Source organism: Melanotaenia boesemani, chromosome 9, assembly GCF_017639745.1.
Source record: "Melanotaenia boesemani isolate fMelBoe1 chromosome 9, fMelBoe1.pri, whole genome shotgun sequence".
NCBI lineage: Eukaryota > Metazoa > Chordata > Actinopteri > Atheriniformes > Melanotaeniidae > Melanotaenia > Melanotaenia boesemani.
Window position 1 is genome coordinate 7,973,400 of NC_055690.1, and position 66,126 is coordinate 8,039,525.

The window sequence follows — 66,126 nt, forward strand, 5'->3', positions numbered from 1 at the left end:
AGAAAAACATTGTTGAAGGCCATACACTAAGCCCTGCTCAGCAGTGGATTCCAGTGCCTTAAGGCATTGAAATCTTAGCTGGATCTCATGCTGCATTTTTAGGGGAAGAGAAGAAGCAGATGATACTGGCACAGAGAAAAAAAAATCTGGTATTACAACATTCACCTGAACTGATAAAATTATTAAATCTTTCCTCATAATGTGTGCAGTTATAATTCAGGTCTCTGGAGCTGAAAGCAACATGGACTTGAGGTTCTTACACACTGAGAAAGGTACTGATCAACTCTTCTTAACAAGTTCAGTTACAGGAACAAAGGTATGAAGAGAAGTGTGTGTGTGTGTGTGTGTGTGTGTGTGTGTGTGTGTGTGTGTGTGTGTGTGTGTGTGTGTGTGCTGTTAGGTGGGTGGTTGTTTGGTGGAGGGGGTGACAGCTCCTCAGTCAGCTCAGGATATTTGACCAACGTTTGCACCCGTCCACCACCCCACCTCCCTTCTCCAAGTCTCTCCTCAGATTGATTAAATTGGATCAAGATGACACCAATAATTGGCTCAAGCTGGGACCAGTGTGCAGACCCAACGATCCATATCTAACTCCTTTTGTTGCGATGGTGTCCCTTTTCCTGCGCTGTGCTCCATTTGGAACGGTTTACCTTGGCTCCGCCACAAGCACTTTAGCCCAATCCCCCGCTGAACACAACAGCTCGCTGACATCATGAGAGACAGAAAGGTTACATTTTTCACAGCTGTCTGGGAAATTATTAACGCACAGTCTTTAAATGGTCAGTCAATTCATCCCTTTTGCTCAGTATCCCCAGGGAAGACGCACAGAGAGAGCGGATGAGGTGTTTTGGTGTGAAATGTTACCGTTTGATATCGCAAGCCTTGACCTCAAGGGAAAGAATGAGATTAAGAGCTCCGGAAGATGATTTATTATGAATATTAGGAAACAGTGATAAGAATTTATGCTTTATCAAGGCATTAAAAAGCAGGCCTTTTTTTGGCAAAAGCAATAAGTCACACATTCATTATTTTGCAGTGAATTTGCATGTCTTTGTGCAGTGAATAGAAATACTGCAGATACAGTAGATGAGCGGCGTACTGCTGATCAGCTTCATTTCATCCACAAGGCTGATTTATTTTTCAAGGCTATGGCAAAGCAAAATGTTTGAAGCCCTTATGATGTAAAGTAAATTGTTAGAAAGTGCAGCAACATGAGCGTAGAAAAGCTTAATCAGAAACAATATACACCTCGCAGCGCTGGCTTGTGACCTGCCGTTGCCTTCTAAAAAGGTCTGACATGTTTGTTATGCTTTGAAATTCCTTACTACTGGAATCTACCTTCACCCTTCACGTTACTGATTTTTCTGGCCACTGTATTGCCTTGGCCCAACTCCCTCTAAACCCCTTAAAAGACACACAAACATCTCAAACCTGTGTGAAACTGTCTGATACTCAGAGCCCCAGATTTCTAATAATCCAGTTTGCTTTATAAAATTAGGTAATACATGACATTTAGGGCACAGGGAACAGTTAAATCAAGTAAGTGGTGCAGGTTATCGGTGCACAATCAGATGCCTGTTTTTCACTTTCGGCCGATGCATTCAATTACGCTCTCCAGCACTTTATCTAATGTTGTAACACAGCCCTATAGGCTGGGTTGATCCTGCTGTGCTGGAGCCGTGGACAAAAACTTACCCTGTCACATCTGATTGAAGCAAAGCCTTGTGAATCCCATCGCTTTGTCACCAAGGTTACTAATCAGATTTCCATCCAGTTCAGCCACATGCAGGATTTCCCGATCAAACGCTGCAACTTGGCCCCACTGGCCGGCCCAGGCCCATTATCTAAGATGTTTTCTATGTAGCGGGGTCAATCACAGTGTAACGCTCAATGAGTAATACTATACCTGTCTTTTGGAGCAGGCTGGAGGTAGAGCCACCATCAGGTTAAAAAGGAAAGGATTTAATATCAGCAGGGTCAAAGTCAGGACTCTGCTCACACCGGGGGACAAAACCAAATAACACTAGAAAATTAAAGAAAGAAAGTTTTTACACTTGTAGGATTAATTTCATTATCCTTACTGTGTTCATGAATGCTTTGTAGACAACATCTGCATGGAGGAAAATTAAAATGAATTGCAATTTTATTTCTGTAAAAGTAAAAAAAAAAAGGTTTCAGACTGACTTTACACCAATCAAAGGCAACAGTGAAACTTTGAGTCATCATAGAGCCAATCATATGCTCCCTTGTTTATTGACACAGAGCTGACCTTTGAACTCAGTCTGTGGCTGCAAGGAGGTTTGTTATTAGTCACGGTAACTCTGTTTGTGTGAGAGAAAGTGAATAGAAACTACATTTGAGATTGTGTGCATGCATTTGTGTGTGTGTGGGAGTGTGTGGGTGTAAAGGTGTGAGGGAGACAAGTGACTGCTTACTATAAGTCTTCTTTAAATGCAGCCAAAGCTTCTACCTGTCAGATTATCCAAATGAGAGGAACTGATAGAGATGTAGATACTTATGTAAAAAACAAACAAAGACTGAAGCTCAGGGAGAGATTTTACAGGGTTGGACAGTTATTGTAAAATGGATCTCCAGACACTAACACATTATGTCTGTAAAAAAAAAAAAGCTGTTTCTTCCTGTTTCCAGCTTTTTGCAATGCAAGACTTAAAATTTGCTGATTTTAAGTCTTGGATTGCAAAAAACTGGAAACAGGAAGAAACAGCTGGATCTGTCAACGAAATGAGTCCAGAGAATTGTGGAGTTACAGTACGTCAACAGCAAGCTGTGTTGACTTTGGATTTATTTTAAAATACATCTCCGACACGCTGTTCATGATTGTAACCAACATAGTAAAGACTTCAGAGAAAGGTTCACGTCTACATTACTTATAAAGAAAATTATGCTATTGATATTTTCTTAAATAGGAATTTTCCAGTTTCTCCAGTGATGTTGCTGCTTGCTCCGTACAAGTCCACTCCTCACATCAAGCAAACTTTCAGTTATAAAGTAGTAACACATCTGCCTCCTGAAACCTGGTATTTTACTGGATAATTAAAGGTTTTTTACCGTGTCAACTAAAGCATTTTATGTTGCTGAGTGAGCTTCTGTCAACATAGCAAAGTGGCTTTCTGTTGTTGTTGGCATCATGTCAGATGTGAATAGAAAGGTGATAACACATCCTGGGAATCCAAACTGATGTCAAACTCCCAGTAGGCAAGTTTGCCTGTATTTTAGCAAATATCTGCTCACTTTTTTTTAGTACTTCAAAAATGTATTTGACATGAAAGATGTTTTTGGTCTGATTTATTACACTTGACCTTTGATGATGGATTCTCACAGAGAAAAGAAGGTGGTTAATTGTTATGGAGATGTGAGTTGCCATCTGACAATTTAAGACGGATGTTGCCAATCATGTCGTGCTATAGCTTCACGCTCACTCTAGAAAATCTACTCGGTTTAGACCAATAAAAGCACTTTAAACGAGAAAGAAATAAACCCAGATATTTTTATATACAGTGTATGATTTTATCTAATCAAGCCAGCACATCCTGGAGCGAAAGCTACTAATTAATAAGACAGATGAAACCAAAGCAGAAATATTTAAAATACTAAATATGGCGGTGTCAATCACAGACAGAGAAAATGAAACATCGTATGTGATGTACAAAACTGTTTGAGAAGACATTGCATGTCAATTATGGTAAACACTGTTTGGCACAACAGTAACAAATCAAAATTCCAGCCAATACTCTAGTTGCCTCACTTCCCACACTGTAAAAAGAGGATAGTTAAACCAACTTAGATGTTTCACTTGATAACAGGTGATTGAATTAATTTATGCAAGTTCTATTATTGAAGACACACCACAGAACTTTGATTTTTCTGTGACGCACCACTAATCAGTGGCTTATTCAGCATTCATCTTGCATCCTACCTGTACTGTGAGCTCTCCAGCCAGTAAAAGACAGCCTAATCTTGACTTTTATTTTATCTCTTGCTCTGTCCCTTTCTTTCCGTCTTATCCTGTGTTCATCCAACAATGTCATCTTGTGATTCTTTGGTGATTCAGCCATATTGTGTGTTCAAAAGGGCTAGTTTCTTTATAGCTGTTTGCTAATGTGTTGGATACAGCAAAATTCAGCTGCAACATCCAAAAAAGTTGTGAAGTGTGGTTTTTCAGGCTCCAGAAATATCCATAATAAATTTCACTGTGACATCAAATTAGTTGGGAATGCTGAATTTTAAGGTCAGAAAGTTATGCAGTGTGTATTTAAGATTGTACAACTTAACAGTTTTAAGTCAGTCTTCATAATTTTATTCTTTCAAAAAAGAATCTGAATTCCTCTGACTCGATTTCATAGAAGTCCAACTTAAAGATACACCTTGTTCTAAATGCAGTATTTGATTTATACAAAAGTAACTCAATATTCACATTATACTTTATATTATAGCATGTAAATGAACTATTTCAATTAAATACTTTCACGTGGTATTTTAGGTTTCAAAATAAGATTGTATTACTGCAACAAGAAGTCCTGAGAGCTAACAACAATAGATGCCAGTCATTAGCTTTGACCAGGGGTAGCCAACGTTGGTCCTCGAGGGCACCAATCTGGCAGGTTTTCCAGATTTCCGTGCCCCAACACACCTGACTTAAACTAATGAGTCATTGTGAAGATCCTTATAGGCTGTTGGATCCATTTAATTTGAGTCAGGTGTGCTGGAGCAGGGAAATCAGGAAAACCTGCCGGATTGGTGCCCTCGAGGACCAACGTTGGCTACCCCTGGCTTTGACTCTACTGGAATAACAGAACCACCAGCACTCCCTCCCTGTAGCCTCCGCCTCTTTCAAACAGAACAGAATAGTTCAACAACCTTATCTACATGTAAACAAAACACAAGCAATAAAGCACAAGCCTCAAATTTATAGGGTAGCAATCACAAAAGGTAAAATTCCTGCTAAATATGGATCCATGAGTCTTTGTGGTCTTGCACAACTGGTTCTGAATATTAAGGTTAACAAACTTACTAAATAAATTCAGATAAACTCCATTCAGCTGTTTCTAAAATTTGTTTGCTTTCAAGTTGATTGCATCAACAAAAGTAAGATTTTAACACCATCCAAAATAATTAAGTAGGATTCAGATTATAAAAATGCTTTAGATCAGCTATAGCCTAAATACTGTAACACCCACATCAGGCTCCGTCATGGACAGCCCCACTCAGGCCATGCACATCAGCAATCACTCCCTGGATTGCTGATTGCCCACACCTGCGAATTCTAGAGTCCTTATATACTCCAGCGTCATCCTCAGTCCTGGTCAGACCTTGTTTGCACATACTTGGACTTGTCCTCTTTCCCATCCCGGCTTTGTAGCTCCAGGAGGAACTGTCTACTTATCCGTGTCTGCCTATAGTAAGGCAATTCCTCCTGATATTCTTTGTGAAATAAAGGTTGTTAATGCTTTTCCTGTCTCCAAAAGGGCCATGCGTAACAAATACCCTTTCAGAGTGCAGATGTGTACAGGCATTTGTTTAAAGGTCCAATAGTATGCAAAACTCAATTTCTAAAGGTTTTCTAACAGTCATATAGCCTCATAGCCTGTATATGAGGCCCCAAAACAAGAAAATTCTGTCTCTCCTCTCAATAGCTTGCGCCAATTTTTAGCAAATATGTGCTCAAACAGGTGAGTCTGAGATCTTTCCCTTTGTGACCTCACGAAGGGAAATAACCACTCCCCGCGGTACTGGATACTTCTATTGACCTGCACCCTGGCTAGCTGAGCCTGTAACCTAAAATCACCAATGGATGCCAGCAAAAGCCAGATCCTCTCCCAGAGAGGGGCATGGACAGACAGGTTCAGACACAAAAACAGCCCGTTCTCAGTAGACCTCACTAAAGCTACTTTTGTAATGGCTGAAATAAAGGACCAAGGCTGAATTTGGGGTAACAGACTTTGAAATCAATGTTATTGGACCTCTGACACCCATATGGAATTGTTGAAAAAAAAAATGTATAATATGGGACCTTTTAAAGGGGAAGGTATGCTTCATCCTATTCCAATTTTTATGAGATGGAGTTAAAAATTCTGTCTGTTCTGTCTGAACATCTGATATGTTATTTATGTTCTATCGAGAATAAAATATGGATTCAGAAGATGGGACAGTATAACTGTTAATGTCTGAAAAATCAACTGTACATAAATAGCGCTTTTGTAGTTATTTAGCCCACTTTTGACACTGCAAGTCACATTCACCCACTGACACACACACACACACACACACTTCCCAGGAGTTATCTATGAAGTGTTTCATCATCACACACATTCACACTGATGAGCACATCACAGGCAATTTGGTGTTCAGTGTCTTGCCCAAGGATACTTCAACATGTGGTCTGGGGAAGCTGGAATGAAACCCCCAACCTTCCAAATGATAGATGACCCCTCTTCTCCTGAGCCACAGCCGATTAATAACTGTAAACATTTGATAGAAGCCGATTCAAAATTCTTCATACATTTTGTTGATGCATTAGAGTATTAAAAGTAAAAAAAAATAATTAAAATATTTTATGACAGCAATAAGAGAAAAGAAAAATGCATTCACCATAAAAGACACCTTAATAAATAAATCTGGAAATTTTGGTGTGAGTAAGTGAGCAGCAGTGATTTCTAGGTCACATTCTGAAGGAATAATTAAAAAACAGCATATCTATTGTAAAATTCTGCTCATTGGTTTTTAAAATATGAAGTACTGTTTAAAGTACTAATTTTCAACTCCTAAATCATGTACATTTTATTTATTATTTATTCACTCCTTCAAACTTGGTGATGATTGACAGAAACGTGGCAGCCAATTTGCAATAACAGGATTTCCGACCACCACCAAATGTTCATCCACATTCATACACAAGTGATGCTGACACTGGAGGCAGGGAGGGTGAAGTGTCTTGCCCAAGGTCATAATGACAATATGACTGGGGGAGCGGGATTTGAACCGACCCATTCTAGCACCTGAGTGCTGTTCCCTAAAACTAAACTAACTTAAGTAAACTGATTTGTATCAGCAGTTGGACATGTTTGCATATGTATGTGAGGAAATCATGTTAAAATATACCTGGCAAGGTCTAAACTCAGAGCCTGTGGAATTTTACATGTGACAGATGTGTGGTTGCCTGTTCTGATGTTAAAACAATTCAGTTGTTTTAAAACCTGGCACCTCATGAACTTAATAAGTTTTACTAAAGGTGGGTGTGGACGCTGCTGGCTGCCTCGGTGTTGAAGGTGGAAACATTACTAGCATTGGAAAAAGAAAGGAAAAAAGAAAAAAAAGGGAACAGTGCCAAATTGACCAAGTTACTTCAGAAATCTTGCAGTGCATGATGAAGATTGTCTCTGGAAATAGTGGAAAAATACAGACAGAGTGTTGGGACAGAGACAGAGTGGTGAGGGTTAGGCTGATTCTATTTCACTTAATGTAACCATGGAGGGCTGGGAGCCCCATTGCTGCCCGCTTTGGGCTCTTTAATATAAATAGCTGTTACTGCCTCAAACTCAGGAACATGTGAACGCGCCATAGCCGTGTTATATGACCTGTCTAACCAAACAGCACTGACAGACACAGAAATTCCTGCTTCAACTCTTTTCCCATCACTGGTGTGAGACAGAGGCTGGGGGTTGAGAGGAGACGGACAAGGAGACAGAATGAGAGAGAAGAAATCAGAGGCAGTGAGAGAGGAAACATTTCTTTGGCATGAGGCAAAATACAATTACCAGAGAGACATACTTGTCTAAGACAGAATTTATGCTAAGAGAGAAGGAAGCAGAGATCTCCTGGAGTGAAAAGTTCATGATCTCTTTAGAAATGTCCTCTGCATGGAGTTCAGTGGTCTCTCGGGAAGCTGAAGTGCCATGACCTGATTGGCTGTCAGCCCGATAGAGAGGCGCCTGATTGGCTGTGACACATTCCACATTCTAACCCACTCTAACTTACATTCCCATTGATGTCGCCCTATCAAATTATGCATGGCTGTTTGAGAAAGTTAAAATCTGCTAAAATGGTCTGAGGATCACGTTTAGGAGAAACCAATAGATTTTAGCTAAAGGCAATGGCTGTTTTGCTACAAAATTAACACAAAAACTGTTTAAACTGATCAATATCAGTATTGTTTTCTTATCCTTTTCCACTTCCAATCCTGACCTAATTGTGACACTGTTAACATGTCATTATATGGACTTTATTTTCACATTTTGGGACTATTTCCACGTGCACCAGTGCATCAGTCATCAGCCTTGTCACATGTGTCAAACCATGACTTTCACACCCTGGCAGCCTTTGCCCCATTGCCCCATAGACTAAAACAATACACCACATCCTTCTATTGTGCCCAGTGTGCCCGCCTCAGCAACCATCAAGCCTGCATTGTACCATCTGAGCCCTGGCAATGGCGGCACATGTGTGGGTGCCCATCCTGTCCCCAAGGCATGGTGCCTGTGCATGTTCACGCGTGTCTGGTCCGCCAAGCCGGCAATGAAGGGAAGCGGACACTCACACATGCATGCATAAGCGGGAATCCATTAAGCTGCATGTAAAACAAACTCAACATGTGCTGTTTCCTTTTCCTATAACGGAGAGCTTTTATCCAAGCTGACCTAGAGGCTAGCAGCTCCAGGGCCCATGCCTGTGCTCAGAGTTGAAAGACAAGGCCAGACCCTGAGGTTACTTCATGTAGATCAGAGGTCAAAGACGATGCCAATACAAATTATAGCTGCTTCAGATAGTATGCTGTTGCACACATGAGTTCTGTGGTATTAGCTATTGTATTGGACTGTTTATAAGCACATTTTGTTTTGGGGGGGGGGAAGAGACACATATATATATTTGTTTCTTTCTATACATATACATATACATACACACACACACACACACACACACATATATATATGTATGTATAAAGAAAGAAACAAATGAAAATCCAATCATACAGTTTTTTTTTTTTTTTTTTTTTTTTTACCATAAAAGGAATCTTACAGATGTGCTAGATAGCTCTGTACCACATTGCCCATGTTTAATTTCCCACAACAATCAAATAAAACTATAAATTTTGAGCAGGCTTTTTTCTTGTGTGTTTTTTTTTTTTTTTTTACTGGTCACCATTACATTGTCCTGATTTTACACTGCTGATACAGCTGCCCGGTCTCACAGAGAAATGGGAAGTAGTCAGAAGGCAGAATTTTATTAAACACACAAACTTTTCCTCATGGTACTGTCCGTGTTGAAGGATGTCGGTGGGGGGTTTACACACATTTTGTGTACAGCTGAGAGAACTGGGCTTGGCAGCAAGTAATCCAGGAAAAGGATATTTAACCTTAATATTAAAGAACGCTGTTTAAATGTAAGTTTTACCACAGGCCACAATGTTTTCCTAGCTTCAGCCATTTTTATTTTTTAAAACCTAACCTCAGCCATGTAGTTATAAATGTGTAAACTAGGCTGAAAGTGCAAGATAAAACAAAGTTTTTAAGTGCCCGCTCTACTGTTTGGTAGAAAATATTTTTCAGACAATGAATATTTACTATGAATATTTGTATAAAATAATCTATTTGAGCAATATCTACCACATGGTTTGGGTATGTGATGAAAAAGGTAAGTGTTATCCTATTACTATTTTAGGTTTTGACCTTTTCACTGTTGTTATTACTTTATTAATTGTCATCTCATTTATTTGATTAAAAACATTTATTCACATTTTATTGTCCAAAGGAAAAGAACAAAAAAATACAAGGAAGCATTTTTCTTTTGTTTCTTAGTGTGAGGACTTAAAACATTAAAGTTATGATCTGTCTCTGTCAGTCAGCTTGTTAGCTAGTCCCAATCTTCGAATTCAGTATTTTTCATATCTTAAATGCAGTGCGACAGATGTTTTATTCATTTTTTAAATTGTACAGACACTGTGTTCCTCTGAGGAGTTATCTTTTTCTGTTCAGTTGCACAAACGAAAAAATAAATAAATAAATAAATCTCTGGACACAATGGATAAATTTTCCTGACTTTTTCACATTTCGGCGTGTGACTCTGTGGAATGTTATAACGTGCCATTAGTTCAAACTGGGAACCTTGTTACAGTGCCAACCAACCTAAGTCACACAGTACAAGTTAATTATTTCTCACATAATTTTTTTTTGGTATGAGTTTCTCATTGTGAGAAATTATACTGTACTCAGTATAATTTATGAGTACAGTATTATTATAGGTTTTACTGATGTGGCAGCAATCACATTAAAATCTATTTTAGAAGATGTAATAATTCTCACTGCATAGTGCAAATGGACAGAAAGATGTCACATGTTACTTATATCTGCACAAACAAGTTTTAAGTAGTAGCTGTTTAGTTTGTTTAGTCACATGATAAACTATATATTAAAATGCTTTATAAATAAATTCACTTCACTTCCCTGTCAAAAGTTAAGCTTCTATGTGCGTAGCTTTCATTCTCTTCTAGAAAATCACCTCAAATAATTCTAATAACAAAGAGAGTAAAAACATTTATTCTTGCTGCCTCCAGAAATAACTTCCAAAACTGTTCTTTTGAATATCAATGCTGCACATTTTAAGATTTATCTTGGCATTGTTCCATAATATAACCCGAACAAAAGACATGTCCTTTTCAGTCTTTATTAGCTTTGTCCCATCATTGTCACAGCAACTCAGGGTGAAACAAGACTGCTCCGGGCTGTTCTACCTGTCCTGCTCCCTGTATATTTGCAGCCATGTGAGGCGCCGTGAATCCTGTCCTCTCTTGTTTATCAAGCTCCATCATCAGTAGTCGTGGACTGTATGTAAAACTCCAACTGAAAGCCAAGAACCAAAGCATGAGACCTCTGCTTGAGAGCTGGCAGAGCACCAACAGGAACTGCTGGGATGATGAGGATGGATAGAGGCCAACCCGAAAGGTAAACGAACAAATAAGCTTGTGTGGCAAGGAAAATAATAAGAATGAAAGAGGCAACACGCGGAAGGAAAAGAGTACGAAGTAAGGAAGCAATGTCTTCCATGAGTCAGGGGTAATGTCAGGGCTAGAGCATGCTCTAACGCCTTTCTCTGACTGCTGAACACTGGATATCAGGCCTGTCATAACGTTACCTTAACAATGGGGCATGTGAGACTCAGGTTGCAGCCAGAGAAAACAAAGCCCCTTCATATTACATCATGACAAGAGGATGAAGAGGTTTAATGAAATGCCTTCCTTCAGGTTACAAAGCACAGAAACAAATTAAACACAGCAGACACAAGATGAACTCCACCACCTACTTCCACCAGCATGATTCAGAACATTGGGAAAACACAGTTTCATTCCACCCAGTTGTGCACTAACATCCACATCACAACAAAGACGCCATGCACAAAGCTGCATATTATTTAAAACAGCCCTTAACTGGAAACTGTGCCTCACTAACCAAGCATAAATTCCCAAAACAGATATGGATCTTATCTATTCCACATTTTAAAAACTCCAAAATTGTTATCAGTTATGTTATTTCGGTTTAAACGAACACTTTAAAAAATGTCAAATGATTTAAGTTGAATTGAATTAACAAGGCATCTAAAGCATTTTTTCCCCTTCTACAACTGACACACAGTGTGGTATTGGGCTGTCTCCCTGGTAATACGAGAGGGGGTGGTGGGGGACTTTTCAGAGAAAAGTGGCTCAAAGCTAAGTGAGAGCAGCTGATGTTGCATCATACTTCAAACATTCTTCAAATTAACAATATGTCAAAGGCTATGGACTGCTCTCTAACACACACTCACACATATACACACAGCTCTGGTTTAAAGATAAGGTTAAAAACCAGGCACCTCTGCAGTGAAGTGGCAGGTTGATGTGATGATGAAGCTCTAAAAATGAAATGCTCCTTCACAATGTTTTAGAAATGCATAATAACACACAAGAGAAATGGATTCCATAGTAAGAAGTGTTCCTTAAAAATTCCTCATCCACTAGCTCTTTTATCATAAGGTTATGTTCTGAAGCGGCAGGGGGGAGATTCTCACCACTGGCGGACGTTGCAGATGTTTCTGAGCTGTCTGAGACCAGCTGTTGGAATGTTTTCCCACCGCATGAAGAGGCAAGGGCAGCAGCACCATTGGCTGCCCCCACTGGGTCACATGACCCAGGTCATGTGACTGAAGAAAACCTGAGCTGTTAGTTTGGCAGTTGAACGTTGTCGCTATGGTCATCTCAACCGAGCAGACCCACGCAGGCTTTGGCCACTGATCTGAAGCCAGAGGGAAAGAGGAGGCGACTGTCAGCCACATCAAACGCCTGGAGCCTCCCACTCACAGGGGGATACTCAAGTCTGCAAGGCCGGAGATACAGTATGGACAGACTGAGATCACTCACACAGATGGACACACACACACACACACACACACACACACACTGACGAACATGCTTCAATCCATGGATACTGAGCACCATTGAATGAGTTCCATGAGTAGTGCAAACTGTAATTCTGTAGCTTTGCAACATCTTCTCTATGCTTCTATCAGTTTCTGTCTAATGTAGTCTTAACAGCAGCTTACCTGCTGCACATCAAACTAGCGTTAACGGGTAATCATCTAACGGAACAAGGTCAACTGCAAGTAAGTGATTGGTGCTGACAGACCTGTCCAAACATTTCTAAAGTTGGCTGCTAATTAAGATTAAACCTTTCTATGCAACACTGACAAGCAATACAATATACGGGTGTAGGGTATCTGACTGTATGTGTATGCATTGGTGACAATGATGCAATATATGTTACACTAGGTATAAGTGAAAGGGTGTGAAACATCCTGTGACATTACATTTAAACATTGAAGTTCAGCTGTGGTAATCTCAAACAATTATTCAGCATGAATACTCGGTCAAAACTTTTCCTTGTGACTGTTATTCCCAAATATTCCCTTGGTTTAAAGACTTGACAGTAACCATGTGCACCCCATCATTTATTTAGTTTGATTCAAGTTTAAGATGTTTTTTGTGTGGTTTTATATATATATATATAAAATTTAACCCAAAAGACAGTTAAAGAAGAGGGAAAAGCCATGAAGAAAGAGGTAAAAATGGGTTTTTATCCCACTTATTCTAACTCATTCATTACAGCTTTAGCTTCTTTGATATGCTGAAGATTTTTTAACATTCTACCCAAACTTGTTGCATCCAGTGGGACATAGAATTAGAAAGAGGTAAAAGTCTGATTCACAACAACTGTATCATATTTTACACTTAAAGCACATAACATGGAAGAGAAAACTAAAATTTTCAAAGGAATTTTGAATAATTGTAGAAAATCATATGTGGATAGTTCTTACCTGACGCCCTCTAGTGGTTTACATTTCAAAGCATAGTTACTCTACAGTCAAGATTTGCTAGAAGATAAACACATAACACAAATGTAGAGGATGTGGTTTTATAACTTTTATAAGCATATAAAGTGACAGACAGTGATAATGTATCACATATTCACAGATTTATACAGAATACATGCATACAATTGTGCTGAAGGAAATCTAATTATATTCTTTATCTGAAATAATTCTGAATTTTACCCATCTCATTTCTCATTTCTCTCTTCCCATTTAAATCCCAATTTTTATTCGAGCACCCTAATGTAAAAAAAAAAAAGTATATTTCTTATGCATGGAGCAGAAAGTTCTTGAGTCCATTGTCGGTGCATTGTTGTAACAAATGCAATGACGTGCACACCCTCCAGCCATTCTCCTCCCTGAACAACAACAACAACAACAGTTCGCGTGTAGCTCCATTTCCCCCCGAGCATCAGGCCCGCCCCTCTCGTGCGCAACTCTGTCGTGACAGACATGACAGTTATTAATCACCTCCACTTCCGCCTGTTCCCAACTGGACCCGGACAAGCATAAAGGCTGCTGGTTGGGAGCTGGGGGTCTCTGGCTAAAATTAGCGCCCGGCTCAATCAACAGGTTGATTTAATGGTAACAAGTGTGTGTGTGTGTGTGTGTGTGTGTGTGTTAGTCTGTCTGAGTGCAGGGGCAGATCAGAAGCCTGATCCCTCTGGATTTCCTGTTCCTAAGGGACACCGATTCTGCTGGCTTTCTGTGACGAGAAGATTAGCATTTTCCTTCTGCAGTGTTTTGTTTTTTATCATTTTCTTGTAAATAAATAATATAAATAACAGCCCTCTGCAACTACCAACACCAACTTTCCATTTTCAAGTCTCTCTTTTCACTTCCACTCACTCCAACACACCAACTACCAGCAGTCAAGCAGAATTGACTTTTGACCTTTTAGAAAGCTGGGTATTAGCTACCTTATCAGTGCCACGCTCCCCCTGTCACCTCATCTCCTACCTACCCCGATCTTGAATTTAAAAAATAACAAAGTGAGAGTGAAAGAGGAGGTGCAGAAGTGTGTGCTTCGTCTCGCGTTGCATTTAACCTGGATGGCTTTGGGTTTAGTTGAAAATAAATGCAGTGGGGGTGGGTTTTTGCCTGGAGAGAATGGTGAGGCTAAAGTCAGGTTAACTTGCATCTGAATGCATTATTTGCAAAATTGCTTGGAAAAATATAAGCAAGACAGCTGGTAAATGCTAAGTGTAAAAAACACTTAGCACACAAATTAAGGGAATTTGTGTATGATAATTTCTCCACTTTTTAATACTAACTGGTGTTGTATTTTAAAACACTGGAAAGCCTGAGTAGTCACCTTTACGATGAGGTATAACATGTAAGAAATCGTGCTTCTGTCGAATGAAGAACACAGCAAAACGTGTAGGTAGTGTATTGTGCGAAATCCCCAGCAATATTCTCTTGCTACTTGTGTTTTGAGTTGCTTGGTGGATTGGATGATTACACTCTCCCACAGTAACCAGAAAACAAACAAACAAACTAAAAAAAAAAACGTAACAAAACAAATCAACACATACCAGCTATTCTTATAATTCAGTTTAGTTTAGTTTTATTTGTATAGTGGCACTTTACAATAATGTCATCTCAGGGTCCTTTACATACAATCAATCTGAGCCAATTCATGCTAAGTTAAGGAAAACCAACAGAGTGCATCAAATCTTGACTCCAAGTCAATCCCACATCCTGAGCTGCACGGGGCGGCAGGTGACAGCGGAAAGATAAAACTCCCTTTTAACCGGAAGGGAAAAACCTCCGGCAGAACCCGGCTCAAGGATGGCTGCCATCTGCCTCCACTGGTTGGGGTGGAGAGGACAGGAATGAAAAACCCACAGATGCTGCACCTTTTAGCCAGAAAAACCTGCTGGGAGAGGAGAGATACATTAATGATGCCATTTACTTTACTCATTTTAGCAGCAGGTCATTCTGTCCTCTCCACTTCCAGATTGTGGAGGTACGCTGTGATGATCCTGGCTCTGTGGGATCATTGCCATCATGGAAGATGGAAATAGGTTCCAGATTTTAGAAATATAAGATCACCACTGGCTCCACAATCTCATTATGTCAGTCTATCAATTAGGTGCCAGGCATACATCTGTGACTGACACACACTTGGTTGCATTTGAAGCTCAAATCAAGAATAAATGCCAACAGGAACATATTGAAGGGGATTTTGGCACATTTTCTGAAGAGCACTACCCACATGTTTAGCTGTGTTGCTCATTCCACAGAACAATGATTATAACAAGTTATGCCGGGCTGTAAAGGTGACTAATCAGGCCTTCCAGTGATGTATAACACAACACTATTTGGTATTATTAAAGTGGAGAAATAATCAACCAAACACAAATTTTCTTACTTTTTTGGTAAAGCTATTTTCTTACAGTTCTAGTTTATTTTTTCTAAAGCTAGTTATCTTCAGAGCTATGGCTATCATCTGTCAGTTGTGATACATATGTCAAAATTGGGAAAGCTGGCAGATAGAAACACTTCATCCGGATGGAAAAAGAAGCAAACCTAATATTTTGAATTAATCTGTCATAAACAGTTTATCTCCATCTTTCAACACTGGAAACCACCCTTTACTAATGTTTTGACTCTTTGATCTTGTGTATACTTTTGAACTGCCTCATACGCTTTATAGAATTTAGTAGAGGAATTCAGATCAGCTAAACTTGTGCATGCACCACAGATTAGTACAGATTTGTTAGTTACTACTAATGACCTCAATGCAAACAGTGCTTCAGTAATATTTTTACCTATACAGTCTTCAAACTTTCTTTTCTGGATAATGACTTTTTACTGCTCCCTTCCATGCAGCAAGCTTGTGTTGTCTTGCACATGTTAAGATTTTAAATCCTAACTGTGAACTGGTCTTTGTGGTGAGTTCAAGTACTTTTTCTCCCCCAGACACCAATGCCGTGAGGGGACACAGCAGGAGGCTTTTTGTCACTGCTGGTTCTTGATGTTGTTTTGGTGTAAGAGTCTTCAAATGCAGCAGTGAGAAGACAACCAATACAACCAATACAGACTTCTTTTTACTACTTTCCTGCAAAGTAATAAAATAGCTTTAGGAGTCTTGATTCATTCTTGTTTATTATTTTATTTACATTGGTTATCTAACTTTTATTTTATCTCATTAAAGTTTTATTCTCAGACTGAACAAATACAAATGGTTTGTGGACTGTTAAATAGTATTTAAATAAATTCTGTTTAATTTGTTTTGTAGTTTTGTGGATTAGATGCATATCTGGTTAGAATCAGAACATCCCTGATGAGTGTGTGTTAAGAATAAGGGAGGCAGGATGATTACAAATAAATGAACTTTTAATAAACAAAAACAAATGCAAAGATGTAGATGTAAAAATCTGACATAAAAAAGAAATCCAAAAACACAAAGGAATGCAAAGAGGAGAACGGGACGATACAGCAAAGAAACTATGAAGATCCAGCAAAGGGTAAAAAGGGAAAAAAATAAAAAAAAATTGTATTTACTGAATATAAAGAAATGTGATCACGGATGAACAGCCGGTTTTGAAATTCATTCACTAAGATCAGGAGCCAGATGCATAAAACTGTGTGCACTAATTCATAAACATGCATTTGTATTATTTTTGCTAGATTAAAAAAGTAGCATAGTTCTCTTATTAATCTTATAAACCACAATCACTGTGGAACTTTTTTCCTATGCATGAACCTGAGTTTTACCACAGATAAAAGCAGACACTTCCTTAATCATTTGATAATCAAAATATTTGTTTATCTAAGAGACAAGAAAATAAAAACAAAGTAAACTGAGTGAAGTTTGGCTGTAAATGAATTATTACAAATGTCCTTTTATTTGACTAAATCTAACTAAATTTTCAGAAATGAAAAAATTAACACAAGTAATAGATAAGGTAAAAAACATGCAGAGGTAAAAAGAAGAAGAAGAAGAAGAAGAAGGAGAGAGAGAGAGAGAGAAAACATGCACAGCCACGTCAGAGAACCAGATGAATGCTTAGCTTATGCGATGCAACCTTTCATGAAGGTAATCAGGTGGGAGACTTAAAGTTGTTTAAAACCTACAGCAGGGCACGAGCTGATCCTGTCCCAACAATTTGTTAACACTTGTTCTCTTTTTAAAGCTCCATTAGATGCATCTTTCATAGGTGATTGCACATGACTGAGACACACGGCTTTAGTTATTTACAGCCCCTGTTACACTGACATAACTTATAAAAAAAACATTTTTTTCTTTATTATTTACTTCATATCAGGTTTGGAGGTGGGGTGGCAATGTCCTGTAAATGGTATATATGTTTTAAAGAACGAGTTAAATGACACGCAGCTTCAGCTGTACTCTGCCTGCCTGGATCTCTTTACAAGTCGTAATGTGAATGTTTAACAGGGAGGGCAAAGCAAAATTTTTCATTTTAGTAAAGCAGCATTCAAGTAAAATGTTTCCATATCCATATGTGTGTGAGCTTGTGTGTGAGAGTGTGTGTGTGTGTGTGATTGTACAGAGGTCTTTTCTGGGAAGCCGGAATCAGTGAATATAAACAGATGGATGGAGGTCAGTGAAGGTGCAGGTGAACTCTGCTTCCATCAGCTTTCATACCGCCTGCCTTCCCTGACTCTGACCCTTCTCACCCCACCTTCCAAACTTCTCTCTCTCTCTCTTGCTCTCTCTCTCTCTCACACACACACACACACACACAAATGAAACTCCCTTAGACATTTTTCCTTCAGTTTCTCTTTCCTCGAACAGCTACAAATGTCTGACATGTATCTTATATTTTCCCTTCGCTTCTATTCGGTTTCTCCTGCAGAAAAACAAGAAATTCAAAGCACTTTTAAAAAATACTTAAAATCTTCAAATGGAAATAGTTTTGCATCCAACCACCAGCTTTCCCTTCACCCTCAGTCCGTGAATAACAGCACTAGTTTCAGAGGGAGGTTGTGGAGGTCCTTGGTGGTAATGTCACTGTGCCCTTTGCCACCCTCCTCCCCTCCCCTCCTCCGTTCTCTCCCTTGTCTCTCCCCTCCCTCACTCCTCCTATCACTACGTCTCCTCTGACCTTCTGTCTGCCCTCTCTCCCATCTTCATTCCTCTTCAAAGACGGGGATGAGGAGGCGGAGGGGAAAAGGACTGGCCTTGAGTGCCCACTCTCAAAGCCACAACAGCCCACACACAGGTGCATGTCAAGCACACACACAGACACACTGCACCAGAGCTTCAGATCAGTTATACCACACTCTAAAGTTATTTATCAGTGTTTTAGTCAATGATGAAATTAGAAAACATTATTTGTAGATCTTATTAACATGCTCTTCAAATAACCAGGAGCATCTTAAGAAGAAATATATGTTTCATTAAAACAGACCAGGTCCAAATGGTTGCAGAAAACAGTCAAAATACTAAGAGTTTACAAAGTTCATGTGCACCCTAATAAAGATAAAACCACTTATCATTTACAGAGACCATAGCTTTGCATAACAAGTGAAAATGTTTACATTTCTTGTGAAAATTTTACTACAAAAAATACATGTTTGCAATATATCAGACATCAACACTTACCACAGAGATAACCTTCATTCCCGCAGTTTTTGTTCTGACTATGTATAACTTTAAATTGCTGCTATTTCTGATGAGTATAAAATCTTTAACTCCTTTTGGGATACAGCAGAAAAATATTGAAAACCAACGATTATTACTGGCCCTATGTGTGTATTCCAACAGAAGCATGCATACAAGCACTCCTTTTAAATTAGCCTGCATGATTTTCAGTTATAGAATTAATTGTATTTTGAGCGATTAAAAACTAAGTTAGATCTTTATGGGGTCTAAACTGCTCAAAATTGAGTCAACATTATCATTTAGGATGACATATTGCTAATAGCTGCAATTAAAGAGAAAATTAAATAAAAATAACAAAATATAAATTAATTTCATGGATATTCTCAGCATATAAAAATGAATATCTTCTTTAATGAGAAAATATAGCTTTAGGTGAATAAGTGGTTTTCCACAATCAGCTTTAAAACACACCCCTTCAATATATATTTTATAGAATATTAAAAAAAAAAGATTTAGCAATTAACTATTGCTAAATTCTACTGTTTATGTTTTTATGTGGAATCACAAAGAACATATTCATGAAAAAAATGTGCACTTAAACAATCCACCAACTGCAACCTGTTTGCATGCTGACACACACTTTTCCCATCACTTCATTCCATAATTGAAAAAAAAAAACAAACAGAGGATAATAAAACTGAAAAGGACAAGTATAAAATTTGTTCCATCATCTCCTCTCACAGCCCTCCATTTTTGATGCTCCAGTTGTTTGAGATTAGAGATCCTCTTTACGTTTTCTCTCTCTGTCCACACACACACACACACACACACACACACACACACACACACACACACACACACACACACACACACACACACACACACACACACACACACACACACACACCTTTCCGTTTCACCCCGCTCTGAACCTGCTCTCCGTTGACCGTGCAGAAAGCTAAATAAACATATGCGGCGAGTCATTCCCAATGTGCCCCACTACCACCACCACCACCACCATGCTCCTCAGCCCCTCCACACCCACCCAGCCCCTCTTCTACACTCAGGTTTCACCTCTCAGCTTCCTGCTGCTCCCAGTCACGCTGACACACACTCTTACACTCAAGTTATTCACTGTAGCTGCAGCAGAAGTTCAAAAACAGCATTTGTAGCTTACAAAAAAGGAAGGAAAATAAAGAAATACTTTTATTACAAATAAAGTTCATGTATTAAAAGTGAACTTACTTTCAGATGACAGGTGTAACAAGAAGTTAATATTAGGAAGAAGTACAAAATCGTTTTCAGAGGTTTATGATAAAGTGTGTGGGTATTTTGTAGAATTAAATTAAAGGTTTAAACTGCACAGAAGAGACACTGATCCCATCTCTGTCTCTGTCTCTGTCTCTCTGGAAGTGTGTTACGGCTGCAGGATTACTTTCTGTCAGCAGAGTGACAGCTGGGTACATCTGGTCTTGTTGGGGCCTCCAACATCTCAATCCACACGTCGTTTCGCCAGTGTCTGGGCCTCCGGACTCGCTGCCACTGCTCACCTCATTACGACTGAGCCACACCTCCATCTGTCCACCTAATATCTAAATCCCACTGCAGATTAGTGGGGGTGGGGGGTGGAAATAGGGGATAGTGGGGGAGATGGGAAATAAGATCCTGGAGGAAGAGTTTGTGCGTGGCACATGTGGTTGTATTAATGATCACCAGAGCTGTGTGGTGGTGGGACAGAGCGCAGCGGCTGTTTTTGGGGTTGTGGGTTGTGGAGGCATGTGGGAGGCTTTTGGCTACTGTACTCTGTGTATGTGTGTGTTGAGGGACACACACACACACACACACACACAGACAGATAGAAACACACACAGAGAGAGAGGTGTTATCTATGGTTAATGAGCACTTCATTCCAAAGTGTCTGTGCTTCATATCATTACATAGCTACAGACTTTTCTATGATCGTAGGAGAATATTTATGGAAGAGTTAGACTTTTGCAGCCAAAGCCTAAACTATTTAAATGCAACGGTGCCACAGAGCTTCGTTGTTGGCAAAAATGTAGGCTGCTAAAAGCACTGCAGTGAGTCACTCTGCTGCTGCTTGGGGTCACATGTTTTTTCAGTGCCATAAACACACACAGCAGGTATGATCCAGTGCCACTCTAACAACATTTAATCAGAATACTGTGCTTCATTTCTCATGGAAATGATTTTGCTCTTGTTTCTTTTAAGTCAGATTTTTCTTTACAATCATTTACTTATATGGTCTTGTCAACACGTAGGCTTAAGGCTGACAAATGGTATCATATTAAAAATATATTGCTTGAAATAGCATTTTATACTTGTTTAAAAAATATACAGACACACTCTTTTCTCCAGTTTTCTAATTGGCAGAGTTTATTCACATTACAGAAAAAAGTGGGTTATTGATTTATTATTGCTTCCAAATGACATTTTTTAAATGAATTTTAAACAATTATTCATACTTATTTGTTGTTGCTGGGAATAACCTAATAAAATTAATTGTGACAGATCATTTCTAAACAAATATAACTTGCACAACCTCATCAAAAGTAGTTTTCAAAAGTGGTTTTGGTTTCAACTTCAGATTGAACTATTTAACAAAATGCATTGATTGAAAAAATAAACACTCCCGTGGAATACATTAATTACACTAATTAGTTTTACTAATTTAATCAAAATCATTTATAGACAGACAGCTTTAAAATACTATTGTAACTATGCATTAGTGAAAAAAAATCTATCAGATGTGCTAAACCAAACACATTTCCTTTGAGGATTACTCATCCTCAGCTTTTCTTCATTTTCTCACATTTGCTGACAGAACTCAGTTGGTTTCCAGTCATAGATCTGAGTGTACAAAGGTGATAAATCCTGGGGATTTTCTTTACATGAAAATGACTCGGTGTTGAAGCTATGAGATGGCAACTTACTAAATATCCTCCTTTCATTTAGGGGCTTTTTAATGGCATAAAGAACTGCTGCATGACCGTTTTAACTATTTTAATTGTTACACTTATACATTTATTTATATTATATTTGTATGCATGCAACTTTTTCTTTAAATCTTTTTTTTAATTATGGAATCATAAAATATAATCAATAAATAATGCCTTCTAATTGTTTTATTAAACTTGTAAGAGTCAGTGGAAATGTAAGTTTCATACTGAAATTTAATACCTTATTTCCATGACAGATAATCTTGTTCATTTGTCCATTAAGTGAGTATTTCAAAAAGAAGAAAATGAACAAGGAAAGAGAAACATTTTTTGTATTTTAATAATTAAATATTAAGTTATGTATGTTATGTACATAATTTATGGGGTATCAGGCAACATTTTAGAACTTTATGAACTTTATTACTTTACTGTTTTTGTCTGTCTAGCAGTATTTGTGGTGTTTAATGGGGGCAAAGTTAAGAATAAACCACATGACAATGTCTTCAGGGAGATTTATCTTTACATAGAAAATGTGGTGTGTGTTTTTCTTTAAAAGCAGAGTGTGTAACTTATCATCCAGACAGATTATACAATTATCAGCCAAGTCAAGAACACACTGTCATGATGAGTCAGGAGTGTGTGTAGGCTACACAGAGCTGAACCAAAAAAAAAAAAAAAAAAAAAAAAGAAGATAAATACAAATGTCTGTAAGACTTTGAAAAAAAAAACTATATGCATGACTGTAGATGTTTGATTTTGGTTTTAGTTTTGTTGAGGCGTTGCAGTTTTGCTTGAAATGTTGTAGTATAGTGCCACCTGGTGATCTAACTGGCATTTCAGTTGTTAGATTTAGTTTTAATTTTATATTTATTTAGAGTTTATTTGTTTCATCATCATTGTTATTATTACTTTACAAACATTTAATTTTTGATGAATTCCAGTCATTAACTACAACTCTATACCAAATTATCCCAATTATACAAACCAAAACTTTTTAAATGTTGAATGTTTGATTTTTTTTTTGTATGAAACTGAAATTTTGCCAAGTTGATTTGATTTAATATCTATTTAAAATTTTTTATTAATCATTTTCTTATCTTTTGAAAATAAATGACAGCCCCATTTGCCTTCAAAAACAAATATGAAAGTGTGAAACCTCTTTTTTAAAAAGAAAAAAATAGTAAAAAATACTAAGAAGAAAAGAATTCTCATTCTGTATTTTTATTATTATCTAGTTCATCATCGGTTGTGGGGTAGGACAATAAAACAATAATATTTTTGAGCCTGCGCGTTCACATGAAAACGGACTACATATCCCATGAACACATGACTCCAATTGACGAGCCTTTCGGTCGCTTAAATGACGTCACAAGAAATATGGCGGCGCTCGGTACGGCACGGTGTTTGCTTCGGAGCTACTCTAGGGTGAAAAATGTGCAGAGGAGTAAGCAAACGTTGATGAGGTGTAGTTTAAGGAGTTTTTGCAGTGAAACAAAAGAGAATGGTAAGTTTTCTTCATCGTGACTAAAGTTTCAACTGAATTAATTTCGTGTTTACTGTGCTGACCTTGTAGCTTAAATCGTTAGCTGCAACAACTGGCAGTGCGGCTGACAAATAGCTTTAAAGTGAGAAGGTTATTTATTGGTGCAGAAACATACACTGAAGAAATATTTGATTCCATTTTAGAGCTATTATTATCCGCCCACTGCTTTGGCATTACAGGGATTCAGTCAGGCAAGGCAGGCTCATTGTATGGCACATTTTAATGTTCAAGTCAACTCAGTGATTTACATAAAATATTAAAATCATTACAGCAAGGTGCAAAATAAACATTTAAACGATAATTAAAACAAGCTAAAGAGAATTGAAGAGATGAAAAATAAAACAATGAAAGCAAACTAAAAACAATATTATAAATAGAAACTAAAATATAGAGAACAGACAACGAAAAACATACAATGAGGTAAAACTCTTTACCTAAATTAAAAGCACTGGCAAATAAAAATGTTCAAGACTGGATTTACAAGAACTAGTTTTTAGCAGACTTCAGATTTTCTGGTAGTTTGTTCCAGATGTTAGGAGTATAGAAACTAAATGCTGATTATCCTTGTTGAGTTTTAACTGGAAAGCAAACTACCCAGATGATCTTATAGGTCTCAATGGCTGTTTTGGCATCTCAGATCAGATACATATGTATTTAGGCCAATTCATTCAGAACGTTGTACACCAGGTGGAAAATTTGGAAATCATATTGTCAGGGCACAGGAAACCGTGTAGATGTAAGAATCGGAGTGATATGTTTCCTTTTTCTGGTCTTTGTGAAGACATATGCAGCAGCAATTGTCTTTTTTAGAGAATCTATTGTAAAACAGTCAAGTCTACTGAAATTAATTAATTAATTAATTTATATATACATACATACACACACACACACACACATACTAACAATCATGTTGATCCATCACTCCCCGTATTTAAATAAATTCTCCAGGCAAAGATTGGCCACTTCTTTGATGTGGCTGTTAAAATTTAGCCCAGAGTCCAATATGTCACCAATATTTATGTTTTATGGCTTTGTTGATTTAACCGTTGTTGACTGAAACTGGCCATTAATATTTGACACTCATCTTTCTTTTCAAACACAATTATTTAAGGTTTATCTTTATTTTGCTGAAGAAAATTCTGAGGCTTTGTTAAGAAGCTGTAACTAAAACTAACAAAGCATTTATTTAGTCAGAGTTTGGATTACATTAATTTGAATAGCCAGATGTGCATGTAAAGATTTTATTATAACTCTGCTGTAGTTACTTTTCAGGGTAAGGCTAAGATCCAGGTAAAAGCTACAAGTATTTTTTACTTTTTGTATATATACGTTGAAATTGAGTCATAAAGTTGCTTGAAGTCTTTTTTAAATACATGCATCCACAAACTACAGAAATCATTAGACATGGTTTGTACAAGTCATTAACAAGTGTAACATTATCCGCAGCACTTACAGACAATGCAAAGCCCAAGTTTACAGATCCAGCGGTGCAGGAAATCCTCACCATGATAACAGGACTGGACCTCCAGAAAGTGTTCCGACCTATTAAACAGGAGCTGAAGCCGCCCTCATATAAACTTATGACGGATGAACAGTTGGAGCAGGTACCTCTGACACAGATGCAAAAATACACACATGCAAGTCCACATTGCTGTACACTTGTTTAATCTAATCCTGTTGTGTTTGTAGGCGGTCCTGTTGGCAAAAGAACAAGCTAAGAAGCTGCTGCAGATGCCTCCTGTTCTTCCAGAGAGGTTGCCCATCAATGACGTGTTAGCTGAGGATAAGATCCTGGATGGCATGGACACAGCCAAATATGCATTCACAGACATAACCTACAACATCCCACACAGGGTACACACACCTTTTCTTTTGTATGTATCATTTTAGAGAATGATAGATACAGCAATCACCCGTGCTTGTTTTTGTGACAATGTTACCTGAACAGCTCATACAAATTAATTAAATTTGTAAATCTCTAATAGTCTGCCTTTTTAAATTTTCTTAGGAAAGGTTCATAGTTGTACGGGAGCCTAATGGGACTCTTAGGAAGGCGACCTGGGAGGAGAGGGACCGTCTTATTCAGGTCTACTTCCCCAAGGAAGGACGCAAGATAACGGTGCCTCTCCTCTTCAAAGAAGAGAACCTTAAGGTGGGAAAGTACAATATCTGACAGAATTTACGAACAGTATCTTTTTCTGTCTCTCGTCTTTACTCTTGCCCTCCATCTCCTGCCACAGCCGCTTTTTTCACAACATTCATTCTGTGACAAAAACGTTGTCTGTGAAGTCAGTTCAAGGTTTTATTAGGTTTCACAAAGCTGAAATAAGAACTGATAAATGCTGCTCACAGGAAAGAGAATCTAACTTTTTTGGCACAAAGTCTTGTAAATCTTAAAAAAATAAATAGTGCACATTTAATATGTTGTACGCAGAACTTGAGACTGGATGTGAAGTAAAAGGAGCTTTGTGAACACCCACATAGCCCTGACATAAGGTCTGATTGTGCAGAATAACTAGAACGTGTGTCTCTGAGCAGTGATTATCATGGGGTTTTAAGTATTAAGTGAGTTATACCTCTTTCTTTATACTAGATGGTGTTCTCTCAGGATCGTCACGAGGACGTGTTGGACCTGTGTCTGGTTCAATTTGAACCAGACTCTTCAGACTTTATCAAAGTAAGTTGAAACTAAGCTTCTTGTTATTTTAACCTGACCAACAAATTAACTGTAAAACTGTCTTTGACAGATTTCTGTCAGTTTAATTCTCGAGATGTAACATATGAGATCAGAGTGAATACGAAGAGAGAAAATGTCCTGTTTTTGTGAAAATGTTGCCTTTGTAAACCATGATCAAAGCCTTTTGTTTTTAACTTATTTTACTCAGTAAAAATTGAAACCAAACAATTAAACTTAGATCAAAAGGAATATATCAAGATGGCCGGTACGATTAATTTAATTTAGTGATTACTGTAAATAAACCAACAGTAGTGCTGCAGTCTTGAGTAAGAGCACATTCTCATTGGTACTGTTTGGTCCGCCTTACAGTAAATGAACCCTGCTCCACTCCCACAGATAATACAGTTTATTTGGAGTAATTTGAACACTTATTCATACTCAGATGGGGACCAAGTCAAGCAAATTCTGGTCTGCTTGAAAACCTGGGGTCGTGGTTCACTTGCAAGTGAATCCTGGTGCGTTTTGTTTACAGTGTGAAAGTAAACGGACCATCCAGGGAACCAAAGGAAGGAAGTGACTTGGAACACGTTGCATTTTGGGCAGTATCTTATGAAAACTGTGTTAGGTTTGAACACCAACCTAGAAAACAGGAACCTCAAGACTGCATGTATTTGTTGTTGCTCCATTGTTTACTTGTGGTGAATGAGCCGGCTGCAGGGAAAGGATTTCCATTTTCCTTCTTGGCCAGTTAATGATAAAGATGCACCGATACTCTATTTTGGGTTTCCGATCCAATCCCAATATCTGAAATTTGGATATCGGCCGATAGTGTTATTTTCTGATATCAAATCTCTTTACATGAACAATATTTTGATTCTGGTCATTATTGCTGTTGTTGTTATTGTGTAAAATTCCATTAGACTAAGAAACCGCACATCCCTTCTTAATCAGAGAGCAACTGATAAAATAAATGAATCAAGTTTAAATGTTTTCCAAAATTAGAAGAAAAAAACCTTCTAAGGTTAATCAAAGACGATGTGTAGCAGCTTCACAATCTTAATAAAAATAAAAGTAATTATCTTTAGTAGTAACAACTGCTTTTTTAATATTTAAGTTCCAAGTGTGTGTTGAAAGAGAATCAGGATGTATGTGAATAATCTGGGAACATTAGATAGTCTGACAGTGCTGCAGACAGTCTGCAGTATCGGCTTAGAGGGCTTTTCTGCTAAAGAGGACCTATGATCATAAAAGCTGCTCTTTAATCTGGCCCAAACGTTGTCATGTAGCATGAAATTTTAGTTCTGTTTGAAGATCCTACAAACAAGACTGCACTAGTTGTGAATGTTAAAAATGCTCTACAGGTTTACATCCATTAGTGAAAGCATGGCCAGTGCTGCACTGTGAAATAAACCCATCATGCACACCAAGCTGCAGTTTATGAGCATAACAGCCCAAACTGGAGATCCCCTCATCTTCCTTCACTTTCATGTGAGTAGCATTGTCACGCAGGATTACAGCATTTTAGTTAGCAGACTTTTCCAGAATTATCCTTGACAGAGACCGACTGGCCAGAATGATGAGTTGTGTTTTCACCTTGTCTGCTGGAAGTTTACAGGAAAACTTTCCTTTTCCCTCCTCCCGTTTATGTATCCCTCTTCTACGTCAAGCGTAAATAGCCTTTAGCTGAACGTCTTACCGTGGAAACTAAACCGCGGGCTGCATCTAAACTAGAAACTAGGGAGTAAAAAACAAAATCATATATAATTATTTAAATACACGAGTTCTAATGGGAATATTTCATGAGCTGATTCTGCATCAACATATTTTGTTTGGATTAAACCTGCAAAATACGTGTAATTTGTAAACACAGGACCACGAGGGGTCCCTCTCTGGATCTGGGATGTCAGCTTGATATCCGATCTGTGAATCACATCGATGTCGGAGCCCGATACCGGATCAAATCGGTCCGAACTCTGGCTGATGAATCAAGTCTTTTTCCTGCTTTTTCTCTTCTTGGTCAGCGGTCGTTCCGGGCCATGCCCCCCAAAACCCCAAATCTTTGTGACATTGTCCTGGAGGTTTGGTCAGCTTATGTAAAGTGCTGCGAAGGCACAATATTTCTCCACATTCCCCTCCCAATCATACCGAGTCCCCCAGACTACCCGGGTATCCAACGATGTGCTTTTAACATTGGCATTACATTAAATCACATACCTTTTCTATGTTGCCGTCAGAGAGTATGGGTGCCTGGATTAATGACAGCTTTCCATATAAATCATCTTCTAAAGAAAACATCTAGACATCAAGGCAGATTTATATCCAACCCTTTTTCTGTCTCTTCCCAAGTGAAGCCAGACAGGAAACTTTTTTTAAAGAACTGAATTGAAGTGAATCATCTTCTGAATGAGTTGTTGCGCTGTAGTGGAGATGTTCTTGTGCCAGGTGTGCCAGAAATATTGAGGCCCTGTTCAAACGACCTTTTCATTGACCTTGATCCTGTAGCTATGGTAACCACACACTTGGATGGCTTAAGGCTTCAGAATAACAATTCCTTTCGTATACACTGTAGCAGCATGTAGTATCAATCTTATTTTTATTTTTTGTGCCAGGTGCATGCAGCCACATATGAAGACCTGGACAAGCATGGGAAATATGGGCTGCTGCGATCCACCAGACACTTTGGAGGCATGGCCTGGTACTTGGCCAATGCTCGCAGGGTGGACGGGCTGATAGTGGACATGCTGAAGAATGAACTGTGAGTTTTTTAACCTGTCTTTAAATTGAGACATTCCTGACATGCCACACTGTGGCTGCAGCCTAAAAATGACATTTGTGGGTGTGTTTACAGGCTTCAGGATGCTGTGAACCTCGTGTCTCTGTTCCACATGGTTCATCCACACAGTGAGTCAGCTCAGGAAGCTGCAACCCAACAGGCCACTGGCACTGACCTGCTTAAGGTGAGAACAATTGAGCCTTGGCTAAAAAACTTCTGCTGATTCATGGCTTTATTTTACACCCCTGTTGGTTTTATAATGTGTGTATTATGTATTGCGTTTTGACCCAGGTCAAATAAAATTGTTCTCCCAGGATGCTCAGAACAGCTCTTAAGAGGTCACATTAATGCTGACTCATCTAAGATTCCCTGCCTAAGCAGTTTGGGTTGGTCTCTAGAAGAGCTGTGGGGCCAGGATACATCAGGTCTGGGGCTGTATTAGCAGGGAGGGTCATTTAAATGACAGCCAAGGCCTTTGGTTTAGTCATGGTGGATAACAGAGGCACTATGTTAGCTGTGTTTAGTAAGTCTAGTTCTAATACAATTTGATTTCATCCAGTGCTTCTTGTAGGCCTTTCTGTTGTTTTGCCACTGTAGTTATTTCTTGTGTCATAAAATCCAAAGATTTCTTTATCATCTCCAAATCTTTAGCCAGTTTCACTGTGGGCATTGTTGCAGCAAATGTAGTCCATAGATAATACAAAAAAAGTCTGGTGATAGTATCTGCTTGCCAGCGGGTTGTAGCTTCTGCAGCAGGTTGTAACTTATGCTGAAAAGGTCCAAATATTTCACCAAATTCATGAAATGGTTTAATCCAGAGGTATTTGTGTCCTAAACCAATCGAAAACTGGTTAAGATTAGGTGGATGTTGATATAGTTAGATTGTTGGAGCTCAGTAGTCGCACCACAGCTTCACGGCAGCCATCTTGGATTACACGGCAGCCAAAAAGTGCTTCACCTCACTATTAAAACTGTTTATACTTCAGGAGTATGGGATGCACAGCCCCAACTGCACTGCAGTGGTCACCTTTTTCATTATGTCAACCTGTAACGCTTGTCTCTGCAGATTTACGCCCAAAAGGAGTCCCAGAGGTCAGGCTACATCGAGCTGGCTCTGCAGGCATTTGAGCAGAGGACTGCTGAGGGGTCATCTGCCTAACTGTGCCACTCTAAGATCAGCTCACCAAAAGGACTGGACCTAAAAATCTGAGACACAGTGGGATCTAGCTCCCACATGTCGTTACTGAACTCTTCCTGTTTCTTCATGTGCCCCATGGAGAATTTGTCTTTATGTGAAGTTCGTTAAATTGCAGAGTAAAACACATGTACATAGCAAATTTAAATGTCTTCATATTCATGATTTTGTTTTGATATAAATTGAAACCCAGATAATAAAGAAGACCTAAATGAGAAACTCCTTTTAATTCATTTTTCTAGTCCAGGTTCAAAATAGTATCCAGTGGCCTTTATTTCAAAGAGGAAAGAAAAGACATAAACAAGCAGCTTTGATCTTAGCTTATTTAATTATCCATGAAAAGCACTTTGTGTTTACTCTGGCTCTGAGAGACATCACATGATGAGGTCATAAATAATAAAAATGAGATTACAGCACCTTGGGCTTAATGGCTTATTTCGTAGGGATGCACCGATACCAGTATCAGGTATTGGTCCAATACTATGTGGGTGTACTCGTACTCTGTATTAATACAAGTGTTCGAATAGTACACAACCTGATACCAATGTCAAAAAACAGCCTGTCAAAATTAACACAAAGAATAATTTTTTTTTATAGTGTCGAGAAAGTTATTACAGGTGTTATTTTAAAAGTCCCAAATTTGCAAACTCAGTGAGGGTTAGGGTTATATGTGCCGTGTCACAGAGGTGAACCAAATCCACCAAAAACCACTTTTTCTTCTTTTTATGAAGGTTCTGACAGTTTTCCAGTCTTAGATTTCGAGGATGATCCATTTGATATATCACAAGTACACAAATATAAGTACTCGGTTTAAAATAATGTGGTATTAGCGCATCCCTATTATTCAGCATTTCTGAATACACGCTGTATCTTTAGAAAAAAAACTCATCCAGAGCTTTTTTCCTTTATGGAGAAGAATAAAAATTCTGCTTGAATTTAATGGCTTCATAACACTGACCAACAGCAGTGTTACCTAAAGGCTGAGGAAGATTAAGAGGTAGGTGTCAAGTTTATCTTTTTATTGCTGTCAGCAGCAAATGAAATAGAAGCAACCTGTAATTTTCCAGCTATTTCTATTCTACAGTCATTTAGCAGACACTTTTATCCAAAGCGACTTACTACATATAACTTATAAAAAAGCCCAGTTTCCCTAAATCAATCCATATTAATCCTATAACACATTTTTGTTTCTCTGCCTTTAAAGGAAATGTTAAAGTGTTGGTGGCATGTCTTCCCTTTTTGTGTTTGGTCACAAACTCATGAAATCATCTTCTAGTCTTCACCCAGCAGATCTTCATCTAGGTTAACATTTGGGGTGTCGAAATCCTCCAGGTCAAAGTTATCCAGATCCAAATCATCCAGGTCCTGCAGTTTAAAATGTGCGTAGAGGTGAAGAGACACGTGGTTAGAACTTTGAAAGTTTTACATACAATTTTACTGACTCCTAGGTCACACATTGTATTGGACCACCTTTAGCTTTGATAACAGCACGACTGTGGCGTCACTTTGATTAGTTTATGCAAAAACAGGAAAGAAAAAATAACAGTCCTGAATCTAGACCTGACCAGCTGAAGCAACCGCAGATCATCTGCTAAGTTAAAAACTGGAGGCTGACTTTTTTCTCGATAAGCAGTTTATATTTAATATTCATGTTACAGCTTAAAGCTTGTTTACCTCGTCATTCATCTCTGCCTCAAGGTCTTCTGCAGGTTCCTCAGATCCTTCGGTACCTGCCTCCTCCTCCTCTGCTACGCTCCTCTCTGCAGGAGCTATTTCTGGGACTAAAATATCTGGCTCAGCTTCCAGAGCCCCCTGCTCTGATTTGTCCTCTACCTCGACTGGAGGTGCTGTGTTTTGTTGCTTTTGTTCTGGCTCTTTTGCTGGGACCGGGCTCAACACCACCGCTGCATCTTCAATCAAGTCTTGTGATGAATCAAGGGTCAAATTGGAGAAAGCTTGGGCCGTGACAGATGCATCCACCACTGGAGCGTCTGTGGTGTGGAAAGAGATGAGCTCTTCTACTGCAACGTATGGCTGTACTGTATCTTTAACAAGGTCCTGTGTGGCAGAGCTTTCTTCTGCTCCTCCGCCCATCATGGGAGGCTCTTCTGCAGGTATGGTATCTTCATCATTGCTGAATATTTTCCCACCTGCTACAGATTCTGATGCCACTACAGCATCAACCGTCCGGACATCCTCCCCTACTTCTGCCTCATCTGTTGCCGCTTGAGTGGCCAGAATGGTTTCTGTTTCAGAAAAACAGGAAACAGGCTGAGTTTCTGCTGCTGGAGTCGCTTCCTGGACAGTCACTTCAGCACGTGATCTGACTTCTTCCAGCGGACTGAGCTGTACCATCTCTGAGTCTGTGGCTGGATCCTCAGAGATGGACTCAGGTACAAAGCCTTCTTCTTCAGAGACCAAACTCTCGGATTTCACAGTTATGTCTTCTACCTCACATGACACAGGCTGTGCTTGTTCTTGAGTTCTGATGACAGGGGGAGTTTCTTCTGTCACATTATTTTCCTCAGCCACTAAAGCAGGATCAGAACCAGGCTCCTGTTTTGGTGGAATTGGCTCATCCACTATTGCTGTTTCAGCTTCTGAAAGTGGGATCTCTGTCACCACAGGCGTAACGAGGGCTTCACTCATGCCCTCCACTTCCTGTACAGTAAAAACACAGAATTACACATTTATATTCCTGGTCAGGTGATTTACCAGCAATTATAAACCCATTTCAAATAACATTTCTATTTGTAATTGTGTCCTTTGTTTACATCGTATGGATGTTTTCAATTGCTTAAATGAGACATGGCTGGATATTTTACAAATGCCAATGAAACATTTGGTTTAATGGTCAAGATTATGAACATTCCCATTTTTAACACAAGCTGTTTCCTAGTTGCTTTACAGTAAAAGCTTCAATCATCCAAATATGTCATCCCTGTTTTTCACAGTGAACCGAAAACAAGATTTCATCATTTGCTTCATCTTGCGTTGATGAACACTGCTGTCTGATGTCTGTAAGCGCACATAAGAATAAAAACTAACAAGTTAGGAATCTGGTCGGAAGGAAAGCTAGTTGATTATCTTTGGATGAAAGTTAATTTTGTAATATTAAATTTTTTGGTAGTGTTGATTATGTTGAAGTGTTTAATTTAAAGTCATTCGTGTTTTGCCCTTCGACATGGTCTGATTGGCACTTATTCGGGCATGAACATGTCTGAATTGTGCAACACATACACACAGACTCTAGTCCTCACCTCTGGCTTCGTGATCCCCCCTTTGGGAATAAAACCTACAGATTCCTCCAGAACATGCCGATCCTCATTTGGCTAAAGAATAGATAAACAGGCAAAACGTCATTTCAAACATGTATTTTATGTGGAATTAATCAGCTAAAACTGCCTCAATGTTGCAGCTTGTTTTGCACAATATAATATGAAATGTCTTCGTAGTCTGTTAAAGTTTTAAAACGGTTGTGCTGAGTCTCACTGACCATGAGGAGTGGGTATTCTGCAGCAGGTCTGACCCCGACATGAGTCTCCTTCAGGTACTGCTCAGCCAGCAGGGCTTGCTCAAGGCCAGGGAACAGGTTGCTGTAATCTCTGGGGTCAGCCAGAGCATCTGCTGCCTTCTGGTTCACCTTGGAGAGATTGTCCTTCCAAAGCTTCACTACTCTGGAGGAAGAGAGGCATATATGCGGCTTTTCAGTGATGCATACTGTAATTAATGAAAACCTTCCCGAGTAGCAGAATTTAACTTATCTTGACATTTTCTTCAAATTATGAAGAAGTGTCATATGCAGACATTCTGCAGGGTCCATGAATGTAACAGAGCCACTATTTAGGTAATATGTTATGCACTCAACTGTACCTTGAGACATGGCTGGGCATATATGTTCTTGCCAGAAATGCAGCTTCTGGAAGTCGATCTGTTTTGATAAGCAGGTCCAGACATTTTTCCAGTCTGGGCAAATAAAAGATAAAATATTGAAGACAAAAAGAAAATGTTAAAATATATAAACTGGCTCGAACAGCTTCTGTACTTTCCCTGCTCCTCAAACACCCACCTCCCCTGCATAAAGTAGGTGAGAAAGGCCACATTGGTCTTTCCATCCTTCTCTGCCCCTTCAGCCAGTTTGCCCACCATCTCCACGTTGCCCGAGGTGGTTGCCAGCAACAATAATCCCCCGTAATCCTGAGCTTGGTGCAGACACTCTTGAGCCAGACTAAACTGGCACTTTGTAGTTGCGAGTTCTGCCAGCTGCTTCCATTTATGCTCTGACTGAAGCCCCCGCATCCAGTAGTGCCAAAAAGACAGGAGAGAATTATCACCGGATGAGAAGCATGAACCTCAGTGTATTGTCAAGCTTTCATGGCTGTGACTCACCTATATAAGGCAAACAAATGACTATATACACTCGCCTGCATAATATACAACATTTGATTAAATAAAATCATTTAAAACTGAAACACATTTGTATTTATTATATTTATATCCTCTGAAGTTCTATTATACACATAAACTCCTCATTAGCCCACTCTAGTAATGCAGAAATTATTGTTCACCATCAAACTAAACTGAGATGATGTGTAGGCATGCATACCTAATAGCAGACTTATACAAATGATACTGTACAACATCTAGAAACTGGTCTCTGACCTCTGCTTCCGATGCCAGCTGGTAGGCTGTCTTGAGATCTCCCAGCTGCAGAGCAAGTTCAAACTTGTGTTCGGGGTCAGTGGACACAGCCAGCGCCTGCTGTCTGAAGCCCTGTGCAACACAAGAAAACACACAATAAATAACGCATTTTTATTTACCACAGTAAACATAATAAACTGTGGGGGAGTCATAATCCCTCCCTTGATATGTATATCCTAAAAGAAAAAGAAGTTTTATAATAAGTAGTCAGTAAGAAAAAGAAGAAAGAAAAGCAAAAAGATGAACTTTAAGGGTAAAATGTTGGGAGGGCAGTCATACCTGTTTCTCCAAGAAGTGGGCAACTCTGGTTCTCTGTTCTTTTGGGATTGTGGGCAGAACCTTGTCAGCCGTGCTGAAGTCTTTTCTCATGATGGCCGTCTGATACTCCAGCACAGAGAGTAGCAAGGAGTAGCTGATGATGTTGAGCTCCTTGTCTCCAAGGTAGAGACGGTCATCTTTTGGGATGTAGCCCAGCAGATACATGGTCCTGCAGTACAGTAGAGATGCAGTTCTTCTTTCTTATTTTTTCTTATTATTTTCAATTTGTGGATACAGATGAATGAATAATGTGAATTTAAACATTGACACATGTGATACCTGTCCATGTGAGCTATAGTGATGATTTCCCCTCCAACATAGTAGTTCAGTCTGTTAACAGAACTGGTGTAGATGAAGCAGTCTCCCACCCATAAGCCTGTCTTTACCACCTCCTTGACCTCCCCCAGGACCTAGTCAATATGCAGTAAAGAGAGAAGAGGTAATGAATAAAATGTGAACATAAAAAACATGAAAACAGACATAAATTGTATCTACAGAATCAGTATTTTCTAAAATTCTCAAACACTTATCAATTCAATATGGACAAAAAAAAACAAAAACAAAAAAAAACCTCGAAAGCATCTTCTATCCCATCCTCCATCATCTCCGCCTTGGACTCATGGGCTGCTGACACTCGCTCTGGCAGGTAGCGCAGCACAAAGAAAGACTCTTCTGTAGCAATACACACCAGCTCCCCAGAGTCAGACCAGAAAATCTACAGACATAAATAAATTATTAAAAGGCTGAATCAATAAACTGAGAACAGCTATAACAGATTCCAGCACTAATTATTTGCCACTGACATGCTTTGGCTGAATCTCAATACGTCGGATCAAATCGGCATTCTCCCAGTCGTACAAAGCCAAGCCACTGTTTGACCTCACTCCCAGTAAGAGGCCACCAAAGACACCTGATGGGCAGGGAAATATCAACATTTAACATGTGTACACATAAAAACACACAAAAACCTAACAAAAATAAGAAAGTGAAACTTACCGTCAGCTCCAAAGTCAGGTTTAAAAGTCTTTTTCTGTTTAAAGTTCTTAAATATTTTCACCACAGTGTTGCCTTCCCTTGTGGCATACCTGTAAATATAACAAACACACTTAATGTACATAAAAAACTATAAATGCAATTATTCTGTGTTTATCTTACACTTGTATCTTGTAGTACATTTTAAAAGTAGTAATAGAAATACACATTTTTGTTTCCTGATGAGAGATTGGTCAATTTCCTCCTCTTAGCCATGTGTTAAAAAACAAGCTAAAGCTAGCTTTGATTATTCTATCAGCATAAAGTAATGCCTGACAGTCAAAGCAGAGGGAAACAGCTAGCCAGTGAGCATTTAATGTTAGCATTTAGATAATGATTTAAGGTAACATTATCTACATGCTAACATCTTATAATTTCTTATATGTGCTTTCATTTATTCCCATGACTGAATAAATCCACAATTCTTCACCCAAGCTAGCTTTGTTTTTGTCTTAAAGCTAATCTAATGCAATTATTTCATTCTTGGTATTCATACATTAGACAAGTATTTATCCTCACATCACTCTCTGCAAGACAACCAATATGTTTTTAAAAGATAATAAAGTCCTCTGGTATTACAGACTTACTGTGAGGAGTCATGCGCCCAGACAAACTCCTGAGCGGAGCCGAAGCTCTTGTTCCTCAAGGCCATCGCAGTATAGATGATGTACTCTCCATCTCCACACACCACTACAAATCTGCCAGAAAGAACACATTTAAAACAGGGTTTTATATATATATATATATATATATATATTAAACCACAAACAAAGTAAGTGCACAAAAGTTCACCTCAGTGAATTGGTAGGCAGGTAGCCACAATTTTACCTGCCAAATCACGATCCTCTGTTATTATGGTTAGGGAAAATATTCACCCCAACTGGTTTAATTTGGACAATAACCATTTAATATATGCTTGGGACATAGAGAGGAGTTTAAATGTTTGTATAAGGTCCATTTCTACCCATCCAGTAAAAAACTGCACATTTTAGTGCACAGCATGGGAAACATTCGCCTACTAATTAAATAGAGCACTTATACAACTTTTAGGTATAGAAAAGATGGCTCAGCTCCTGTCTCCTCTGTATAGCACCCATTGGAGGCTGTGCTGGGCAGGGTTCTCTGGGCATCTGCTCCTCTGGCTGCGCCGGGGTATCAAAAGGCTCAGTTAGCCAGAGCATGGTGTGCCGGACTGCACAGGACGTGTTGCAAACTTTCTCCACAGAGTACAGCAGCATGCCCCCCGCTGGTCCGAGACTCATCCACCTGCCCTTCAGCAACCTGAAGCAACGCTCCACAGTGCACGTGTGCATGTGCGCGCATTATTGGACCTGTGCTTCTGCTCTGTGGCAGGGTTTGACAGTGGGGTGATGGGACAGTCTGAGCGTGAATATAGGTATCAGTTTGTTTGCAAACACATATTTCTGTTTGTATTTATCATTATTTAAAATTGTAGTGTATAATGATTTATGGGATTATTGAATTTGAGCCATTCTGTCATGTGTGGGCTTTGGCTGTTTATCATATTTATTTACCCAAAGTATTTTTGAGCATGTCAGTGTGCGCTCCAAGCGGTATCAGTAAGCTATATTATTTAATTTGTTTTGGGAATCTATTTTAATGTGCTTTTTTTTGCAAATGGGTTAATTCTGAGTACTGAATATGTGTCTGCTTATGCTTAGGTGACCTTCTGAGTTTTGTTTAAAAGTCATTTTCAGTGTCTGCTGTGCTGCAATGCTAATCCACACTGACTCAAACGTGCATACATGATCTACGCTCACGTCCAAATTAATAAATACCATACCTTGCCTGGAAATGGTTGTGCACACAGATTTTCATCATATGTTCATTTGATAAATGAAGGGCCAGTATGTGTATACAGACACAGAAGAATGGGGGCAATTTTTAGGAATTATAACTGGAATTAGGTAAGTAGGGCAAGAGGACAAAGAAAGATATTCTTCATGCCACAATCTTTATGTGCATTTCCGTGATTTCAACCCATAAGAGCCCGACGTGACATATTTGTTACGTACAGTTTCTGAGATATTTTGCTTTAATTTATGGTATAAACTTTGCTCATAATCCTGTTGAACACAATCTGATACTCATCTTCTGTCCCCTAATAGATACCCAGAAGTAGAAAACTGCATTATAATATTTTTAATATATAAATAAGCTTTACCCATTCACACACACACACACACACACACACACACACACACACACACACACACACACACACACATACACACACATTCATGCACTGATGGCGGAAGCTGCCATGCAAGGCGCTCAACCACGACCCATCAGGAGCAATTAAGTGTTCAGCGACACCTCAACATGGACTTGACTTGGCCGAGGATCGAACCGGGATCGACCCTTGGGTTGCCGGTCGCTCTATCTTGCTGAGCCATGCCACCCATATATCACATGGTAATAAATGGTAGACCCCCCCCCCTAAAAAAAAATGTAAATTTTTTTGCTACATTTTGTTAAAAGGCCAAATAAAACCTCATGCTGAAATTTTTATTTATTTTCTTACCATTTTTTCATGGGCCTTAATGGGTTAAATAATGTCCTGTCATCTTACCATCAATGCTTCTACTAGTGTCTCACCTTCCATTGGGGCTGTGTTGGATGGTCTGTGGGTAAATCTCACAGCTGCCCATGTCTTTGACACCCATCGTGAGCCTTTCTCCATCCTGTATCTCAGTCTCTCCCAGAGCCTTCAGGTTGGCCTGCTGCACCTCGGAGTGACGAGCCCACATGATCTTCCCACTGGAGTCCATAGACATGGCTGGTTCCTCCCGCCCCAGCTGAAACAGTCAGGGAGTGGATAAAAAAAGATTATGTAAAAGACACAACAACAACAAAAAAAACAAAACAAAACATTGTAACTGTGTATGAGGAAATCTTAGAGTAGTTCAGTGAAGGTGAACCTTAAAAAGAAATCCTTCAGCTCACACAGCTCGGAGAGAGTATTGTATAACTGCCCACAGCTGCTGTGAGAGATAAAGGGTTCATGTCTTCTATTTTCTGTGGGGATTTGTGGGTTTTAACAATCTGTTGTGTTTTTTACCATTCCATTTCCCATCAGCAACAACGATTACTTTAAAAATCTGTGGTCTTTAGACCTTACTGACAGACCCCTGAGCTAAAATCCTTACCTAAACTTGGAAATACTGACAAGTTTCTGAAAGATTACACACCTTGATGATGATGCTGCCTTCATCATAGCCCAGCGCCACATTGTTGGAGCCAGTCAAGCCACATATACACCAGACCCGTTCCATGCCATAGTTAAGTGTGTTTTCCAGTCGGTAGGTGTTGGAGTGCCATACACGAACGGTGCCTAGGGAGGCAACAAAGTGGTCAAATTGAAGCAGGTTATTTTGCTCATGTGGGGCATGTGTGTGTGTTTTACTCACCGTCCTCAGAGCCTGTGAGGATGATTGGCAGCTCAGGGTGGAAGGTGACACACGTCACATTTTGTGCATGACCCTCCAAGGTCTGAACACAAGTTTTGTTCTAGTGAATAAACACAAACCAGATATAGTCAGCTACTCACATAATGTTGTGTTTTGTGTGTGTGTGTGTGATTACAGAGTTTGGGTATATGGTATCACTACTGACAGTGAATGTTCAATAAATTTATGTCTCATAGCTTTGAAACTAGAAGACAAAGAACACTTTTGGTTTTCTACACTGGCTGGTAGCTAATTAGAAATACATTCCTGTTTCTGTTATTGCCACATCTGCCACCATTTCCAATTTTAAATATAAAAGGAATGGAAACAAGGCTCATGGCAATGGACAGAACACATGCTTCACTTTCTTAATCAGTTACTTACAGCAAGACTACATAACTTTCCAACCTAAAAGCTTTGTGTTTCTGACCCGATTTGAAGGCACACTGACATTCATCATGTTGTCTTCTAGGTATTTATCTATGTTCAGTATGGTGGAAAGTTCAAAATTCTTCTTAATTACTATAGTCTGATGTATTTTCTTTTTAAATATTTGTGAATTCTTATCATTCATGTTATTTGTGCACTGTAAAGTTCTAATTGTGTCTATTAGAACTGCTCCCCAGGGAGAACCACTGCCCCTGTTGCAAATAGGATGGGTTAAATGCAGAGAAAGAATTTCTTAATTGGGATTAATGCAGTATTAATGGTCATTATAAATTATTACCAGAAGACACATGTAAAAATAGAACCGTAATATGAGTACAATAACAAAAAATTGACTACCTGATAATCCCAAATCTTGACAAGATGATCATCAGCCCCTGATATGAGGTACGGCTTGTCTCCTCCGCTGTAGTAATCAACACAGTTCACTCCCTTCTCATGGCCCTCCAGAGTGAAGTTGGGGGTCTTGGAGCCCAGCTGCCAGACCTGCATCACAGCAGTTGAGTTGTGAATAAATTACAGCCTGAACTGGTGTTTTGGATTTGAATATTTTTTTTTAAAATGAGACTTGATTTTTCTTCTTTACCTTCAATTAAAGTGGAAAAACAGCATCTTTCTCCATTGTAACCACTTATAATTATTTCCCTGATTGTGTATTTTAGTGTGTATACCTTAATAGATCTATCCAGAGAGGCACTTGCAAACTGGTTGTTGTCTTTGGGGTTAATAACAATCTGCATCACATAGTGGGTGTGTCCCTCAAACACCTGACTGCACATCCACTTTCTGTCCCAGTCCCACAGTTTGATCAACATGTCATCTGGAATAAAACATAATAATTAATAAAGTACCTCAGCTTTAAAATTTGTTATGGGACATGTAAAGGCTTCCTACCACTGCTGGTGAGGATGAAGGGTTGTGTCGGATGAACAGCGATGCAGCGGATGTAGTCAGAATGAGCCTCAAACATGTGAACCCTCTCCAGAGTGTTGTAGTTAAACACACGGATCTGCAAGTCATCCTGTGGGCAGAAGGAAAAGTTTAAAAGAATAAAGCGCTGGTACAGCTGCATCGTTGGTTTTATGAGCTAATGAATGATAATCAAATCTAAAACACTTAAAACTTCTTACTGCTCCAGCAATGATCCAGTGTTTCCTGGCTACAAATTTGGCCACTCTGACAGGCAGATCACACAGCTCAAAGGTTTTCACCATCGTCTGCACAGATGGATCAAAGCAAGAATATTGTAGGAATTCATTTCCAGGAAAAAAAATCAAAAGGACTGATGCAGTGATGACTGAAAAAGTTTAATGATGAAGAAAAACTGAGTGATCTGACTCATAATAACCTGTGTCTCATGGTTCCAGACCACAACAGTGCCACTGTAAAGGCTGACCACCATCCATGGCTCGGTGGGGTGCAGGTCCACACTTTTCACTCGGTCTGACCGAGCTGTCAGCCTCCGCTTGATGTCCAGCCGCAGAGGCTTTATTAGATATAATCACAGTGAACAATGCCAGCATTAATTATCCAGTCATGTCAGCTTTTCTCAGCTGTAGATTGTCCACCCCCATGGAGTTGTATTTTTTTTTTTTTTTTTTTTTTTTTTTAGGTGGATTTGGGAAGGGGGTGTGTCTCTTGCCACTTCCCATACCACATTTTGTATGCATGCCTGCTCAAGCTTTTTTCATGTCAGTGCCTACATGGCTTCTCATATTCTTATACAACTCATTTGGCAAATTTCTAAAATAGTACATATTCAATCTTTAATCTTATTTTCCAAAACTATGTGCAGCAAATTTTCAACGTTGTGGAGTTCCACTGTAAGAGTTTAAGGATAAAAGTTACTCTATACAGTGTCTTTACAATAAAAATAACAGCAGCAAACTATTTCAAGCTACAGTATGTTATTCTGTTTATTTGTTACACTCACCATGTCTCTACATCAGTGTCTCTGACTTTCTGTCCAGCAATACAAAAAACACAGCCCCAATGCTGTCCTCTGCCCGAGAAGGTTTTTACAACTAAGCGAACCATAAAAAACTAACAACTTCCGGTATAGATTTTCACAATGTGCCTTAAAGCTTTGTACCGTTACAGAACCAAAACACAAGATTTGGTGTTGAAGTGCAAATCAGATCTTGTAGGTTTCACAAATGTTAGTGTGAAGAACATTTAAGCAAACATATAAATAAATATATACATTTATTCAAAACATTTATCACAAGTGGCTATTAGCTTAGTTTCTGTGTATTTAACAGTAGGTCAAAGAAATGTGTTAGATTGTATATTTGTGGAGTTAAATAAAACAAATATGAACATATACAAATTTATTTATTTAGTGAGCAAGGATAGAGCCAAAGACCTATCAGTGAAGTATAAGTCTGTGAAACTATACAGTGTAGGATCATCTTAAGTAAACAATAGTTGATGGATCTTACAAATGTTACTTTTCTCACTCTATAAAATGATCCATTTAGCTACAATAATTCATTAATAATTTCCTATACTTTTTTTTTAGCTATTTCCCCAGTCTGCCCCCCAAACCAAACATTTTCTAAACCCGCCTCTGTTTAATATGGGACATAACATCAAGACAATGTGGTGGTGTTACTTGTGTTTACTTCCCCAAAACGTTACCCTGTCGTTTTGTTTTGTTTAATTCTGATGAAGGTAATGCTTTTCTTTTGAAAACAAAATTGACCACTTCCGGTTTATCTGTCTCTGTTTTTGTCCAACTTGACGCAGACTTTTTCTTTTGGCTACGTGGATCCTTCACCATTTCCTGTGAAAGCAGCTCCAGATCCGGCGGAGAAGCAGGGGACACGTTGTACCTGAAAACTCATACAGCGCTGAGAGGCAGACAATTAGGGAAGAATAATAATAATAAAAAAAAAGACTAAACAAAAGTGTTTTTAGTTCAGATTCTTGTGTTATTCATTTATTTCGCTGTTTGTCATCAGCTCGTTTCTTTTTTTTTTTTTTACTTTTATATCAACTTTTTATTTTAAGGAAAGTACATGTAAATTAAAAAAAAAATTAAACTAATGTATAAATGATGTGTCATATGTCTAGAGCAGGAAAAAACAAGATTAAATACAATCAAACTCATAGATTTAATGTCAGTGGAAGGGATGGGGAATTAAGAGAAAACAAACATTTTAAGAGCAAATGCTGTGGGGGACATTTCCAGGTTTACCATAATTCAGTGTGACTTCATGGCACGTCAACCTCTTCCTTCATCTCTCTCATCCCATTTTTGTTGTTGGTGTTCACTGTTAAGAAACGTTTACCCAGCACCTAACTCATTTCTTATAAAGATGTTTTCATAGTGTCAAACTGGAGATACTGTGCTTATTACTTTGATCGCTTAAAAATGATCTGATGTCTTTTTTCCTCTCTTTCTACTTCAGCTGACTTGGCTGCCCCACAGGAAGGCACAAACACATAAACTATGTATAGTGACAAAAGAAGCAACACTACTTTATTGAAATTTCTAATGTTTTTCAAATCGCTAAAGTCCATCACACTTCAAAACCAACCAGAAACTAACTTAATGTTTTAACTTAGAATGTTTTGCCATGTCTTCTTCATGGATTTACTCTTTGTTTAAAATGTATGAACAAAGTACAGAGTAAAAGACACCTACAGTATACAGCCAGACATATTCAGGGAAAGTTAATGTAAAGATAATTTTATATAATCTTTTATGAAGATACAAATCTGTTCTTTCTAACAAAACAGACCCATTCAGCAGCTACAGAGTGTTCTAATCTAAGCCATGCGCTGGCCATCTACAGTAAGTATAGGCACTTAAAGTGCATTTTGTTCAGTTATATCAGTGAATATGTCGGAGGGGATCTGTTGTCTTAAGATGGCTGCTCCACCTATTCACACCCAGCAGTGCACTCATGTGTCTTGATGTGGGAGAAAAAAAGCCACTTCTCTGTCATTTGAGTATGTGCGTTTTCAACAAACACTCCAAGTCAAAAGCACAATTAAATAGAAAGATTGTATTAAATCATTTTATTAGAGTTTTCCACATCTAAAATAGACAGCAGCATAATAAAACACTTAGTTTTGTACAGATAACATTCTTATGGTGCCTTCTTAAATACTTGATGGCAGACTTTGTCCAGAACAGTGATTTCCTGAAAGAAAAAAATACAGACCTTCAGACTTTGAAAGCATCATAATTTCACAAATGTCACGGTTGTTACACAACCAGGCAGAGCTGCTATCTAAGAGTTTCAGATAGACACCTTTTTATTATTACTGCCTGCAGATAGCAGACAGCTCAGGATGATGTAACCAATAAAGGTTGAATTAGGGGAGTTAAATTGCATTTTCACCCTTTATTATATAGACGTGGCCAACTTCACAGATTGATTCGGCAGTAGTGGACACATGGGAGACATTTATCCTCAGGTAAATGCATCAATAATTTCAAAATTCCCCCTGTGTCACCCTTTTTCTTACCTGATGTAGCAGGTCTCCCTCAATCCAGTGTTTCCAGCCACGATTTTCTTTCTCCCCCTTTTGAACACACACCAGCTTGTCCCCATCCCAGGTAACCAGAGTCTGAGATTAGAAACATTGGACAATTCTTTAGTGGTTAACTAGCTGTCTGACTGGAAGTAAAGGAATTCAGAAGCCAGCTCCCACCTTGACTTTTCGGTTGTCCAGACCCTTTGTTTGCTCCTCAAACTCCTCACCCACAGTAAAGTTGACCTCATAATTTCTGAAGGTGCTCAGGGTCTTGGTTTCAAACTTATCTCCATTCTGAACAATCACTTTTGTCTGATGCAGGTGGCAAGCGATCTTTCTGGTGGCAAAGTCGATATCTGCAAGCATGAACAGGTACGCAAAATACCAAAGGTTTTATTATGAGTCATTTAGCCAGTTTTGCATGAGCTTAATGGAGCTGTGAAGACTTCTCTTATCCTTACTTGGCATCTTGTGTATGCAAAGACACACTTAAAGCAACAGGATGCTTATTATGATTCCTCTCCTGTGGGTCCTTCTGACAGTCCCATTTACTCGTTAGAAATAACTTTGCTCTGAGTCGAAACAGGCCTAAATGACTTTCTTCGCCCTTTTCAGCATCAAGCTCTGCAAAGGGAACTACCCATCTTGACCATTTAGATATTCATATCCTATTTGCCCCAAAGTGAGAATTCAATTTCTTCCCATCACTCTTACAGATGAGACCCCTATATTTACCCATCTGAATGTTATTTTTCACACATCTCCATAAGGATGTCATTTTCCTACCCGCTCGATGGAAATGAGGTGCAGGTGCTGAGGATTTCCAGGATTTTATGTGAGCCGTGTCTACCAGGGTTGTTTTAAAGATTGCAGATAGAGTTGTGAATAATGAAAGTGTTTTGTAGGTCTGATCCAAAAATAAAAAAATAAAAAGAGAAAAAGAGAGCACTCATTTTTTTTTTAAAAAAGAAAATATTCCTGTCATTCAGACGCTGCCTGATCCAGGGTCAGATCCGTCTTTTATTTCTCCAGATCAGTGGGATGAAAATGCAGAAGGGACTGAATCAATATTTATTTGGCATGGTAATGGATGGCAACTGCTCACAGAGAGGAGGTTAACTTAGCCTGACAGCAGCTCAATGAAGAAATGAAGCTGTAACAAAGCAGCTCTCATCCTCTCTGCCACACCCATGCCAGATTTTTAAGCTCAGACCTGCTCTTTATACTTCTCTCTTTAAATGCATCTTTCTACTTGATGTTTAACTCCAAGAAGACTCACCAACAACATCATTTCCTTCTGTGCTATGTTATATGTGTTGTGAATGAGTGGAACTTACCGAGGGCTTTCATGACCTCTTCAAAGTTCTCATTGGTCACCATCTCCCAGCGTCCATTGTAGTCTGCAGGCATGTTTTCACTGGTGTGTCAGCGACAGTAGTAGTTTGCCTCAAGGTTTGCTTTTCGAATGATGAGAGAGAGCATTCAAGGGCACAGCCTTTTATATCCACAGAGTTTCTGTGTGTGTGTTTATGAACCAAAGGACAGGGTCCGCCTGATAATTCCTTCACAACAGCAAGAGTGTGTGTGTCACTTCAGTGATATGAAGTTTTAGTGTTGCACTGCACACACACTCTCAAGCTGCATGCACTTCCACTCTATTTTGTATGTAATAAAAGCACATTAACCACAGCTAGTTGTGGCATGTGCACTTGCCTCTCTCTCCACACATTAAGCTGATGCCCTGTAAGAATCTGCCGCACTTATTTTTTTTTCTTCCAATTCCCATTTCCTCCCAGCAGGCCGGCTCCAGCAATTACTCCCTCTAATGGGCTGGAATGGAGGGAAGATGGAGAGAAGCACTGACAGAGATGTTCACCGACAGGCAGAAGCTCATTTCTGGGGTATTTTTAGGGCTTGCAGTCAAGAGATTCTTTCCTGGCTTTCATTTCAGATAAAGTTTTAAAGAAAGGGAAGACATTTTTTTTTTTACTGTCTTCAACCAGGCTTAAGTTCAAGTACTTTTTGGCACATGTTCCCTAAGATTCCTGACATCAAGCGTTCTTTCACAATCATTTCTAGATAAGATGCTTCAATCAGCCAGAGCTACTTTATCAGCAACAGTGTGAGGATGTCTTGATAAAGTATTCATGAGCATGTTTTTGTGTTAAACCTCAGAGCCACTCAGTGAACAAAAAAATTCTCTATGGTTTGCTCTGAGGTTATGCAGTCTCACCAGCGGATTAAAATTTATCAATTAATTAATTTTAATTTGATCAAACTTTCATCTAATACCCCCTTTCCTTCAACTCAAATCTACATTAAGTACAGTTTGCTCTCTTTTAAGTGTCTCCAAGAGATAAAAATGAGAAGAAATAATGTAGTCATTATGATTTTACAACTCCAGTACTACAGCTCTATATCTGATGGTGATGTTGAATTGGTCCTGTGGCGATGGAGTATTGTGTGGAGGTTTAAAGGTGAGGAAGGAGTGTGTTTCATGGTTTATCAGAACTGATAAGATGAATAATGTCTTTTACACTTAGGCTCATAGAAGAAAACCAGACTGAAATATCAAACTGTACTTCTTTACCATTTTCACCCCATCCCAGCTGGGCCAGACTTGTCTGGTTTCTATTTAATTAGTATTTTCTTTGCTCTTTGGACATAGTTTACAATATATTTTAATATAGAATATTAACATTATGCATGTAACAACAGAAAATGTTACAAAATTATTAGCTGCACGAAACATTTTTATTTTAGCAATAAAACATTGACAAAACATGATGGAAAAGTTGCACATAGCAATAAACCCATGAAGCATAATTACCAGACTTTGTAGTTTTCGAAAGCTTGCATGCCCTATCTCATTGTTTTGATTTATAGGGTCTGCAACTTTAAGATATGGGTACATAGTGTACTCTATCAACAGTATTGCTTTGATCAGCAGCAAGCAAACCAATAAAAATTCTGATACAGCCACTATAGACTAAATGCCCGGCACTAAGACGACAGTCAGAGTTAGTGGCTAGCTAATGAGCATAGCACAGCAATGAACAAATATGAGCTAATTATTTCCCTCAGGATTCTGTAGAGAGCAAAACAGGAGAATTAGAGTGGATAACACTGTTAAAGTTAAAATAAAATCCAATATGTGGTCAACAATACAATAACTGAATTACTTGTGCAAATGACACACTGATGGAAAACCTTACATCTAAAAAGCTAAATAAATAAAAAAATAATAAAAAAGTAGGTATTCTCATATCAGTCAAAGCAACAGTTTATAATGTGTTACATGCTGCAGAGAACTGCGATCAGCTGAATGAAGGTGATCTTTGGTAAGCTTTGTTTATGCTTGAAGTCCATGAGTTAATATTGCATTACTGTTCATCTTTAAATGCTTTGCTGCCTCTTTTGGAAAACTTTTGAATACTGGCTTGACAGAGTTGCGTTTCTCACAGTGGTTTTCTCACTGGTTTGGGCAGCAGGACAGGCTCGGTGGGCAAAGGATTCCAGATAGCAGACATGTTTTGGCTCAGTTACAGCACTGGTAAGTGTTGTGTGGGCCAGATGTGCTCCAGATATCACTTGGCAGCTTGGAAGTGGATTACAGCAGCCGGAGCTGGCTTGGATATAGATTACAGCAGTTTCCCTGTGATGGTCATGTGGCTGAGTTTTGGCAGCCACACTCATATGGAGTAAAAGCGTAATTCAAGGCCAAATTTAAAGGCAGCAATAAAGCTGATGACAATGTGGAGCGGCTGTTCAAAGCAAATCAAATCTGATCAAACCAAAACTTACAAACTAACGTATAAAACGTTTGCTACAGAAAGTCTATCAACTTTGATTTTTAAGGTTACTCACAGATATTAAATTATGGTCATGATCCAGCTCTACATATTTAGTTAAAATTCCAGCCAGTATCCTGAACACTTCTCTCAACCTTCCAATGTTTTCATTCCACCACACAGGGGCAATGTTGCTGCATATGAGTCCAAGCTCTTCATGAGCATGAGCAATGGCACCCTGTACTGTGTGCAAAAAAGCACCTTATGTTTTACTGTGATCAAAGTTAAGATGACATGAAGCCATCTGGTTACCGAGAGGGCAACTTGGTGAAGGCCTGATTAGTGGAAGTTTCTTCTTTCTGTTAAATATAAAATAACTGGTTTGTCACAGATAAGGAGCGTGAATTTGAATTGAAACATTTCATGATTTAGTGAATCCTAAATAATCCTATTAGTAAGAATGACTGCACCTACTGCTTGGACATGTGCAATCAATCTTATAAACATATGCGAATGCAATTATGTTAGTTTTTAATGATGCATGACAGATGTTCACTTTTAATTCACACCTAATGAACATCTTTATCTCATAACCTCAAAGGCTGACACACACTGCAAGGATATTTCTTTTATAAACCAATCATACGTGTCTGTATGTTGATGTGTGCTGAATGTGTTTCAGCATTTCTGCAAAACTCCACATTTGTTTTCTGTGTATCAGAATAATGCAAATGTTGACACGTGTCACATGGTGGTGGAAAGTCTTTGATATAATCTTAGAATTCAGCTTCATGCGCAACTTTACTTCTCTCTCTCTGGGCTGAATTTCCCCTTCCTCTATCTCAGGATAATCTTCTAACAGTAAGACATTGTGCATTGTGCTTGCATGCTGTGTCACTCTCTCCAATACAATTTCAATATCCAGGGTGATTCAATTCAATTTGCTACATTAGCGTGACATTTAAAACTATGCTTTGCACAGTCTTTGCATCCCCATGCAGCTCCTGCAGTGGCTCCTTCATCTCACCCATCTCTTCCTTCTGTTGTTTAAGAAACATCAAAGGTAACATTAATCACAATCCTCAGGGGAGACAAACGACTGAGAGAAGTTTGCTTTTGCTTATGAAACCCTTATTGGGAGTTCAGCTGAAAGTAGATATGTTTGTAATATTTTTCAGCCCACCCATGGATTCTAATAGTAGAGGGTCTTGCTGTGTGCTTTGATGTCCCAGTGAGAACTGAAAGGGTCCCAATATTGCTACACAATTGAATGACTTTTTTTTGCTTTTATCCTCCTTATTTAAAAAAAAGGGCCCAGCAGTGGTAGTACAGACATCAGTACAAGCAACAAAAAAGAAAGAAAAAAAGGAGTCATGTTAGAGGAGATTACACATACCAAAAGAGTGTGTTTCTACACTCAGGCAGATGCAGAAAAGGACACCCCCCACACACACACACTGACACAAACTGAGCACAAAAACTACCTAAGTGCCAGTCCATTTTCATAGCAGTCACAAACAATGCACAGTTTGCAGCAAACCTGATGTTAATAGAAAAGTCACTTTTAGAAACATATTCTTATAGTGAGATACCTGTGAATACACAAGGTCAAGGTCACCACCAACTGCTGTGTACGCCTCCAAGCAAATGGTCAGGAAGAAAAAGCAAGCCCTACACTGTGTGCATTCATATGCTGTCATGAATGTATGCATGTGTGTGCACTTTTCAGTGGTTATTTGTCCATGTATGCATGCTAAAAGCCTCACCTTGGCTCAGCATCATCACTCTTCCTACATGTGTGCTTTGATCTGGCCTATGCCAAGTCATTCTTTTTACCATAAATCAAATCTCATGTTCCACCTCTGCTTGTGTCATCCTATCCCTTGAGGGAGGGGGGGGGGGGGGGGGGGGGGGGGGGGGGGGGGGGGGGGGTTGTTGTGGCTCCGACCTCTGCCAGTCTACGTGATACTTCCTTACTCATAAACCCCAAACCATCCAGATAATCACAAGAAGAAAACATACAAGCTCTCTGCCATCTTCTACTTTGTTTAAAGCTCTTTTTCCCTGCAGGAAGTTTTGAGCTGGAAAGTGCAGAGGGGGAGAAAAAGGGGATGACAATGCTAAATATTTTATGTTTCCCCTCTTGGTAATTTTGTACGATAGGAACAAGACCTCGTTTTCTACAGAAACATTAGCAACAGCGAAACTGATTGTGGGAGCTGGGAAGGTTCTGTATTTCTCTTTACTTTTTGCTTCTCTGCTCCAAAATAGGCCTGGTTATGCATAATGCATGGGGCTTCCTATGTGGAGCTGGAAAGGGCTGTTGGTCCTCAGGGATCAGCTGGGGAAAGGGTGTCCAGATTCATATTATGCGGCACAGGGCTGAGAATGTCAAAAAAAAAGAAGGAGGAGGAGAAATATTAGTTTTGCTCAGTTCATACTCTTCAGGTCATTGTTCAGATTGCAAGTTAAACATTTGAGAACAAAATCCAAATTCTTTCTTTCTATTGAACACATTCTGAAACACATAAAGGCATAACTGTATCAAATAAATGATTTCATGAACAATTTATTTTATTTGCAAGTATTTTTACTTGTCTCAGTTTATGGGCTGTTAAACCACCAATCTACTGTGGTTCATGTAGAACATGTTTTGGTATGCAAACTTTACACGGCATGTTGCAGACACACATTTCAAACTCCCAACTGCTCTAAACTCAGCTTTCAGACAGACTGCAGACAGAGCAGTAAGAGTGAAGAAAGATGGCTTGTAGTGCCTACAAACAATATCGTAATCCTGGACTAGCTACTGAGCTACTTGCTGATGCATTTAGTCTTTGTGGTTTCACCTAAAGATTTAATCTGAGTTATTTTGGCAGATATATGCATTTCAGCCTGCACCACTGCCAGTGCAACATGTGAGAAGAAGCTGAATTGTTGCTAATCTGATCTCTGGAGCTTTAAAACACACCTCCCTCTGCTACACCACTCTGGTGTAGATGTGTCTTGGGGGCAGCTCCTCACCTATTGGTCAGTCAGCACTAAGCAGGACACAGGCCCTAAATGCAGGGATGACTTTTAAGACACCTGATAGACATGCGAGGGCATTATTATATTCTTTTGTATAACTTGTTCACATATCAGTTTGTTTACTGATCCATTTTCACATTTCTATATTTATTTCTCATTTTAACAGTTTCAGTCCATCAAGTTTGTAAAGTGATTTTTATATTTAATTTTTTTCATTTATTAATTTTTTTCTAATAATCCAACGATGCATTTACACTGACACTGTTTGGTGAACCCTTGTCCACGTCTGTTTGGTGTGAATGAACATTTGTGCTCAGGTGAAGAAGAGAGTTCACCAAAGAAGTGAACTCTGGTTTGATCTGAAAACCGGGGTCTTGGTCTTCTTGCAAGATAACTCTGATGTTGCACCATTTTTGCACCTGGACAATTAGTGAGTCCAATTTTCTTCTTCTTTCTTCGTAGTAAGTGGTCATCTCAGGGAATACCTTCCCCTATTGAACAGCTGCTGTAACTGCGTAACATGGTTGCGGTGGTTTGGTCTGCCTGAGTAAAGTGCAGTGTAAAAGCAAACCAAATCATTCAAAGGTGTGAAAATTTTCAGATTTCTCTACCCAGTCGAACTGAGCCCCCTGGACTAGTCCCCTATATTTAACATTCAGCTAAGTTAAAAGTTTTAGGTTAGTTTGGAAGATACAATGAGTTGCTATAGTATAGCTAATTAATTGGCACTGGAGAAAGTAAAACTAGTATTTTTCTTCACTTTAAATGATTCAAAACAAACGAAAAGGTTAAATGTAGGATAGGGTATGACAGCTGAGTAGTGAGTGTGGCTGCTTGTTATTTTTATAGCTCCAAGCTCATTAATACAGAATTGTCATTGTTTTTACACTATGTGGCTTTTGTCCTACAGGTACAGTGTTGTTTTATTTTGCTGAAGTAAGATCTCTGTGTCCTTTTAAACTGCTGCATACTTATTCTTAACATTAATTTGTGCAGGTATGTAAGCTGTGGCAAGTAATCTAATATCCAGCCCCTATATCCTGTAGTAAAAACATGTTCTAGTGCACGATTTCCACTTTTATTTGCTGATAACAACCAGTGCGACAATCCATATTGTTACAGAATCCTCTGATGGCCTGTAGAGTTTTACATGCCTCCTTTGAAAGCTAAATAGTAGTGGTGGTGGCACAGATGCTCATACAATCATATTAAAGATTACAAAACTATTGTTCACGTTGTGTGTTTCCACTGACAAAAATCTTGTATCTTCATACTTTGGAAAACCAAATAGGAATGTGTGAACCCATCTACAAGTTATAAATACTCCCATCTCAAAGTCTGCTTTTAAATTAGAAACAAGATCAGTTTAAAAGCTGGTTTAATTTCTTGTGGTGATGCAATATTTTTATCTCTGCAATGTTGCACACCTTTGCACATATAGGCTTTTGTGTTTCAGAGAATTAGCATTGGTTTTCTAGTTACAACTGTTGCATTGTAAAGTGATAAAGTAATTAAGAAAGAATGGTACAAAGTCTCAGCACAAACAGGATACTTAATAAATGATGGCACTTCTCACATGAATGAGAACATGTTCTGCCTTGAGCAATAAAATGAACTGATGGAGCAGTATCTGTAGCCTGGGAGCTTACAGATTCTGATTCAGTAAACTGAACTGGTTCAGGCAGTATCACTTAACATTACTGAGGATCATTCTTCATCCGAATTCCTCTTTTTGTCTAAAATATTTTTGTTATCTAAGAATATTCTCTTTATTGCTCCAGACTCCTGCTGCAAACATGTTCGGTTTTTCATGAAGGCAATTTGTCCAGTGGTAGCCCAGAATACTTGAATCCAGCTAGAAGACGATTGCAAATTAGAACATATCTGAACAAATACATAGTGAGAAGAAAGTGTAAGATAGAAAGAAATCCTCCATTACAACACATTAACTTTGCAAAGAGTGTCTTACTCATGCTACACTTTCCAAAACTGAGCACAACTCTTTTGAGCAATGCCAGCATGGCTGTGGGAGCGGTGTTACTTTATTACATCTTTGTGGCACATTTTGTCTGTTATTCTGTCATGATAATGTCTAAGAAAATAAGTTCTATCTTGGATTTTTAAAAGAAGAAGAAGAAGAATCCTGGACAGATGCATGTGTTTTGGCACACACATGACTGACCTCTGCACTATGAGGACACACTGTGATGGGCAATTAAGCAGCAATTGGGATGTGAAGTACCTTGCTCAAGGACACTTTAGCCTTGCATAATGCCAGTACTGGCCAATCACCTTCCTGAAACACTTTTTTTTTTTTTTTTTTTTTTTGCTAGCCAGTCTGAAAAAACAAACCTCCAGTCTTTCATTTCCAGTCCACTTCCCTGGCTGCCAACTTGCATTTCCAAACAATGCTTTCACATGATGGCTTTTTTCCTGTCATCAAACCTTTGCTCAGACACGGGCTGTGCAGGTTTAGAAAGGAGATGGGAGGAAAGGAGCTGTTATGGTGCTCTACTGAGACAATTAGTTGCCAGTCCATCTGGACATGGGAAGTGCTCCAGTTGTCATGAACAGCATGTATTTCAGTCTGAACTGAGAGGAAAGAGAGAAGAGAACAAATACAGGAATGAATGAAGACAGGGGAAAGGATGTAAAGCAACATGGAGGCAAGGAAAAAGGTTATTATAACAGAGGTTATTGCAAATCTAATTTACACTGGAGGCACATTGTCTGTACCTCTGAAGTTGAGGGAGGAGGGAGCGACTTTGGCCTTGGTTCACGTTTAATTTCTCTTAGTTATTTAGCGTTTCTGCTTGTGAAGCTTTCAATCTCTGCAGCCTTCAGGGGGTCCAGATTATCTTTTTCGTTTGCAGAAAATGAGCTGAGATGGAAGCTACATTACCTCCCCTGCCTTGTGTGAACTCATTTTTTTCCCACACCACCATCAGCTCACTAAAGCCATTTGGAGATGCACAGTGGAGTGTTTCCATGTTCATCAGTAAGTGCCTGGCATTCCTTGAGTCAATTATCACCAGAACTGTCTCTGTGTGATAATTGGGGCCTCAGGCATGTGCCTCTGTGCCAGGAAGGATATACAAGGGACATTTTGACGAAGATTTTGAGTACAGATTCCACATTCACAGTAGTAATCAGTCATAACTAATCTATGCTCACTCTTGAGACCAGATGATATTCTTCAAGCAGCATAACGCTACCAGTAATACTACCAAGAGGTATAACATGAAGTAAATGTAGTCTTCTGTTGATTATGAATGTATTAGTGTGTTCGTGCAGAGATATTTCCATCTGCTTCTGTTCTTGCATGTGCGCACACACCAATGTGTAGCCATGAAATTCATATCAGATTAAATGGTACAATTTCAAGGGGGCAACTACATTTTAATTTGTTGTATGATTACTTTCAGAGTCTGTTTCCACTTTCAATGTGTCACAAACAGTCACGTTTTTCAGATCTGTTGGCATCTAACCAGAACACAGTGTCTGCGAAACGTCCAAACATGGACATGATGCTCTAAGAATGGGCAGAACATATTCCAAGAGAACTGATTGGTCATGAGGTGGTGCTTTTATACTCGTTGCTCTATTATCCAGAACATAACCTGCAGGTTAGCCGTTCAGCTTAAGTTACCATAGTTACCCTGATAAGAAGTGAACCAGTGTTGTAGTTTGGAAAACCCCAAGTTAACCCCGAAATTACCTCAATAAAAGAAAATCTAGCTTCAGTTTTTTTTGTTCCTGCTGCAATGTAATTATTTATTTATTTATTTATTTTTCCGGAGCATGTCTGCATACATGCACTAAATAATCATCATCCCCTTCATTATTTAAGGCCCAGTGTCACACACATTCATTGGCAGGTGGTTGCCAACTTTTCATATTGACTTGGAGAGCTGACTGCCCAGGACTGCTGCCTGCTTCAGCCTTTTTTTAAATCCCCCTGACGACTTTTGTCTTTTGGCTCCTATTTGTCTGAACAATAAAAACTTTTTATTTATTTATTTTTTTACCTCTTCAAGGTCTTGTCAAAGTGTAATTTCTGTGTCAGCATTTTATGGTCTTGGTTCAATCAAAATCATGACATTTTCAAATTTTCAACCTTCAGCTCAATTTTTCCTTGTGTTTTATCTTAATATTAGGATTGTCCAAAAAAAAAAAAAAAAAAAAAAAAAAAAAATAATAATAATAATAAAAACTGCTGTTGTTCATTTTATCTATTTTCAGTGTCTGGAATGATGCCTCTTTGCTGTCAGCTCTGTGTCAGACAGAGATCAGGAGCTATAGCTGCATGGTGCTGGTAGTATCATGGTTTGGGTCTATTGGGTTTCCTTAACTAAGCTATTACTTATTATGAATTGGCTTGTATGAAAACAGATTGGATGACAGTGAATTGGCTCAAAGTGGTTGTATGTAAAGTGCCCTAAGACGACATTGTTGTGAATTGCTGAATTGAATTGAATTGAACTGAATTGAATTGAATTGAATTGAATTGAATTGAATTGAATTGAATTGTACATGGAAAATCTCAGGAGAAGAGTGTGTAAACTTCATCTCCTAGAAAAAGTAAGTCATGCATCAATAACTTCTAAATGGTGACTTACATGACTCTGTATAAGAATAATATTAATAATTCAGCAAAGCAGTAATTTAACTCAGCTCAAATATGAACACTAACTTCCCCCAGTAAAAGAGATGTAAAGTGAGCTCAACAGCATTGGGATTCACATTAAATAAGTTCTTGATTAGACATCTTTGGTCTGGCATTAAGGTGGTATACATGTAGAATTTTTGCTCACAGTTTACATATCCATCCCTCTGCTCCACCATGGTTAAAATTATTTATATATATATATTTGGTTCTTAGAGAAGCATTGCTTTAGTTATGTACTTGATCACATTTCAGGTATTAATTCTAACCTGGTTGTAGAGCGTCATTAACACCAGTAAAGCTTAAGATCTACAACGAAATTAGGATCATGACATGATTATTAGTACATTATTACATGATTACTCATTTAAATTCATTTTCTTTTCTTTTTTTTCTTTTATCATTGTGTTGGCCATATTTAGGGCAAAGTCCAGGGATGTTTAATATCTACTGCAGCCAAGTTCATGTTCATGCAGGTACATTTAACAAACTGGAGTGAATATCTACATTTCCTTCTTTGGTTCCTTGTTAAACAAAAATTATAATGAGATTATTTGAAAAGGGGCAATATCAGAACTATGGCTGTTATGTTTGTGTATGTATGGTTGTACACTGGTACAACTAGGAAAACAAGGTAAAGACCTTGAAAACTATTAGTGTAGTCCAAATGATGACAGTTTTTAATCAAGATTATCTTTATTTCACACAGAAACATTATGCATCTTCATTTACCTTTTAGCTTGAACTGGTAATCATTATCTATATTAAGATTTTTCATACAAAAACATACAGAAAGTTTTATGTATTGTATAATAATTTCTTTTCTTTGGTTCAAACTTCTTAAATTGGTGAATTTGGTTTTTTTCCTTCTTTTAGTAATTTTACAAATTTTCAGGCTTGTGATGGTATCACTTACTTCAGGCTATAGACATGTTAATGCCATTCCTGTGTTTTAGTGAGGGGTGTATATTACTGTCCAGTGTCTTATTTAGACTGAACCATTTGCCTGTTTTCCAAATTTCCATACTTCAAATTTGATCACTTCTCCAGTAGCTGAAGATCCAATCAGACTAAATGGAGCTTCCCAGTGTGGCACCAACCTAATGAGTTCTGCAGTTTGGCAACTTTCCTTTTTGGAAAGCATGGGTGGATCTGACTTTGAATCAAAATGAACATTATGTTATATTTAACAAGACTTACAGCTAGATATTGCACCCAAAACCCAAAATGACCATATTTACTGAGAAATAAATAAATTGTCCCAGAGTCTGTTATTCAGATTTCTTTATGAAACCAGAGGTGTCACCCCATGCTAGTCACTAGAAAAAGAAAGAATAAAAGAAAAATTTACAAGGACTTTAATTTTCAGCAATGAAGGGTTTTCATTCTGACTTCAAGTGAAAAGAAATTAAATGCTGGTTTAGTCTGTTGAAGATTCAAAGTTTTGTGAGAGTTATATAATGTTTAAGAAAATTTAAAAAAAGAGAAAAATTACAGCTAGTGGTTGTTTTTCAAACTTAAAATCTAGAAGATTTGATCTGTACAACATTTCCTAATCTTAGACCAAAATTTTGTTAATTTTTACTGCATCACAACATTCACTCCTTTTATATTTATTAATTTAAGATCTGGGAGGGGTGTTGAGCCATGCTGAAGCAAAAAATGTGACTTCATAAGGACTTGAAAAGTCTATGCTGTGCACACAAAAAAGACACAAGTTGCAAAATCACAGAAAACAAGTTAATTTAACAAAGATTAATTATTATGTTTAAACCTGGTGTTCCCACAGGGCATTTCTTCCAACTCAGACAATGAATTTTAGGCCATTGTGTTTGACTGTCTTATCCTCCAACAGAATTTATTCATGCAGAGCTTATTTAATGTTGCCATGGCTCTGCTGGGTTTAAGGATGCACTGTGTTTTCACAGATAATCACATGGTTAAAATGGCACATCAAACAAGCGAAAGGGCTTTTAAATGTCACTTCTGGCTCTAAACTATAATTGGTTATTCAGCTGTTTTGCCCAGAATTTTAAACTTGGCCCTTTATAAGTGCACCTAACCTCACTCCTCTGCTTCTTCCTGGCCCAGGCTGCACTGTCTCGGCTAACATTTATTGCGAGTTATGGACCCTATGAATAATTGATCCTGATTCTATTTAAGATCCTGACTAGGACAAATGGTACGGGGCTGCACTGGCCAATATTTCTCCCTCCACTACCCTAATAGGAGACCTCTTTACCCTTACTATTGCAGTCATTTTTCCTCCCTTTCATATTCTCCCTTGTCTTCCTCCTTTCCTTTTTGCATTAAGTGCACTATACCTTCTTCCAAGCCCCTGACACTATTTTAAGAACTGGATTCATTCCAGACCTTGTGTAGGGTATTATAGAACCATAGCTGCAGCACCATGACTGACAGCATCAGCTGGACACAGATCCCTTCAAAAGGATTTATCACTGTGGTTTTGTAGTGGATTGGCCCTTTAGTGTCATAACCAGGTGGATCATTTGGAAACAACGGTACAGGGTCATAGTACATCTATTAATGATATGAGGCAAAAGCCATGATCAATGCTTATGACATTGCGCCTCTCTGCCAGTGGAAGTAGTCTAATTTATTAAGAGTGTGTACGTGAAAATGTGTGTGCCTGTGTGTACTTGTCATTTGGCTGGAGATGCAAGGTTCAGTAGATCATCCGCGCAAGCTCAAGCCACAGAGCAGGCTGGACCTAGCTCTCATACTGATGGCACATCATTAGAATGTGTACATGCTGCAGGGAAGACAGAAGATAGGGATCTAATGAAAACACGAAAACACACCCATGGGTAAGTGTGTGAGCCAATCCAGCAGCAGCCACAATGAGCAATCCCCCCATGTCGCGGCATTTATCAATTTCTTTTATATTGTATGAAGCAGAGGCATCTGAAAATCCCACTATGGAGTGCCGCTGCAGAAGTTTGTTCGTTCTGCTTGTGCATATTGTGCTCACTCTACGAACATTTACCCTGTATAGCGAGATGCAAGATGCACAGTAAGAGCAATCTGAAAAGATGACAGCACACTGACAGCTCAGGATGCTGCAAGCTATCACTCACTGACAGCTGGAATCCTGCTTTCACAATATGCTGTAACGACAACAATAACTACAGTGATGAGCTATATACAAAGCTGCTTTTTTTTCAGTTTCCCTTCAGCCTTCACTCTGTATTTCCACCTTGTCCAAGTCTTTGTAATTCAGCAAACACCTGTTAATTTTAACTGGGACTAAGAGAACCAGGACCATTTCTAGCTATGCAGGATGCTGTTTGGGGGCCCCCTGCTCAACTGTAATGGAGAGATGCTTAATCATCAAAAACTTGCTGCAATCTTTCACAGGTGTACTAATTACCGGAAAGGTCTTAGTCACAGCTAATCATTTGAGTTTATTTTATTCTTATGTTCTACAATTGTTTTGAAACATAAAAGAAATAAAAACTTAATTTAATTCTCCTCAATTGAGGCTGGACATTCTGCTTGGGGTCCCACTCTTGGCTTGTGGGGTCTGTGCATTTGCATTGTCGTCTTATAGCACTGACTCTATACACTGACTTAACAGTCACAGTTTTGATTACAAAACCCTACTGATAATCAGCAAATCACACTGGGTTAGGCCAGGGCCGGCCCAAGCCTCTATGGGGCCCTAAGCAAAACGAGTTTTGGGGCCCTCTATTATTTTCCTGTAATAAGAAATGATTAATGCTTATTCATACGCCTACCATAAACTTATTTAATTTACTAATCTATCATTATATATTCACTTATAAAACTAGATGTGAAAACTTCTGTTGTTAGATTGTAATTGACTGTCATAAAGGTTATGGAGAAAGACAACAGATTTCCACTCTTAAAATCTTATAATTAACATTCAGCAACTCTCCCTGCTGGCCTCACAGAAAGCAGTACATAACAAAGTTATAGGAGGTTGTTCACAGCCATTTTATCAGCCAGGTATTTTTCAACTTTCTATTGTTTTCAACTTGAAATGATCATAAATACAGCAGAAATGTGGCCTTAGAATGTTTTACATTTTATATTAAAAGTGATTTTGCGCTAACTGGAGTACTGAATGTCACAGACCCACTAAAAGTAATTAAATAGACCAATATAAAACTTATTTACTGTAAACCTTTCAACTGCTTTATTACTTTTTTTTGCTTTAAATAAACTGTAACAGCAGTGTGCAACAATAAAGACCTACAATAACTAGAACTGTAAATAAAATCACTTAAATAAACATTATTTCATTCATATGTTCTCTTAAAATTATGTAAATAAAGAGATGTACATCTGCCTGAACCTTCCCTACTAATTATTTGTCTTCAGGCATAGTGGTGGTGTAACTTTCAGCCATATTGTCTTGTAGGGAACATTAAATTCTCCTTTATAGGCAGAGACCCTCTGAATACCTGATCAGTCCTTTCTGAGTCTGAGGAGAAAGACGATCACTCAGCTGGATAAACTGGTCACTCATATAAGTAAACTGGTGGAGCTGCTGGTCCATGGTGAAAACTGAAGTTGCTGAGGATGTACACTACTGTTCAAAAGTTTGGGGTCACTTCCCTATTGAATCCCATGGCAAAGTGACCCCAAACTTTTGAACGGAAGTGTAGGTGTGGCATCAACCTCAGTGACAACTGAAGATGGATCTTTTCTGACTAGAGGAAACTTTATATCTCACCTTTTTTTCTCTTCTTACTCCTTTTCACTCTTTTTTTTCCTGACACTAAAGAAAAAGTCCGTTATGCAATTTTTTTGCCTCTTTAGCCATGCACTGCACACGACATGCTTGGTTGCACACATTAGCTTTAGAGTATGAGTGGAGAGACAGTAGAATCACTAAACCAGCAGTCATCTGTTTACATAATGCTGTTTTTTTTTTAGTAATATATTTTATAATATATTGTCAAATGCATGTTTGAATCATCACACACATGTAAAAATTAATATTATAAAAAAAAAAATAAGCAAACAAAAATCATTGTTTAAAAAAACCTTACTGCTCTTGGGGGGGCCCTACTGTTAATAGGGGCCCAAAACAGGCACTTAGTTCGCTTATGCCTCAGGCCAGCTCTGGGTTAAGCTGAGAGCACATCTGTGATATGTTCAGAGAAAATAAACCAAGTTGTTTTCTTAGATCCAAGGACTCAGGTCAGCTAGTCCAGACCAGAGTCCAAATTAAACATTTAGCTGTTATGCTGAAAAAAATGGAACAAAGTACGAGAGGAGATTAAACTTGCACCATCTGTAAACATTTCTTTTCTCACGTGCCTATGCATGAAGTCTGCAACTGCATACATAAAAACTGCTGTTTACTTTTAATCATTTTAATTTAGTTACTCTATATGATTCTATCAGTTTTGTTATGATTTTGCACACCTTTTGTATTATGTCTTAATATGATGTTAATTATTTCTCTGTATTTCTCTCTATATATGTTCTATTACATAAAGCACATTGAATTGCTTTTATGTAAGCAAACTTTGCTTTGCCATATCCCACATATTTCTGTCTATACTGATGAAAAAATAAAGATCCATAAAAGCAGCTTGTACCCGATGGGCAGACAAAAGTAAAGAAAATTAACAAAAAGCAGAAAAGATCAATTTTATGGATGAAGACTGGTCAGAGACACTTTGACATAGATAACAGCATAACAACCAGGGGTGTCATGTAGAACAGAATGTGCAGGTTTCATACTGGAAGCGGGTATGGTCACAAAATCTGAAAAGTAGGCCAAGTAAAATCAACATGCAAATGATTTAGAGCACATTAGAGCTCACTTGCATGAGCCAGTAACCTCGCTTTGGTTTCCCACAAATTTACTATGTAGATATGACCTATAAACCCTCTCTAACCCCTCTTGTCAGATTTTGCCCAACAAGCATCAGCAACAATGCTCATGCAAGTGTTAATCTGAGAACAGGAAATTTACACAGAGCTAGCTATCTAGCTAGCCATCTATTTGTTTGATTATCATCTGGATAATGACAAATGAAAAAGAGAAGGGTGCCAAGAAAAAAACAGAAAGGAAAAAATATTCTAGTGAGTGTGGCTGAGACAAGCTGACGTGCAGGAAAACCACAACAGACTTCACACCCAGAGAGGGCGGCTGCTGCTATCTTAACTGCTTTGTAAGTGAAAAACATAGCTTACACATAGTGAACAACCTGTAAGACTGTATTATTATTATTTTCATCAGTTAGAGAGAACTAAGGAGTGCCAGTTAGATTCCACCACGAGTTTGTCTGAGTCAGCCGGACTCAGAAAATTGGAAAGAGGAGACAGAGTCTCCATTGCCGCTTGCTGTTTGCTCCCTAAGGACACATTGGGCCCTGAAACCTGGCTATGGTAATTTGCAATGACTTATAGCGAAATGATCCACTTGAAGACATAGGCTATTCATTAAAGTAACTGCTTAAGAAGACATGTCAAGACTAAACCTGGCAGTTTATTTATTTCTAATCATTATTTATCTTTTTTTTTTTTTTTTGTAGCACGTCCTGCTGTAGAGCCGCTGCTGCATTCACCTCTGCTCTGAGCTCAAATTTACAAATATAACAATAAACTGCAAAGATGATGCCTTCTTGGTTTTCTGTTTTATAGATTCAGATTAATCTGTTTGCATAATAACCAGATACAGACATAGACGAAAAACAGGCCTGAAAACATTATTTTGATGAATTAAGAAACATGCTTTGTTATTTACTTCTGGCAGCTAACAGGAAGTAAACTAAGGTTTGTGGGACAGTGTGCACACTTTTCCACCACCCGCATACTCTCATGCCCACATGAATTTCTACACATGCCAAACTGTGAGTGGAAACTGACATACACTGTGCATGTAGACCTTTTTGTACATGTGCAAGGTTCATACATGAGGCACCAATGCACTCAAAACAGAAACTAATAGCAGGTGTGTCATTTAAAAAAATTTAGTTTCAGCTCGCCAGGTATTGCTGCTTACCAGAACCCCATACCTCAGCTTTTATTGCATTTAGATACAAAACAGAAGTTCTTTTATGTTTTGCATATAAGCATAACTGCAGAACTGACAGGAAATTCACATAACAAGTTGGAGAAATGTGAGTAGTCATAAAGATAAGGATTATTTTTTTTCATGCAGATGGAAAATAATGACCATTGTTTTTGTTTTTGTTTGTTTTTTAGCATAACTTTTTTTTTATGTGTTTTTTAGTGTAAGATTGATTTTGTTTCTGCACCATCTTTAGCTTCTTTTGCAGAGGGAGCAGGACATATCACAGCCAGCAGTAGCCAGATATTTGTCAGAAACTGCTTCTGGCTGCAGCAGCCTGATGAGGCCACCCTCAGATTTCAACACCAGTCCAAGGACTCTGCCTATAAACCCTCCTTCACCTGGGCAGCTGTGATTTAGTGTAAGTGGTTTGCCACTTTGTTTTGGGTAATGTAACAGTTGTGCTGTATTCCTATCTTTCAGTTCTTCCTTTGGTTCAGCATTGTTTTCACATGCTTTTCTGTGTATTGGATGTAACTGTGCTGCTTGCTTTGTGACGCACTAAACCTTGTGAGCAGAACTCACTACCTCAACAGTGTCATTTTGCTACTGAAAGTACTTTTTGAACAGCTCGTTCTGACTGTGTCAGTTTCCATTCTTTTGTTCTGATTTCTTTTTTTATTGACACTGGCCCTGATTTTCAGTTGCAGTTTTGCTTTTGTCGTTTCTTTACCTTTCCGCGATAAGATTTGGCTTGATGGTTCTCACACTCGTCCTGGCTGTGCTGGGTCTTAACATGGACACTATGAGAGTTTCTGTTTTAAAGCAAACTATGATGTTTTTCTGAATTAGTTTTTTTTGTTGTTCACTGATTGTCTTAAATCTAACCTAAAAGCAGAAGTGAGTGGATCTATAATTTTCAGTTTCAAACTAAACTAAATGCAGAAAACTTTACCATCAAACTTAACTTAATTTACTTCCACATGGGTTGAGTTTGCTCTTAAGGGAAGTGACACAGGTGACCTGGCAGCGTTTTATAGGAACAGATGTTTACTGAATGCCTAAAAATTTAATGCAGAGAAAGAGTTTACCTACTTAACTCTTCAAATGAGAAGCACATTGAGCATAGTATGTTTAAATCCTAAAGTTTAGGGTTTTAATTAAACTTCTTTCATTTATTGGACAACTGGTAGATTATATTTTATGTTTTGTGTACCTACATGTTTCAGTGGTAGCAATGCACAGACAAACTGGACCAAAGCAGAAACTTGTCTGGATTTTGGATGAAACTCTAAGCACATTTGGCATGGAGTCCCCCTGAATCTGCCTTTTATTAGAAGCATGGTCTCAGCACTAATTTTACCCTCTCTGTGGATCCCTTCAGAAGTGGTTTATTTATAGAGCCATCTACATGTAGACATGCATGATTTCATCTCTCACAACACAACTCTCTCTTCCCCGCTGCTCGAATCAAGCTTCATTCTAAAAAATGAGAATATTTTGAGTTCATTTCATACAACTGTCTCTATCTGTCAACATCTATGTGGGCTGTTATATGTGTATGTGTGTGTGTGTGCATGTTGCAATGTGATAAAAGACAGGTGTCAGACCCATACTGAGGTAGAACGGAGGGAGGGAGAGTGGGCCAGCCTTGGCCGAGTCAGTAGGAGTGGGTGGAGAAAGAGAGTCAGAGATACCAGCAGAGTGGCACATGTATAATTGACAACCTCTGCTTCCTCTCTATAGAGTTTATGACATTTTCTCTCAGTAATCTACTTTTCCTGGCCAGTGCATGAGATGTAGTGGGCCGGACTGTGAGTTGGCGGCTTGGATGGAAATGGCAGAGCAGAGAATAAGCTTGGCAAGCAGAATGTGAAGTGGAGAAAATGCCAAGGCAGGCTTGACATTTTTTTTCTCCTCTGTGTTGCACTTTTACCAAGGGCAGGGCTGTCACTGATAAAAGTAGCATGGATGGAAGGAGTTGGGGTGAGGAGATTCTCCACCAAAGCCATCGGCAGTGTTTTGTTGCAGTGTTGAGGGTGGGATCTAAATAGATGCCGACATGAATGATGGAAAGGACAAGTGAAAGTGAATAAGGGAGGAAAAAATGCCCAAGGTGTTGTGCCTACTGAGTGTTGAATATATTCTTCTCCACACTTCAGGAGCTTTTATAAATACAGGACATGAGCATATTGCCTCTGGTTCACAAGCACTTGGCCCACTGATGTAATTACTGAGATATGAAAAACACAGTGACACAATGAAGTGTGATGCTGAATAAAAAATGATGTAACTGCAAGATATCTGACTGCCTTTAGGCGTTTAAATTAGTAAAACATTAGGAAGATATATGCCAATAAAACTTACCAGTCCTATCAGTAGGCTCAAAGCTATGCAACTTCTGCTCAGTGAGTGTAATGGGCTGATGTTAAACCTGATAACACAAATCCAAGCAATAAAGCTTACATTCAGAATTTTAAACAATAATTAGAATTGGCAAATAGGATGTTAAATCTGGATTGAGGTTCCAATTTAAGGGCAAAATAAGACAAATTTACAATTGAATCTGTCTTATAAAATGTATTGGACTGGTTGAAATGACAACAAATGGCACATTGAAATATACTGTACTGCACATAAGACTGAACCAACCACTGTTCTTTAGATATTGTAAATAAAGCAGGAAAAAGGTACAAATATTTTTTAAATTGTGCATTTAAATGGAAATACAGCAAATACAGAATTTGTACAGTTCTAACCTTTTCAGACAAATGTTCTAATTTCTTTAAGAAGTCTTTAGGAATAGGTATACAGGCTTCTTTAAGGACTTTCCAAAGCTCTTCTTTGGATATTGACTACTTTTTGTTTTGGTCTCTGTCAATATGATCCCCATAATTTTATTTTTTGCCATATTTTATTGCTTATCTCTAGGTGTATGGTGGTAGGGAGTGTGTGTTTTTGAGTTGTGGGTGTTAATTTGTATCATTACCAATTTGTTTGAACATAATTTCTAGTATTCTTTCTGTAAATGTAAACCC

The 66,126-nt window shown here is 38.6% G+C and overlaps 3 protein-coding genes across 4 annotated transcripts; 1 reads left to right on the forward strand and 2 right to left on the reverse strand.

Annotated features, from left to right (window-relative positions):
- The first annotated feature begins 23,315 nt into the window (after positions 1 to 23,315).
- mrps22 (mitochondrial ribosomal protein S22) lies at positions 23,316 to 30,345 on the forward strand. The gene is made up of 8 exons (XM_041995162.1): positions 23,316 to 23,446; positions 24,932 to 25,089; positions 25,175 to 25,339; positions 25,494 to 25,637; positions 26,079 to 26,162; positions 28,772 to 28,917; positions 29,011 to 29,119; positions 30,002 to 30,345. The coding sequence occupies exons 1-8, from the start codon at positions 23,320 to 23,322 to the stop codon at positions 30,092 to 30,094; spliced, it is 1,026 nt and encodes a 341-aa protein (XP_041851096.1). The 5' UTR covers positions 23,316 to 23,319; the 3' UTR covers positions 30,095 to 30,345.
- Positions 30,343 to 42,111, reverse strand: LOC121646264 (coatomer subunit beta'-like). 2 transcript variants are annotated; one of them, XR_006011598.1, is made up of 23 exons: positions 42,032 to 42,111; positions 41,447 to 41,584; positions 41,229 to 41,315; positions 40,993 to 41,119; positions 40,770 to 40,918; positions 40,438 to 40,584; positions 39,613 to 39,712; positions 39,394 to 39,536; positions 38,801 to 39,000; positions 36,769 to 36,879; positions 36,146 to 36,234; positions 35,953 to 36,059; positions 35,721 to 35,864; positions 35,429 to 35,559; positions 35,111 to 35,318; positions 34,793 to 34,903; positions 34,200 to 34,414; positions 34,004 to 34,096; positions 33,627 to 33,807; positions 33,391 to 33,462; positions 31,805 to 32,791; positions 30,588 to 31,495; positions 30,343 to 30,553 (listed from the first exon to the last, which is right to left on the reverse strand). XR_006011598.1 is itself a non-coding variant. In XM_041995161.1 (22 exons), the coding sequence occupies exons 1-22, from the start codon at positions 42,032 to 42,034 to the stop codon at positions 31,403 to 31,405; spliced, it is 3,636 nt and encodes a 1,211-aa protein (XP_041851095.1). In that variant the 5' UTR covers positions 42,035 to 42,111; the 3' UTR covers positions 30,343 to 31,402. The 2 variants fall into 2 exon arrangements, 1 of the variants encoding a protein (XP_041851095.1); XM_041995161.1 differs by having other exon boundaries at positions 30,343 to 31,495.
- A 2,016-nt stretch (positions 42,112 to 44,127) lies between these two features.
- On the reverse strand, positions 44,128 to 46,067 carry LOC121646210 (retinol-binding protein 2-like). The gene is made up of 4 exons (XM_041995097.1): positions 45,924 to 46,067; positions 44,764 to 44,942; positions 44,578 to 44,679; positions 44,128 to 44,249 (listed from the first exon to the last, which is right to left on the reverse strand). The coding sequence occupies exons 1-4, from the start codon at positions 45,994 to 45,996 to the stop codon at positions 44,196 to 44,198; spliced, it is 408 nt and encodes a 135-aa protein (XP_041851031.1). The 5' UTR covers positions 45,997 to 46,067; the 3' UTR covers positions 44,128 to 44,195.
- Between the last annotated feature and the right edge of the window lie 20,059 nt (positions 46,068 to 66,126).

Bases quoted from the DNA above. Each gene is read 5' to 3' on its own strand.
- mrps22 (XM_041995162.1), top strand. From the start codon at position 23,320: ATGGCGGCGCTCGGTACGGCACGGTGTTTGCTTCGGAGCTACTCTAGG. The intron at 23,447-24,931 runs GTAAGTTTTCTT...CATTATCCGCAG, and splicing joins CAGTGAAACAAAAGAGAATG to CACTTACAGACAATGCAAAG. The intron at 28,918-29,010 runs GTGAGTTTTTTA...GTGTGTTTACAG, and splicing joins GACATGCTGAAGAATGAACT to GCTTCAGGATGCTGTGAACC.
- LOC121646264 (XM_041995161.1), bottom strand. The intron at 40,585-40,769 runs GTATACACACTA...GCTGTGATGCAG, and splicing joins CTCTGGATAGATCTATTAAG to GTCTGGCAGCTGGGCTCCAA. The intron at 39,713-40,437 runs GTAGTCAATTTT...TTTATTCACTAG, and splicing joins TCAAGATTTGGGATTATCAG to AACAAAACTTGTGTTCAGAC.
- LOC121646210 (XM_041995097.1), bottom strand. From the start codon at position 45,996: ATGCCTGCAGACTACAATGGACGCTGGGAGATGGTGACCAATGAGAAC. The intron at 44,680-44,763 runs GTGGGAGCTGGC...TTCTAATCTCAG, and splicing joins TGGACAACCGAAAAGTCAAG to ACTCTGGTTACCTGGGATGG. The intron at 44,250-44,577 runs GTAAGAAAAAGG...TTTTTCTTTCAG, and splicing joins AGGGAGACCTGCTACATCAG to GAAATCACTGTTCTGGACAA.